Source organism: Typha latifolia, chromosome 8 (genome assembly GCF_019914945.1).
Source record: "Typha latifolia isolate L0001 chromosome 8, TyphaL0001v2, whole genome shotgun sequence".
Taxonomy (NCBI): domain Eukaryota; kingdom Viridiplantae; phylum Streptophyta; class Magnoliopsida; order Poales; family Typhaceae; genus Typha; species Typha latifolia.
In genome coordinates, this window is record NC_133093.1 from 6,470,971 (window position 1) to 6,543,059 (window position 72,089).

At 35.2% G+C, this 72,089-nt stretch overlaps 3 protein-coding genes across 10 annotated transcripts; all 3 read left to right on the forward strand.

The window, feature by feature from the left end:
• Positions 1–4,260: 4,260 nt before the first annotated feature.
• LOC140794159 (uncharacterized) lies at positions 4,261–6,160 on the forward strand. Of its 2 annotated transcripts, none has more exons than XM_073146059.1 (5): positions 4,261–4,374; positions 4,454–4,500; positions 4,585–4,747; positions 5,211–5,266; positions 5,703–6,160. In XM_073146059.1, exons 1-5 carry the CDS (start codon positions 4,314–4,316, stop codon positions 5,991–5,993), a joined length of 618 nt encoding a protein of 205 aa, XP_073002160.1. In that variant the 5' UTR covers positions 4,261–4,313; the 3' UTR covers positions 5,994–6,160. The 2 variants fall into 2 exon arrangements, with proteins under 2 accessions (XP_073002160.1, XP_073002161.1); XM_073146060.1 differs by having other exon boundaries at positions 4,457–4,500; positions 5,703–6,083.
• A 14,319-nt stretch (positions 6,161–20,479) lies between these two features.
• On the forward strand, positions 20,480–42,235 carry LOC140794180 (ADP-ribosylation factor GTPase-activating protein AGD4-like). Of its 7 annotated transcripts, none has more exons than XR_012110077.1 (21): positions 20,480–20,662; positions 22,821–22,897; positions 23,423–23,523; positions 24,410–24,480; positions 26,793–26,855; positions 27,595–27,639; positions 30,428–30,493; positions 30,582–30,629; positions 30,721–30,816; positions 30,904–30,945; positions 31,028–31,243; positions 31,546–31,677; positions 32,586–32,804; positions 32,917–33,003; positions 33,389–33,643; positions 33,762–33,883; positions 34,435–34,525; positions 40,392–40,834; positions 41,012–41,147; positions 41,781–41,850; positions 42,007–42,235. XR_012110077.1 is itself a non-coding variant. In XM_073146091.1 (21 exons), coding segments are annotated over exons 3-20 (2,214 nt in total). In that variant the 5' UTR covers positions 20,521–20,662; positions 21,403–21,522; positions 22,821–22,895; the 3' UTR covers positions 41,127–41,147; positions 41,781–42,235. The 7 variants fall into 7 exon arrangements, 5 of the variants coding, with proteins under 5 accessions (XP_073002192.1, XP_073002196.1, XP_073002193.1 ...); XR_012110078.1 differs by having other exon boundaries at positions 40,392–40,668; positions 40,758–40,834; positions 41,781–42,235; XM_073146091.1 differs by adding an exon at positions 21,403–21,522 and having other exon boundaries at positions 20,521–20,662; positions 41,781–42,235.
• A 13,049-nt stretch (positions 42,236–55,284) lies between these two features.
• LOC140793321 (nuclear intron maturase 4, mitochondrial) lies at positions 55,285–58,484 on the forward strand. Its single transcript, XM_073144733.1, has 2 exons — positions 55,285–56,013; positions 56,111–58,484. Exons 1-2 carry the CDS (start codon positions 55,920–55,922, stop codon positions 58,477–58,479), a joined length of 2,463 nt encoding a protein of 820 aa, XP_073000834.1. The 5' UTR covers positions 55,285–55,919; the 3' UTR covers positions 58,480–58,484.
• Positions 58,485–72,089: the final 13,605 nt, after the last annotated feature.

The window sequence follows — 72,089 nt, forward strand, 5'->3', positions numbered from 1 at the left end:
AATTACTAGTTAGTTAGTATGACAGGAAGTATCGGTCACCTTTTTACTTATGGGTAAATACTCTCTTTTTCCTCTCCTACATGGCCTATAAATCAAAAAAAAAATTGTTCTATAAAAATAACGTAAAGATATAGGAAGTCAATTATTAGCTTTGATTTTGAAATTTCTACTTGTTTGACTCTATATATAAATGCCGGGTACAATAAATTCTAGGACTAACCCTAAAGGTTTATACGACCTGAATTAGAATTTATCTTAGATGCTTACATTATTTAATTAGACTTGTCTTAGTGGCTTATATGACTTAACGAGACTTGTCTTAAAAACTTACATAAACATGAATCAATTAAAAAATAAATATGCTTAATCCACCGAGTTTAATATCCTTATGATGCGATCTCATCTGACTTAGTTCGTATCATTGAGATTCAATTCAAAATCTAAGTTATAATATTTTAATTGATGAATTTTAGTTTAAGTAGGAGAAATGGTCTGTACTAAAATATATTCTCCTACTTAATTAAAAAATTTTAATCAAAGTAATTTAACTTAAATTTTGAATAGAATCTCAATTATTTAAATCTCATATCTGTTGTATAAATTTCTCAATAAATACTATGAGTTATTTGATTTCTTATCTCTCCACACTTTTATGGGACTAAATTAACTAGCTACATTGTTAGATAAATAATATTAGTTTGTTTTATCGAGATTAAAATTATCAAAAACAGCTCTATTTTGTTTTTATTGTCATTCACACTGTAGCACATAGATAAAAATCTCAAAAGTACCTTGAGTTAATTTGATCCTAACATCAAATAATCTCAATATAGAATACTTCATTAATTTTGAAAATAAAAAGAAACTTAAAATACCCATAATTTAACTTTAAAATATACTTTTAATTTATTTATTTGTATTATAATATGATTGAGATTGGATCTAATTGTCTCTGAGTTGAATTACTTTTGTTTTCAAAGAATAAGAATTATGGCTGTCATATTCGAATACAGAGAAGTCGCATTCGAACGCCTTATTCAAACGCCTACATGTGTTTGCAAATACAAAGAACACGATTTGCCCATTTAAATGTCTACATATGTTCGCAAATACATAGAACATATTTTGCCCGTTTGAACGTGCCCCAATTCCTTTCAAACGCAATCGGCGAGAATGTATTGTTTCTAGGATTACTTTTGGTTTGTTTTGCTTGTTAGGTTAGTCTCTAAATATGTGGAAAGTAATCTTATTATGGTTATTGAATAAATTGAGTTTCTTCTGCAAATATTCTCCTCTCCTTCTCCGGCTACGCTGCCTCTAATCCCGTCGCCGGAATACCACCATTAGTTTATTCGACTTTCATATGCTATTGTGATAATATCTTTCGATCTGGCTATCTGATTCGAGTGAAATTATATCTTTCCTAGGGCTACAATATATCAAGTTTCACGTTGATCCAACTATTAGATCAATTAGAAAATATATCAAAAAAAAATCCGTACAAATTTCTACTCAAAACTGGTCGTGAGTCGAATCAAGCCTTCTTAGTATCATACTTTAACCTCAAAAATATTATTGAAGACATATAAAAATCATTTTATATTTATAATTATTTTAATGCAATTAACTATTAAAAAATTTAGCACATAAGAGTACTCCAAATCGGAAGGCAGCATGCGGTGCCAATTGTGAACTAGTATGGCAAGCCCACTTTTTGTCAGCATGCTACATGTGATTTAAATGAACTCTTTATTTGTTGTCAACATGCTGCGTTGGATTAGGAGACCCCCTTCTAGACTATAAAGACCATTACTGAAGGCATCCTTCTCTTACTCAAAAAATATCAAAATTATAAAATATCTCTATGTGTTTCACAAGGCCAATAAGGCATAGATTGGCTCCCAAACCTTAGGCCGCTCCCATAGCTTTGGTTGAACTTTCGTTCGAAATTTTTTCACCCATGCCTTTCCACTTTTGTGCCTAAATTTGGGCTTTTTGTAATTATGGAAGCTACTCTTAAATACTAATCTTTTTTTGTTGTCAAAAAAAATCCCACTTTTCGATGGAGATGTACAAGTTGGAGACTTTGGGCAGCACGCCCTTGGGTTCCCAAACCACGGAAGGAAGGAAGATACTTAAAAATTTTTTGTTGGAATTTGGAGTGCTAATGATACGATAGAGCTGTAATTTTGTTCCGGTGTATCATCAACTCCTAGGACTAGGAGAGGTCATGTCCCCCCCTCCTTGGCTCTTCGTTTGATGGTCTTGCCATTTTGGAGCTGCAATCCCTTGGCACAAAGCTGGGCCTCAAAGAATCCACCATTTTGCTTGATAGTTCCATGTGGATTTGTGTTGATCGAAATTGCATTTATCATTTAATTCATACCTTTCCTTTCTCTCTAAGGACCAATTTCAAGGTTATCAAATATATTGCACCAGGCTCAACGGCTAGCATCAATGATTTGGGTCCTAACGCCAATCAAGAGGTTAGTAGGAATTCAAATCCCTGTAACTAATTGCAGCGAGTGTGTTTTATTTGGAGTAATTTTATGTGAACTTATGTTGCTGTTTGGGAAAAGAAAGAAAATCATTCTACAGATATGATCTGGTAGTGTAAATTTTGTAATAGCAAATCTATAAATATAAAACACTAAATATATATAACGTACAATCTGGGAAATCATATATAGTTAAGTCACATTAATTGTGCAAGATCAGGTATGCAAATAAATCAAATAAAAGTCAGAAGACAAGTAAATCAACATAAAAGAATTTAGGACCCTATTTAGAAAGTTAGAATGTATCACTAATGAAAACTTAAGCGGTGGTCAAGCAACATAAAGATGTGTACATAACATAATAAAATATTCATAAGTTTGATCAGACTTTAAGTAATCTCCTACTCGGTTTCTCTTTATCAAGTTTAATTTTTATTTAATTTTTCTAAACCTAGTAGGACTTGGTTTCATAAACTAACTCGGATTTGGTCTTTGATTTTTAACTTTTAATTTTGACTTGGGGTTTTTATCTTTCATATCTCTAAATCTAGTTAAATTAGGAACCTTATCTTCTACAAACTTTTAACATATTTGAGGTAGAATAGATTTAGAAGAATAAATAGTTGGGAAAGTGATTAAAATAATTTTTGCATCCAATTTTTCTTTTTTCATTCACTCACTTGAAATTTGATATTTTGCAACCAAGTGATTTCTTATATGACATAATCCCTGAATAATGCACCATATATGTGTTCATTACTAATGGGACACATTATCTTTTATCAATTTTTTTTTTTATATTTGTCGTTGATACTTGAGTTACTGTTATACTTGTCAATATTTCTTGATATTTGCATAATTTGGTTTTTTTTTTTTCATATCACAACTAACATTTTAGTCTTATTTTTAACCTCCTTTCTGTACCCTATTTGAAGAAAATTACCTCATATTGATTACCATTTATTCACAAGGAATATTGTTGATATATTGAAATGGCTATATGTGAATTATCTGTCGCCACTACGCCCTTTTATATACATAATATCTTCTTCTATTACTGAAATAATCGGTGTACGTTTTCTCATTGCCCACTAAAATAGCCTTATACTTGTGTCATAAGTACACATAGAAGAACAGAACAAAACCAAGAAGAATAAATAAATAAAAAATATAACAAAGAAAGATTAAACTTGAATTCAGAAAGGCTATTAAACAGTGCAAGACTAGTACAAATCCTATGTACTGTAACCTTATGAACATATTAACAAACTACAGGCACCCACTTCACAATAAAGATAGTACGTACGTGCATGAATGTTCAACTTAAATGGCTCTTCTCATTCTTCCATGTACTTTGGCACTCACCTCATGGTTATTAAATTAATTAGTACAAAAACTAGAGCAAAAGAAAAGGAGGAAACCCTTCCATGTGTTGATATGTGGACAATTAATATCAAAATATAGTAAAATAAGTGGGTAGTTTTTGCAAAACCCTAGCCCAACTAAAATCCACCACCTCTCTTTCCTCGTAGCATGCATGGCGGCAGACAGGCTCAGAACACTCGTATCTTTCATCCCACGCAATGCCAAATCCTTCAACACTGATAAGGACAAGTTTTGATCCCTCCCAAGTTCCACAAGTATAATTCTAGATTTAAAAGTACAGCTTATTAATAGTGGCTTTGACCAATCTATTGAATTCTAAGCTTATAAAAAGCCCATAAATCTTTCCTTATACTGACCTCCTTAATTTCCCGTTTTGTTACACTTTGTGTGACAGACATACCTAAAGTTAGTTCAGAATCAGTCACCATTATGATGCAGATAAGCATGGTGAGCATTTTAGTGGGTCTCTTGTTTATTACAGCTCAAGGAGGTAGTACTCATTTTCCCCTAGTGAAAGTTATTTACTGAAAGTTAATTACTTCTCCTTATTGATCATTAATTTGTTTCAGAAGTTGTCATGGCTACTAACAGCCAGAAGACCTTCGAAAGTAACAAGGTACCCTTGTTATTAATTTTGAAACATATGTCTTCAATTCCTTGTAAGAGGTTAGTTTTATGAGCTTAATTGCCTTATTTATAGGAGCTCCGCAGCGAGGCCAAGATTGTTGAGGAGATGGCCAGCAAATGGTTTAGAGGAAGAAAGATGAGTATGGGTGATGCATTCAAGGAGATGAAAGCTAATGAGAAGAACTCAGCTGCAAACTTCGAATCTGTTGGAAAATTTGGGCATGGAGGAAAGAGAGGTGTGAGTTCGAATTGCGAATCGAATAGTAAAACCCTTCCTTCAACTGATCTCTATTTTGGTGGCTTCATACCTTTCGCTTCGGATTACCGTTCACCTAAAAACCATCCTCCGAAGAACAACTAAGCGAAGGCTAGCTATTACAGCTTAAGAGATTCCAAAATAGTGTCTTTTTTTCTTTTTTATTTTTTATTTTTGTTTCTTCAGGTTATGACTTTAGTGGTCTAATTTTCTCCATATATGTTTATATGAGTAAAATTAAGGAAAGAAAAATACTCACTAGTCTGTCTGTGTTCTAATTTGTCTTCATATGTCTAGAATCACATTTGTAGAGAAGAACATCTTATTATATGCCTTTTATGCACATTATTATTTATGTTGCTCTTTAGTGAGATCACGAATGTGGTCTGAAGCTACTCTCACAGCTGTTTGAGAAAGAAAGCTACTTTCTGTTCTGAATGCAGGAACCATTAAGAACTACTCTTCAAGTAATTGTGCATTTGGGTCATCAAACATAAAGGTAAATAATATCTCTCTCTCTCTCTCAACAAGTAGAGCAGAAAACATGATTTGTTAGGACTTCAAAATAGTTACTCTCTTTTCAAATAATTAAATAGTTATTTAATATTTGATTACCCAATATTCAATGCTTGAAAAGAATCCCTAAGGCTTAGGTTGTTAGATAACATATAAATAACTTCTTTCATATATGCCTTAACACGTACGCCCCTCAGGTGCAGCTCATACATGAACAAATAAAAGATCGATTTTAGCTCACAACCTTTACAGAAACAGATTCTGATATAATGTAATTAGCCTTTTCTTTTTCTTTTCTAACCGTCATGAGTTTAAACCAAGATCAAACTTAGATTAATCCAGATTTTCCTAGTGTTTGTTCTCCTATTATTTACACTCTATCAACTGCATGCTAAGTTAACTTCATTAATTTTCACCAGGAGCCTAATAGCTCCATATTGAAGTCAAGGGCATTATCCAACCTCAGCACGGAAACTAAAGAGAATGCCCATGAACGAGTAAAAATTTCAAATGCTCAAGAAAGTATACCTCCGGTATCTCAAGTCTCTAGATCTCAGAAAGAATTTAGACTCCCTGATTCTTGCAAATTTCATGATCAAATACCGAACACTGAGAAACAGAAGCTTCTGGTGGCCACTGCTGAAATTTTCCGATTGCTCAACAAGGACTACCACGACAAGCCTCGTCGCCATCCTCCAGTCAACAATTGATGACCCCTTCGACAATGATATATATTAATGTTGATCCTTAGTTTAATTATGTCAACAAAAAAAAAAAAAGAAAAAAGTTTTGCATGTACACTAATGGCTTTAGTTTCCTTTATCATAATGTTTTGTAATGATCATATTATAAGGAGTTCGCAATCCTTTCACTATAACTCCTTTTCTGCCATATTCTAATTAAAGTTGTTTTTAATAGGGCTGCCTCCAAAATATCTCTTATTCTCCCGTGAAGGCCGTAAAGAATTGGCTTTTGTGTGTCCTCCTTTTTTTATTTATTTTTATTTTGTGCACGTTCTTGAAAACTTGAAACCCGGTTAAATTGTTAAAGAGTGTTGTTTTATTAAAAGGTTTTATTATTGTGACGTAGAGAGAATAATATCACACGTAACTCAGCTAAAATTAGCTAAAAATATTATATGCAAAATAATTAGAAATGATAGGGCTTATTGCCGATCTCCGATACTGCTTTGTTGTGCTAAAATTTAAATGGGTGGAACATAGCGGAAGCAATTTCAAACCCCCACAAACAAATTCAATAGGATAACAAAAGATTAAGATAAATTAAATATTAACAAAGCTAACATTAATATCAAATGAGAGATCCACAATCAAGATGCTAGATGTAGAGATCTTCAAATACCTAATCAAATAAAAAATAAGTAACTCCAAAATATATGCAAATCGCAAAGAGTAAAGAGAGAGACAAAATTTACGTGGTCCAGCAATGTGCCTATATATCCACGAGCGGTACAAAGCTTTAATTCATTTATCCAATACAAAAAGAGATGCAAATACAAAGGGAAATCCATAATCAAGATGCTAGATTTAGAGATCTTTAAATACCCAATCAAATTACAAAATAACTAACTGCAAATTATATGCAAATCACAAAGAATAGAGAGAGAAAGGCAAGATTTATGTGGTTCGATGATGTGCCTACAACTACCGTCGAGTAGTGCAAAGCTTTAATTCACTTATGCAATGCAAATAGAGATGCAAATACAAAGGGTTTTCCCTCTCTAATCTCTCTCAAATTCAATAGAGATTGCCCTCTCATATAGCCCTCTCCTCATGCAAAAGCTTCTCACATTTTCTCTCTTACAACTTGCACCCACACCAAACCCTAAAACCCAACTTATCTGTTTATAAGGCTGACTTGAGGCTGAAGAAAAAATCTCATAGGCTATTCGAATGAATGGACGACGTTCAATCGCTCGAATGCCTATACACTGCTGGTAACACGTTAGGCAGGCCATTCGAACGGGTGGACGATGTTTGAAAACCTGTTCATCGCTACAAACGAACATGTGGATGGTGTTCGAACGGCAATGCACCAATGATTACCTGTTTGAATGCCTTTAGAACATTGGGCCCTTCCAAACTCTTAGTTATTCGAATGTCCGAACATCTTATCTTGTTCGAACGGATTGACGTCATTCGAGCTTCATCACAGAAATTTGAAACTTCGGCACATAATTGTGAAACATTAGCAATCTGCAATTAATGAATGTCATTAACCCGTTCGAATGACTTTCTTGATTCGAGCCAATTTTTAATACTTATGAATTAAGTCAACAATGCTATTATAATAATTAGATTATAAGAAAATAACTATATATTCAAAGGGGATAAATAATAGCTTAAGTTATGTGGTTCGCAATTTTCAAGTTAAGATTTAAAGACTCTTTCAATTAATATCCTGGGAGCATGAAATCAATTATTTAAAAATGAGTAGGACTGGTTTTTACATCTATGTAACTAAATTGATACGATTCCCCCTTTTGGGTCAAGGCTCGATCTATTCCGATTTTCAGATTGGGACAGGATTTGATATAGAACTTTGAAAATAGATTTCGAACGATGCTGTCGTCGGGTGGACATGAGATTTTGATATGTCGTATCCTCGGAAAAGAGCTTTTCAAAAAATCAAGTTTTAAATGAATCGAATGTAGAGATCTCGAGATATCGTCTGATTAGTGGACAAACGTCAGGGGGTCTCTCTTAGGATCCGTGGATGGTGGCATGAGATCCTAGATGATGGTGGATGGTGGTTGACCGGCATTAATAGGGTGGCACCGGTGAATAAGTGGTGGTGGTGGAAGGGTTATGGGTGATGAAAGGGTTAGGGCAAGTGTTGGATAGATTGGAAAAAGGGAGAGGAGTAGGTCGCCCCTAAGGGACTAGGGTGATTGGCCAGTCGAGGGAAGCTAGAAGCGACGTCGCCGAGGATCGAGAGAACGGGAGTGAAGAAGACGAAGGAGACAAGGCAAAAACTCAATTCATCAATAATGACTCCATGGTTGCCATCCACACCTTTCGAGGCTAACCAAACAATTCAAAATAATTCTAAATAATACATTTTTGCTGACCGCGTTCGAACGCGCCCGATTGTGTTCGAACGCACATATTTCTCACTTCTCTGGATTTGCGAACGTGATGCAGGCGTTCACAGCGCATTCGAACGCACAATTCACACTCTCTGGATGTGTGAACCTGATGTAGGTGTTCATAAACACGTTTGAACGCACTTCACGCGCGTTCGAATGCGACATATAGAAAACTTATTATTATTATTATTATTTTAGAATTAAACACTAAAATAAAAGAAAAAGACATTCCTAAAGTGTATCCATGCTCGAGACGACATCGGTGAAATCCGAATCGTATCATAAATAGTTTTGTGAAATATACTATGTATTAGGAGTGAGCAGAATTGAGTTTTGCTATCTATATATTTAAACAAATGAAATATGTTTTGCACCTATCACTAAGTAGAATTGATATATACACTAAAGAATTATTTTCCCAAACATGCTATGCAATGGATTTGGATTTAATATGAATTCTCTATTTGATATTTGTACATTTCTTGCCCAATGCAAATGTTTTCATCTCTATTTTGCAAGAGTTTGGTTTTATATATCGCTTGGTTAATTAATTTGATAATATTATATATATTTGAATGAGTGCTCTATTACCTGTCATATGCAAAGAGCTATTATAATTTGTTGATTTTATACTAAGAATAAGCAGCATTGTACAGCTATATGTTAGATTATGGGCTTAAAAGTTATTATTTGAGTCATTTGATAGGAACCATTTATTAAAATGGGTGGTTAGTAGATGAATAATAACATGTGATCACACTGTTAGATTTTATTTGTACTTATGTAGTTAGCAAATTATATTTTAAAATATAATTTATATTCATATAATATGTCTAGATGTTATGTATAAACATATGCACAAAGTATGGAATATTTGATCAAGAATATTAAAGTGGAAGATCGATTTTAAAATAAAAAAAAAATCGAACTAATATGAATCCTTAGGTATGCTATGATACCAAAACGTAATAAATACCCTAGGAGATAGGATTTATTACACACTATTAATAATAATATACAGAAAATAAAGAATGAAAAAGACAATCGCAAACATAAAACGTTTAATGTGGAAAAACCCCAGATCGGGTAAAAAATCACAGATCCAAACTCGAATAGAAACCAATCACTAAAACTTGTAGAATTTAACAAGAAGCTTACATATCATCCACCAATTCCCACGACTTAATCTATATCAATCTTGCTCGCTAGACCTCATGACACACTGCTTTCCATAATAGGTTTGGAAACCTTAGTGACCTTCGAGATTGATTCTTCCATCTTAGTGAACCATGAGATGTAGTTCTTCTATATCTAATGTAAATACGTTGAGATGAGAATGATTCAATGGCTTCTCTAATGGCATCCAAAATATGATCTCAAAATAATCGATGGCTTCTCTAAAATATGATCTCCAATTTAATGCTTGACACTACTTAACCCTAAGGTTTAATTATACCACTTTACATTCATAGAGATAAGATAAATATCTTTTAGAGATAAAGTAAATATCTCTTAAAGATAAGATAAATATCTCTTCAAAAATTCTTTACGGATTTTCTTAAAGATAAAATAAATAGAGATAGACCCAAATCTAGGTCAAATCAGACAAGGTCGTTCGAACAAGGTGACTTGAAGTATGAACATGCTGCGAATAGCCAAATATGAATATTTGTGTGTGAATGCCGCCTCTATATGCATGAATGCATGTAGGATGCGTTCGGACGGACAAAATAAGCTCTCTATATATGCAAACACTGTATGAATGCCCTTAAAGTGTGTTTGAATGGCCCTAGAGTGCGTCAGAGTGTCCCGTTCAAACGACAAACTAGATAGTTAAATGCAGAATAACTATTTATATGTCTTTAGGTAAAATCGTTTTGAATACTTTAATTTCAAAATAATTCTTTTAGTTCAATAGTTTTTCATCAAATATCTCATAACTTGTGCATATGTTCATACATAAAATCTAGACACAATACATGAATATAAATTATGTGTTGAAATATAATTTGCCAATTAAATAGTACGAATAAAATCTAACAATTTCCTCCTTAGAATTAATACATAGTGATATCTACGAACCATTTTCAAAGGCTGTAAAAGATGGACAGTGGTATTTTACTATATTCATAGACGACTATTCTAGATATGGCTATATATATTTGATTAAGGAAAAGGCTCAAGCCTTAGACATGTTCAAAAGTTTTAAAGCAAAAGTTGAGTTACAATTTGACAAAAGTAATTAGGCCATTAGATCTAATCATGATGGTGAATATAATGGCAAATATGATGAATCAGATGAACAATGTCTAGGGCCTTTTACGCAATTCATAGATAAATGTGGCATTGTGCCTCAATATACATTGTCAGATTCACTTGTAATAAATGGAGTGATTGAGTGACGCAATAGAATGCTTAAAGATATGGTAATGAGTATGATGAGTCATACTACTTTACTAGAAAACTATGGAGTGAAATCTTAAAGACTAGCATATATCCTAAATAGAGTATCCACTAAAGTAATTAACAAAACCTCATGTGAGATTTAGACTATACGAAAGCTTAGTTTGAAACATTTGTATGTATGGGGATGTCCAGCTGAGGCATGGCCTTATATGTCTAACAAGAAAAAATTAGATGAAAGGATTGTTAGTTGCTATTTTATTGGGTATGCCAACTGCTCAAGGGGTTATAAATTTTACAATCCTACGAAACATTCAGTATTTAGGATGAGAAATGTGAATATTTTTTAAGGATGTTGAGTTTGTAGGGGGAGATATAATGATGGATTTTGAATTCGAAGAGGAGTATATAAATATTCATATAGGTGTCATGAGCAATGTGGACATATATCCTAATCTTGTTCAAGATATAATTATCAAAGGCAAAACCATTATTGAAGACCAAACTTGACAAAATCAGACAGCACGAAGTGAGACTTCAGATCAAATTGCGAGTTGCAATTCACCATTTTGTGACCCACAATTGCTCTCTGAAAATTCGGAAGATGTTGTAGGCTAGACAAGGAGCGAACATTTCTAAAATCCACAAGGGTCAATAATGTGGCTTGCAAATAGTGCCGGAAATACTCAAGAAAATTCAGATATAGTGCTAATAAGGAGATCCATTAGAGAGAAAAGGTTTATAATATCTTCGGGTTATGTAGTTTACCTTCAGGAACATGAGTTTGACATTGGCATATTGGAAAATGACCCAATCAATTTCAAACAAGCCATGGAGGACTCTTAACTTTTAAAAGTGGATCGATGCCATGAATGAGGAGATGAAATCAATAGTTGACAATAATGACATTTGGGATATTGTCCCATTACTAAAAGTGTGAACCTATTAGTTGCAGATGTATATTTAAAAACAATAGGGATTTGAAAGGTAATGTGGAGAAATTTAAGGCTCGTCTTGTCGCTAAGGGTTTCAAATAGAAAGAAAGCATCGATTATAAAGAGATTTTCTCTCTGATTTTGTTGAAAGACTCTTTGAGGATTATATTGACATTAGTTGTGCATTTTGATTTAGAGCTTCATTAGATGGATGTTAAGACAACATTTCTCAATGGTGATATAGATGAAATGATCTATATGGTGCAACTAGAAAACTAGGTGTCGGGAGACGCAAAGTTTGTGGTGTGCAAACTTAAGAAATCCATCTATGGGTTGAAGCAAACGTCTCAATAATGGTATTACAAATTCCATTAAATGAATATATTGTTTGGCTTTGAGACAAATCTAGTAGATGAATGTATATATCTTAAGTTTTGTGGGAGTAAGTTTGTATTCCTAGTTTATTATGCAGATGATATATTACTTGCCAACAATGATATAAATATGTTGCAAGAAACTAAGAATTTTTTGATGAAGAATTTTGAGATGAAAGATCTTGGTAATGCATCATTTGTACTAGGAATTGAAATACTAAGGAATAGAACCCAAGGTATTCTAGGTTTCTCCCAAAAGAATTATAATGAAAACATTCTCATTAGATATGGCACGCAAAATAGTAAACTAGAGGATACCCTGGTCACAAAGGGAGATAAGTTTAGTATCAATCAGTGCCCTAAGATTTCTTTAAAAAGAAAGTAATGCTAAAGTATCCATATGCCTCAGTTATTGGGAGGATCATGTATGCCAAGTGTGTACGCATCAGAATATTGTGTTCATCACTGACATGCAAGGACAATACTTAAGTAATCTAGGTCCAGATCATTGAAAAGCAGCCAAAAGCGTCTTGAGGCATCTACAGCGAACAAAAGACTACATACTCACATATTAGAGGTTGGAAAGGCTTGAGGTCATTAGGTATATCAAGATAGCATAAATTCAACATCCAGCTACATTTTCATATTAACTATCGGAGCCATTTCGTGGAAGAGTGCTAAACAATCTCTTATAACATCTTCCACATTGGCTGTAGAGTTCATTACATATTATGAAGCATCAAATCATAGTGTATGATGACAATTTTATCAATAGGCTACATATAGTGAATTCAATTGAAAAACCATTAAAACTATATTGTGATAACAAGTCTGTAGTATTATATGCAACTAACAACAGAAGCTCGTCAAAGACTAGTACATTGACATTAAGTTCTTGGTTATAAAAGAAAGAGTATAGAATTCTCGGTTAGCTATAGAGTATATAAGAATAGATCACATGGTAACAAATTCACTAACTAAGGGATTAACACCCAAACAGTTTCATGAATATGTTCCTCATATGGATGTAATTTCAATTAGGGATGCTTAGTTTTAGTTGGAATCTATTATTTTATATTAGTCATGTAATTTGCAGCATCTTTATATGGATATGCACTTTCATAAAATGATTATGTTTACATGCTGTCTCTATTTAAGTTTGACCTCAATTTTGGATATATAATATCCAATTGGTTGTTTGGATATGAATTTTATAACAAGATTATAGAATTTCAATATTTTAGTATTTCATGTTTTAAGTATGGAGACCAAGTTAGAAATAGGCACAATAAGATCACAATTTGCATGAAATTTCTATGCTACACATCCACATCAAGATTCATGTCATTCATTTATATTAATAATGTGATCATTGTTGGTTGAGTAACGAATAAATGTAACAAAAGTTGCTTTGGCTCTTCGCTAATATGATAGATTGACGGAATTGGTTTAGGAATACATAAAGTCGATAGAAAAATTGCGCACACATAAGGTTTAAGCAATACATAATTAAAAGGTTTAACATATTACCCAATTGAAAAATTATTAGATCATAGTATCCTATGTTGGGCAAATATGCAATATAATTATGAATTACATACTCTCATGTATGATTGCCTTACTAAAGTGATCAATTTGGATTAAAGATTATTTGGCAATCTTTGTATTCACTATGGTGTGGTTCATAAATGTGTAGACCTGTTGATAAAACTATAATCATTTATGAATTGATTATAAAATTTGCAAATAAAGAGAGTCAACTTAGTCAACTTTTAAAATCTCAAGAGTTAATTATTCAAGTGGATTGTTCCCCAAGGCACAAGATAATAAAGAGACAAAATATGAAATGTTATTAAAATATATACAGATATGTTTTCTTTTATTTTTTTTTTCATACCATCTAAGAGAGAGAGGAGAGACCCATAAGAAAATTGGAGATGATTTTTCAATGACAAATTTTGAAGCCTTGAAAAATCTATTCTTGTAGTTTGAAAAGAATGCCTTCTTACCATTAGAGACGAATCCTATGCTCACGAGGACGTTGGTGATTTCTCAAGAAATTGGATTGATTCATGGGAACTTCCATGGATTCAGGTATAAAGTTCTACACTCAAATAATTTAAGATTTGAGTATACTTTGGCATAGATCGCTTATTAGGTTTAGATTGAAACTATTTCTTCTTTTCCAGTATGTAAGTGTTTGAACCCAACAACACTTTCCTAACAGACAAATGTTCGTGTATTATTAATTATAACTACAGTTGATGGTGACAATCGCACGCTCGATGTTGTCTTTGCTATCATGGAGAGAGAAAATAAAGATTTTTGGACATGGTTTCTTAGACACATTCGTTCTAATAGGAGTCAACAATCATGTTTGACGGACAAAAAAGCTTGCTAACATTGTGCGACATATTTTTTCAGAAGCGTTACATGGACATTTTATGGTTCACCTATTAAGAATCTTTCCAACTGCTTTTAGAAATTTTGTACCTTATAATAAATTTTGAGTTGCAGCTCATGCATATACTCTCTTGGAGTTTAATCAACATATAAATCTCATGAAAGAATTTTTTTTCTCACAACAATATGAGTACATTGAAAAATATCTGTAATAACCCAGTTCTTAAAAAAAATAAAAAAATAAAAAAATAATATATAAATTAAATAAAAAAAGAGACAAAAAGAAAGAAAGAAAAAAACTTTGTGTTACATGGCATGAGCTCATGCCATATAGGTTGCGGGCACACGCTGTGGGCGCCATGCAGCGCGCCCACAACCGCCAGCCTAGCCAACCGGGCCGGGCTAGCTGGTTGTGACGGGCCCTGCTGCCACCGCAGCCGCCGCCTTTTCCCTCCTCCACCGCCTCTCTCTCTCCTTCTAAATCTCTCTCTTTTTTTCGATCTCTCCTTCTCTCTCGCCCTTTGTCGACACCAGCCTATTGCCGCCATCACTATCATTGTCGTCGAGGTGAGCTCTTCTCCTTCTCTTCTCTTCCTCTCTCTCTCCCTCTCTCTTTCTTGCCCGTGGGCTCAGGCTCGTCGGAGCCGAGCCGCCGGCTGTCTAGCCACCAGCGGTTGGTGCCCTCCCCGTCGACCTGAGTCCGCACCCCCTTCTTTCCCTTCCTTTCTCCTTCTTCTTCTTCTTCTTCTTCTCTTTCTTAGTACTGTAGCATAGTCCAGCACTGTGTTAGGTGTTTTTTTTTAACTTTTTTTTCTTTTTCCTTTTAACTAAATATTTTATGTAGTTAATGCAATTAGTTTAAATAGAAAATTAAATATATTGATATATATATATTCGGTAACATAATTATTAGCTAATTATAATTAGTAGAATTAATAGTTTATTATATTATAGACATCTAAATATACATATTATTTACATATAATATTACTTGCATATAATAGATTAATACTTAGCTTAAATAATTATAGTCATGACATTTATAAATATACCATTTATTATATATATGTTGTACTTCTAGCACCTTATTGTTATATACTATTTTGTATAAAAATAAAATACTAAACTTTGATAATTATTTTTATATGACCGGACAATAACTATTTTACCTGTATTTAGCGACTATTAAAGTAAAGAGTAAGAACCACAAAGATTAAGTATAATTAGATTTTATCTATACTTATATATTTATAACTATATATAAGCCTCTTATTATTATTTTATAATTATATACTTAGACTACTTTTATATGGTAGGGTATGATTATTTACTGAGATATTCTTAGTGTATGACAGGGTATGATTATCTTCTAAGATACCCTTAGCGTATAGTAGGGTATAATTATCTCAAGAGATATCCTCAGCGTATGACAGGGTATATTCTGAGCTTGTGGCATGATGTGTATTGAGTTTGGGGTCGGGTACCGTGGTCCAGCATGGTGGTTGATATTCAGAGTTGAAATAGATGACTATAATAGTGAGAGATATATGAATTATATTTAACTCTGACATATATGATTATTCAGTGGTTGACATATATCATGCATCATCATTGATGTGAATATAATTATTAGATTATGATTGTTATACATCATATGGTGTTATATCTAGTGATGTTATATTATAATTTCATTATTAGATATATTTTTGGTTGAGGACATAATATGCCCATTCATGAGAATTGATTTTATTTATATATATGTTATCAATGATACATATATACATGCTCATACATGATATCGTACTTCTTTCTGATTCATATTATCAAGTACATGATTTACTCTTTGTTTGACACCACTAATTCGGGGTAATAGGCGTGAGTTGTTGCGTGAGTTGCGCGTGCCGTGTGGGCTCATAGGCGTGCACATGCTCGTGCCGAGCGAGGGCGTTAGAATATCCATAGCAGAAATGGCCAATTGTTGCTTCCGAGGATGTAGATATGACTTAATTTCAACTAATTGTAGAAAATTATAATTAGGCTTTAAAGAGGTGAGAAGCTTTTCTATACAATATTTAGTTGATACAATGAGAAAAAAGTGATATCATATTTTTGAAAAGTGTTATGTTCATACTTGAGGAAGATGAGATCGTAATAAGGTGCAGTTCTAGACAGATCGAGACATGGAACTTTGGATGGAAATGCTAATCGATCTAACTATCCAAAGGACCTAAGATTTTGATATGTCATTTCTTTGAAAGTTAGGGATGCAATGCAACGCAACTACAATCTCATTAATTTGGATATGTTGTTCATCTAGAAGTTAGAGATCCAACATTATGATAGATAGAATGACCAAAAGTCAGTGGTAATGAGATGGAGGTGGATGGTGGAAAATAGTGTTATGGCTAGGGTTAGGGTTATGAAAGGTGAGAGATGCAATGCAACGCAAGGACCTAAGATTTCGATATGTCGTTTCTTTGAAAGTTAGGGATGCAATGCAACCCAACTACAATCTCATTAATTTGGATATGTTGTTCCTCTAGAAGTTAGAGATCCAACATTATGATAGATAGAATGACCAAAAGTCAGTGGTAATGAGATGGAGGTGGATGGTGGAAAATAGTGTTATGGCTAGGGTTAAGGTTATGAAAGGTGAGAGATGCAATGCAATGCAATGCAATGACCTGAGATTTCGATATGTCGTTTCTTTGAAAGTTAGAACGCAACTACAATCTCATTAATTTGGATATGTTGTTCCTCTAGAAGTTAGAGATCCAACATTATGATGGATAGAATGACCAAAAGTCACTCGTAATGAGATAGAGGTGGATGGTGGAAAATAGTGTTATGGTTCGGGTTAGGGTTATGTAAGGTGAGAGATGGTTGTGGTATGTGGGATAAAGCATAAATCCAAATGAGGAGGGAGAAGCAGGCCGACTCTTAAGGACGAGCAAGGGCGGTCAAACATAGGGGAAGGACAACAGTGGCGACGGCCATGATCGAGAATGAAGCTCGGTGAAAGAGAGAGTGAGAGAGAGAGAGAAGTCGCACAATAGGGAGAGAGTACTTCCCCTTTTCTTTGTGAGTATTGAGAATATCCTCATTCATCGGTCCGAGATCCACATCTATAAATTGAAAGGTCATATGAAGAGAAATAGCATGTGTGCTAAGCACAAAGTAAATAGCTAGTTCATTTATTAATTTTGTATTTTCATTTCCTTCTTTCTTCAAGTTATCTCTTTATTTGATAGGGGGTTCTTTCATGGATGGCTCTGCTCGCTTAGACTCAAACAGGGATCCGCGCTCTATAGAAGAGCTGCTGGCTTTCCCACCAATGAAGGACAATAGAGAAGAGATGGGCCAAATTTTAATTCATTCAATAATTATCTCATTAGGGGCGCGCCACATATTATATGGTGACTCCCTAATTGACTAGGTCAACCAAGGTAGACTAGCTTAGTCATTCCAACTTGAATTGAATCCTAACAAATTACCATTAAGTGCACACCAGAACATGTTTGATGGCTACCTAACTTGACTCGACCTAGCCAACTTCGGCTTAGGCCCAACGAACTCAAACCCATTTAATACATTAATCAAAGATTAGGCTCTAAGCATAACTGATTACAACTCTAATAAAAAATTAAACATAACTTGATTAGCCAAGTTGAACAGGTTCAAGTTTGACTAATCTACATGAGCAAATAAAGTCCACTCAAGCAAGAATTATATAGCAAGAAAATAAAATTTCTAATTAGATAACTAGCCAAGGTTGTAGTTGCTGCCTTGATCTCCTTCTATCGATCCATCTCAATGAGCTCAGACTGATCTATTAAGTCAATTTATATCAGGCTACCATGCTTCCCTCACCTTGTTTTTGAATATTTAGATATTAATGAAAAGCAAGAGCACATTTTTATGGTGAGGAGCTTGGACTTTTGTAGAATTTGGATCCAAAAGTTTGTGACTTCTCTTCACTTATCTTAGTTATTACCAAATAAATCAGGAATTAAATGTTGAGTATGAAAATAAGAGCATGTTTTGCCAAATCTCTTGGGCCTTTGATCTAATGTTTTTTGGCTCTGTATGGACACCAATCAGGAATTTAAGGGGCTAGTCATTCTATTCTACGAGATGTGAATTGATAAGTATAAGTGGGTCCCACACTCCTACCAATAATTCCCTATTATACCTGATAGCTATTTTAGATTCTTATACCTCTAATCTAAATCTAAGTAGGATACTCTAATTTGCGGGTGTAATTGACGAGATTCATCGCTCTCATCAAGTTTGAATTAAAATAATTTTAATTCAAGTCGATTCAAGTTCGAGTGCAATTTAGCCTAAATAAGTTGATTAATAAGAAATTTTAAATCTTAATCAATTCAAACTTCGTCGGGCTTGAATTGAATCAAGCTTATAATAAAACTATTCTAATAGTTATATAAACATTACAAGAATATAAACTAATAAAAACTTCCATATATTTGAAAAAGTAGGATTAAAATTTAGAACTATACTCTGAACTTAGTGAGGGACCCTAGTTCAATAACCAAACATTTTTTTAACTTTTTTTCCTAACTAAGTTCAGTCCTTAATAATAAATAAAAGATATGATAAGATTATAACCTTTTGTACTTTTTAATATGATTTAAATTTATTAATTTCATATTTTGTTATTGTTCTCTCCCTCATCTCTGTTTCAAAAGAACATATTTTTTAATTATAAAAGAGCTCATTTTTACCGTGGCCTACAAAAAAATTAGTACATCAGTGAAAATATTAAATATTTATTATTTAATATAATTTACTAATAGGTTAAATATGTGTTTAAAATAGCTGATGTAAAATTTATACCTTATAAATCTAATGATAATATTTTGGTATTATTTGCATGTACACAATTTTCCTTAAAAATATATTTTACTTTTTTTGTGTCACATCAAAATAATAATTATACCCTTATTTCAAATATTCTTTTATCTATCTCTAATTTCTCTTCATAAAAATTTTAAAATTACTAAATTTATAATAAACTATAGAGTGGTTGCGAGATTGTAAGCTTGTAATAACTCACTTTTTTTAATAAATTTTGTAATATGAAAAAAATTATTATGAAATATTTAAAAAGTTACTATAAAAATTATTAAAAAATTTTATAGCCTAACAGGTGATTTTATAACTAACAACAAAAGAAAAATAAAAAATAGTAACATAAAAATTTAGGTACATGCATGCTTGGTAGGCTATTTGAGGGCTTACATGCATGTATGTAGCCCGTTTATGGGGCTAACTAATCTTAGTTTGGGACTTACCTTCAAAGAAAACATAGCCTATAACGTTAGAGTATATAATAATCCACTTAAGTAAATTTTATAGCATAACAAAAATATAATATAATATAAAAAATATTACTCATATCTATATAATATAATTATTTTGAGTCTTATTGGACCTACCTGAATGAACCAGCAGCTCATGATCAAGCTTGACTCCAAATTATTTTTGAGCCAATTTGAAAGATCAAGCTCAAGCTGAGCTCAATCCAGCTAGATTAATTTGACAGCCATGTTCTAATGTGTACAATGATCCTATATGATAAACGAATAACAGTTTAGTTTAAATACAATGTACTTTCCCCTTGATAGAATCACCTGAGAGAAGAAGTGAGGGCGGGTATACAATGATGACAACATTAGCTTTCAATGATAGCAGTTTCCAATGCAACAATCAAATGGAACTTAATGAAGTAGTTTAAAAACTCATCCTCCTTAATAAATAGGTTTGATAAATAACCTAATTTGCAAAAAAAGTTACTTCTCTCGCAAGTGTCTCTTCTTTGTTTCCTAGCCGTTCAATCCGCATCAGACGTAGTTGATGGCCCCCAACCGGCGACGCAAAACACCAACAGCCACCTCCAAAGTTTGATCGTTTGCCATAATTGAGTTAAGATACTAATCCCACCTCGGCTTCGGTCGTCGACGCTCCTAATACCTGTGAATTCCCCCGCCACCAAACTCTTCTCTTCTCAGAGCTTGAATCTGAGAGGAAAAGAAAAGAGAAGCTTTGATCTGAGAGAGAGAGAGAGAGAGAGAGAGGCAGAAGATATGGCGGCCTTCACGAAATTGGAAGACTCACCAATGTTCAGGAAGCAGGTATGTTTTCTAAAGTCCTCCCTAGAAACGCTTATTGCCCTCTTCTTGATTTCTATTCTTGGTCGTTCTCTTTCTATCTTTTTTATTTTTAAGTCGAGATCTCATTTGGGTTTTGGGTTTCTTGTGGTCTCTGGTCGATCCAAAAACATAAAAAATCTCACCTTTCCGAAAACAAAAACATGTGGTTGGCCTCTATCTCGATCAAGAAAGCGGCTTTGCGTGTGTTTTTGTTATCTAGGGCGAATTAATTTTCTGAATACTTAAGAAATACATACACAGACATTTTGGAAGAACTGTAAAGATTTTCAGTTAGATGGACAGATCTGAATGTGAGTTCTGAAACCAAAAGTTGGTCTTCTCAGATTTGGTTACTCTCTTCTCTTACCTTTAGCAGTTTCATGTCTAGTCTAAGAGAAGAAGGAAAAGAGTGGCGTTTCTTCTGGTCGCCTTGATTGGATTTCCTCGTGTGTTTATATAGAGAAATAAGAAAAGTGAAGAACTTTTTTATGATGGTTATTATATTTACCAAATCTCAATGGAAGAATTTAGCTTATCTCTATGTATGTCTATTTCCTTGGATACTGGTTGTTATAGGTGAATGGACCATTGGGCAAAGCGTTTTCTTTTTTTCTTCCTTTAGTGCACTGCACCAGATTATGCATGATTGGTTAGCTCTTTTGTATCAGCTGAGCTTTCTAACAGCAGGTAATTCCATCTTCTTTGAACTGGCCCATAACTAGGGCCCCAATTAGCAGGGGATCAGTTATCAATTGTTTTTCTGAAGTAAGGATGATTTCTTGTTGACTCTGTGACGCGGCCTAAGGACGAGAAAATACGCCGATACGGAAAAAGATGAGGAGGTACCTAGATCCATCCCCAAGGAGAAAAGATAGGGCTTATGTAAATCTTTTTATCTGTCTCTAAGTGCTATTTTCATGCTAGTACGGCTAGGTAGATAGAAAAGATAAAGATAATCTACCAAATTTTGAAGGAAAGAAAATTAAACCCACATAGATTGTAGGGGACAAAGGAAGCATGGAATCCATTACAAAAGATGGAAGAAGAGGGATAAATGTGGAATCCTTTACAAATATTATTTCTCAAATTTTCATGTTTTTTTTTTCTGGAATTCCATCACCTCTTTTTATAGAGATGAGGCAATTACGTCAAATCACAATATATAACTAAACTATGACTATTTTAATTCAAAAACAAGGTTTTTAGTATCAGTTTCGGCCACTTGAAGAAACAATACATACATGCCATCTATTTTGGACGACTCAGATTGGAGATCAGCCAAATCGGTCGATCTGTTTTGGTAATATGAATCGGGATCAATCAAAACTTCAATCCATGCTTAGAAAGCATTCAAATCTTACCAAACTTATTGCCAAATAAACTAACAACCAAATCTCCTAGATTCTTAGGAGTTTTAACCAAATTGGACACTCTAAAATCAAATTAAATTTTTTAGATAAAAATACGTCTAAAAATAAAAAAAAATGAAAATCTAATTCCCATCACTCTAAGATCAGAAATTATTTCAATGAATAGTTCTAGAATTACTCGTCTTTTTATTTTTCTCCTATTCTTCTTGGAGGGCTGGGCAGACTGAGGAAATAGGATGATAATTTTATGTTCTCCTTGCTACCTTATCTCTTTTAACTTGATGAAGAATGCTTTTACATGGGGCAATGGAAATGTAAATTTACTAATGCGTCCCTCACTAAAGCTGAATGGTCATTTGCCCATTTCCTAGTGCATGTTGTTCCTTACTTTTATATGGTTAAGAGCAAAAGGTCATAGAAATGATGAACCAATTAGATAAACTTGTTTATCAATTATTTAGATAATGAAACAGTTCCATCTTTCTTTGTCTCTTTCTTCTTTTCTTTGTAGAAATAATATATAGTAATTTTTCTTCCAAGTTTTAACTCGGCTTTATCATGGTACGTCTCTTTCTAGCATTAAGCTAATATTAAGAGAAAATGCCATTTTATTCTCCGGCTTGAAAGTTTTGGAACATCTGGTTGATTGTTTGACCCTTTATACTTTCATGGTCTTGCCAGCATTCGTGTCACAAATCACAAGCACAACTGCTTACATTTGGTTTTATCGTATGCAAACTTACACCCTCTTTTTGTTGATTGATCTAAAGATCTACTCTTTGGAACAAGCATCTGATGAGTTGAAAGACCGCTGTCAAAAGCTTCATAAGGGATGTAAAAGATTTATGTGAGTATTCTCTGTCTTCTAGAAAGCTAAGAAGCTTATCTGTACTATGTATGCTCATAAAGTGCAGATGCTTAATTATCTTATAATTGCAATATCTTATTTTGTTTCACATTTTCCTATACCATTCACAAATAAGCACACATGAACTCATAAATGCGTTGACCAAGCTACCTTGTGCCTGTTGTCATGCATACTTTTCTTTAGTTCTTTATGCATATGTCTAGTTAACATATCCATACTTATAAATATATTCCCTTTTTCTTTTTCTGTTGGTTGTGTTTGGTTCTTATGGATGTACTTGATGTGGAGGCATAATCTTCTGCAATTGCAATGGCGTTTGTTCTTCTGCACATTTAACTTGCATTTACATCCTTCTGTAAGTCTCTGAATAGTACTAAATACTCGTTACATGCTTGTTTACATGTGAGTGTCTTGCCATGATCTCTCATTTTTATTTGTTCATGTGTGAACAAGAAGTAGACACCTGCTGTACTGTTTCCAATAACTTTCTTCCTTTCGGAACAGGGTATCACTTGGTGAAGGATATGATGCAGATCTGTCCTTTGCAGATTCTCTCGAAGCATTCGGTGCTGGACAGGATGACCCTCTTAGTGTGGCCATAGGAGGTTATCTCAACTAACCTATCTTGTATCTTTATTTTTCTATATTGATACCAATCCATGTCATTTGCTTGATTCGACCCTGGAAATAAATATTTGTTAATTAGCATAATTCATTGTTACCCGTAGATGTTCTATATTAGATGTTTTAGTGTATTACATGCCCAACGAGTCTGTATGATGACCTTTTCAGAGGATTGTGCAAGGGGTGGCCTTGTTAGCTTCAATCCATCATCTTGAACAACCAGTAGTAATCTGTTTCATTCTCTATTTTGTATCTTGGTCAATCTTATAGTTGTACTGGCCTCCTTATATCTGTCACAATTAGTATGATGGGCTGATATGATGCCTTTGTTGGTATTATCTTCCTGACTCAGTGTATAACAGTATAAGTATTACCTAACCATGCACTGGAAATTCATCAGCTGGCCTTTCCCAAAGATATGGGGTCCCTCAAGCTGACATCAGTCCTTTATAAATCCTTGATGGCCAGTTTGCAAGAGTTATGTACCTTCTTGGTTGTATTTCGGTTATTGCAAGTTAGTATTTACTAGCAACCCCTTCAGAAAGTAATATAAATATGAGAATAATCTTGGCGAGTGAGACATACGAGAACTTTTGATTTAGGTGTTCATCTTTAAGGTACAGTCAAGCCAAAGTCAACTGAAGATAAATCTCAAATATGCGGAAAATTTGGCAAATAATTCTTCTATTTCCTTGGTAAAGGTTCGTAAAGTTTTGTATTGTTGTTGGCTTAACTGATTGGTCTATAAAATATACACCCTTTACTCCTTTCACGTATGTATTAATTTGCTTATTGGCGGAGTATAAAGTATGCTTTGATATTATCTTCGATTTACATTTCCTTAGGAGGTATTATTCTGTTCTGTAGGGCCTGTAATGTCCAAGTTTACTACTGCTTTTAGGGAAGTTGGAACTTACAAGGAGCTTCTTCGTTCTCAGGTAGATGCTTATTTATAAATTTCTTACCATTTTATTGTTCTAACAGCTTGTGCCTGCAAAGCATCTTTGGCCTGCGTAATATACAATGGCTGCTTGAAGTTGCTCTCTCTTTATGATTCTTCTTATGCTAAGATATAGTTTGTCCTAACTTGTCTCTGTTGTATTGTATTGTCTTACTCTCAAGTTGTGATGCGAACCGGGTCAGATCGGATCACATCAAGGAGAGATTGGGCTCAATGGATTGAGTCTAGTTATCTTATTTACTTATTTGATTTAGTTAGAAGGTTAAAATTTTATATAATTAGCTAAATCCAGCTCTGCGCAGTTTTGAAAAAATATTCGTAGAATATTCTATAGACGTTTGAATAATATCAAACCAACGGGATAAGATCACCAACCTCCAGATCTACAACTTTGGTATTCAAGACTTCTCCAGATTCGGAATCTATCTATCGTGAAATGAAGGATTAATCATGAAAGATAAAGAAGGCTGATTTAGTTAGTTAGCTAGCTTTATCTTGTTGTTTGAAATTTAAATAAATCGGATAATCCGCATGTGAATCCGATCCGCTATAGATTTTTACTTCTATAAATAGGAGTGGACATGTATTGATAAATATATGGAATTGAATTGAGAGAAATTTGAGTTTAGCCAGTTATTATTCTCGTCCTTATCTTTTTTTTACATTAGCCGTTAGATTGTCTTTATCTTCATAGAAGCAAATTATAATCGTAGGTCCCCTTCAAGCTTCCAAACCTTAGCCAACTCCTACCTCCAGCAGCCATCCTACTATACGGCCGTCCACCACCACCCTTGGCCGTCCGCCACCCTCCGACAACCGCCACAACGTCGGATATTACTGTTCTGCCCTCCCTGATATATCTCTACTATTTTATTTTTATCTTTTCATCCCGACCTCCGATTTAGGTAAAACTAGAGCCATTAGAACCCTAACTCACGAGGCTACCTCCACCTAAATTTTCAAAATCATCCTATGGATGGATCATTCCAGATTTGGTCCGTAACAAGTTGATTTTCTTGATTTACTTGAATGTGATGTTGAATTATTTTTGTTCAACTTCCTAGAAAGGGTACTGAAAATTAGTATATTTTAGTGAGTTTCAAATTTCAAGATGTTTCTACAACCATATCCTCACTGAGTTTATATTTCTTGTTAGGTGGTCACATTTTACTTATTAGACATACTAATGGCATAAGTCACACAAGTTCCTTGAAATAAATCAATAATTGAAGTTTTTTAATTTGTACACTAATATCTCAAATTCTCAATAGACAATAAATGTCTCCCATTAGAATATACGTCTTTAAGATCTCCGTCTACATCTAGTAACTTAGTTGGAAGTACAGCTTTTGTCAATCTATTTCCTTAACATGTGGGTAAGCTCAGGAGCAACTCAAGTAGTTGAGCAGGCTTCATTTGGGAAGCAAGCATATTTCGAGTAAATGAACTATTGATATATTGTGAAATCACCAAATTTATGGTGCCAATAAAATTTGGCAAGAGGGAAACTGTGTGTGAAGCTTTTAAGGACAATTTGCTGGTTACGGTTATATGCTTTTGTGATGCAACATGGTCATTCTATATAACATGCTAAGATTCCCTTAGCTTAAAAGAATCTAGATGTAAGCTAGATATGACAGCTTCCAACAAAATAGTTGTCTTCATCATTGAGGTAAGTAAGGCAGAGAGCCAAACAAAAGACAAAGTAGTCGCATATATTACTCTTTAAAAGTACACCATCTTCTCAAGCCAATGGCTGTATCACTATTAACAGGCACATGACTTGGCAATTCAAATTCTGAAATACATCCATAGACATATATATGTAGTTATGCAAAAAGATTGCACTGAAAACAGAGGTATATATAGTGGTAGTACATTGGTCTATCCAGGATACTATGTTTAAAAGATATAATAGAACACTAAGCATTAGAGGCATGTTTAATACTTTTTGTACTATGTTATGCTTGTATTTTTGTCTGTACTTGTATCTGTGCAAGTATATATTCTGGGTAATTGCATGTTAATAAATTTGGAGTTGCATCTTGTGTTTTGAATCTTCTGCCTTTACTTATTGCTGTGGTGATCTGCTGTCTTAGTGTGGGTGATGAACAAGGCAACTTAAATCAATCCCATTCAATATTGATGCATGAGCCCTTTCTGTTCAAAAACTCATTAGCGTGAATATTCAGTGCTATTTGGTCTGATGCTTTTGTTAACCAGGATTATGTGTAATTCTTATTCCTCGATATTACAAGCACCCCACCCTATTCTCTTCTCCTCAAACAGGTTGAACATATGCTGACTGACCGTCTGTTTCAGTTCATGAGTGTGGATTTGCAAAACGTAAAGGTACATCTTTCTGGTAATTATATGTACTGCAATAAGCTGCCATATATTTCAAGGTGAACGTAATATAAGTAGTCTGCAGATAATTGATGAAATTACCTTAATGGTATGCTTGACATCCTTGCATGATGTAGATAGCATGATTTAGAGATATATCATGATGTAGAGAGATATTATTTGAAATTTGATCGGTATTATTTTATATATATTGAAAAGCTTATCCAATTATTTTCAAATTTGATTTGTAGATTGGTCAAATATGATAGAATAAATAATAGTTTCAATTTGAATATAACTATAAGAGAGTAAAATGATACAAATGAAACTATATGGGAGTGAAGTAAACTTATGCCTAATCACAGGGGATAAAATATAATTTTCCCTAATATGTATTATAATTATTATTACCATGATATTTCTCTATATCATGTTGTCTCCCTGACCAGGAAATTTCTTATCTCATTTTTTATGGTATGCCATATTTCATGTACAGAGCATGGAGGATGCATCCTATATGAAAACTAATTTAGAAAAGCTAGCAGACTGCCGAGTATCAGAGTCTCATAGATACAACATTTTTTTTAATGCTATTCCTAAGATATTGGCAGAGATATAGAATAGGATATCAATTAGTTTACTGCACCATAAAATGGTTCCCATCTCTGTTGGATCAAAGGCTCAAATAAAGTTCTTGATACATTGTTGTTCACAAAATGATCAAAATGGTTGGTCATGTATGTAGGATTGCCGCCGGCGCTTGGACAAAGCTACACAGGGGTATGATCAGGTAGTGCTTTTAACTTTAAATCTTATTTTTTTAATTTTTGGATTGTCTTGCATACTTGTTTTACTCTGCCTCTTTTGGTGAGATTTGGTTATGAACTATGATAAGCTCTGATATGCTGATTCACTTCTTTTCTTGCTTTATCCATCACATGAAGGATATGTGATGTGTTGAGGAATACTTCATTGTGGTTGGTATGATTGCAGTCTTTAACTCTTGAGATCAATCTCAAGTTATAACTATTTATAGCTGAGAATGAAGTACAAGTCTTGGAAGTTTTCACCCACCTGACTGCTTGCACATTGAGCTGAGGGTGTTCACAGGTCCTTGTGATCAGTTTGGCTTCAGATGCATGGCAGATGTCTGGGGCATACAGCCAAGCATGAATGTGACTAGAAATGTCATATGACATGTTTCAAAATCAAATATTTTCCTTAATTTCCTTTAAAGCTTCTTTCAGAAGCAAGAGGTCAGCAAGAGGAATACTTTGTTCTGAAGATTTTCTTTTGTACCGATTTTAGAGTGGTAATATAGAAATATTTGCCTTGTATTCGAAATGTGACTAAAATTTTAGTACTATATTAGCTGGCCTTTATCATGGATTGCCTATCATCAGCTCATGCTTCAAAGGACACTGCATTTGCTTACTCATTTACTGAGCCAGAGTAGGTGTGGTTCAGGACTGTATAGCAGGGGTAGGACTGTAGGACATGCAAATTCTTCAGTTAAAAATAGCATTTGGAGCTTTTAAAATTATTAGGGGTAGTAACTCCATACTCTGGTAATGTGGTAGTGTTATCAATTCCGAAGCAAGTGTGCTAACTAAGGAATAACAATTTGTCGATGTCCTGATGTATAGAAAATCTTCCCAACTAGAACTTTGTCCATGTCATGGGGATCACCAAATAATTCCCATGGACGGTGGATTGTTAAGATAAAAGATAGATTCATATTGGGTCAGTTCCAAACTATGTTATACCATTACTAACGCATGGAAGCACTATTATCAGTTATCTAACTATGGATAGTAGAGAATCTGCCTGAAATAAAAAGTTCTATTCCTAATATGACAAGTGAGAATTTCCACAAAAGGAAGCACATAGGATATGAAGTTTGAATAAATTTTTTGTTATTAAAGAGCAGGCCGATTTCAATATGATTTATCACTTTTGTGAGCTGTTGCCAGATTGTTCCTCCACTTGCATGGAGTTCCCTTTCATAGCTTGAAGTAAATTTAGATTATCTATTTTGCAATTTGCATTATTCTAACATTCTTCAGGCCATGACTTTTATTTTATTTTGTTTTTTCTTCTGCTCCTTGCAATAATTACCAGGCGAAATTTGCTAGAGTTTTGTCACCTCCACTCTACATGGGGTCCACTGCAGTTCAAATTTGATTGATCAGACTTATGTCTTTTCATAAAATCACATGGGTCCACTTTTAATTTAGTAGATTTTTTAAATTGAAATATCTAAAACATAAACATATGCTTAGCTCATGGATTAATTTTTTTTATATAAAATAAAATGAGTAGTAACAATGATCATATAATTAGGTAATTATTTTAATCCTTTTCTTCATATTAAATCCACTATATTATTTTGTTTCAATTTTATGGTAACTAACTATATATACATAGATTTCAAGTTGAGAAAATATATAATAATTAGTTTTGATATTTTAAGTCGAGAAAATATATAATAATTAATTTAATGGTTTTATGTCAATTACTAAACGGCCAATTACATAAGAATTGGTGATAATGAAAAATGATTTTCATAAAGAAATAAAAAGTCACCTGATTTTTAATATCAATTATCACCATATTTACAATATAAAATTAGAAATAATATTTGCGAAGGGGCACATGTCAACTTGTGATTCAATCTTTTTTGGATAAACTTGGTAATATAGCTCGACAACTAATAAATGTTTTATGAATTTTTATACATATTTTAAGGTCTAATATATGTATTAAGTCTATATTAGAGTCTTTTATCCCTAGATAGTATTGTAAATGATCTATTTGTTTAAAGATATATGTATTAAACCCACCATTACAGTCTTTTATCCCTAAATAATGTTGCACATAACTATTTTGGTAAAAATATAGCAATAGTCAAGAAGAAATATGATTCAACATATAGTATGATTGAACACATTCATTAATAAACAATAGTTTAATAATTTGGGAAAAAATAAATTATCAAACAATTTCTAATTATGTTGAAACTTTAGCTCAAAATTGTAAAATTTAGGTTCAAATCAACTCATGAAGTTAATCTATCATATTTCTACACCAATTTTGACCCAATTTGAATGGATTTGATATATTAACTTCATTATTTTTGAAATTTTGGTTAAAATTTTGGGGAATTCCTACATCTTGAAATGCATTTTGCATAGATTTAGCACCAAAATACTAGATATATATAGAACGACTCTTATAAATGATAGATCAAGTAAAATTAAGCTAGATCAATCATTTTGGGTGTCTGACTTAATTTGATGAGTTTCGGGTGGCATATAATGGATGTTGCCCAATACTGTGCTGGTGTAAGATGATAAACGCCATGGCACAAAGGGGTGCCAGGTGCCAATAGCCATTAGCACATGGTGTGCTGACAAGCATGGTAATCCTTGCTTTAGGCACTAAATTGACATCATCTCACAAATCTTTTGATTTCCATATACTTGTTTGCTTCTTATTCTTTCTAAATACCGATTAGGTATTCTTTAAATTGAATAGTAAACTCAAGATATCAAGACTGTTTCAATGCTTATGGTTAGGCACGTGAAAAGTTTATGTCAGTACGGAAGGGCACGAGGCCGGAAGTTGTTGCAGAACTAGAAGAGGTAATTAACGATGAAAACTGACGTAACACTCAGTATATGCATGGTCTGTAACATTCATGTGTTCTCTTTCTAATGTTCAATTTGACAGGATCTGCATAACTCAAGATCAAGTTTCGAAAGATGTCGGTTTAATCTAGTATGTACCAATTATTTTCTTTCTTTTTCTTAAACAATCAAGTCTGTTCTTCAATTATTCCAATAATTCTCCATAATTTTAAGGAATTCAGGTTAGTGCACTTGCAAATATTGAGGCAAAGAAGAAATATGAGTTTTTGGAGTCTATAAGTGCAGTAATGGATGCCCATATGAGGTATTTTAAGCAGGTAGGTTCTGTTCTTTGTCAAAATCACCATCTGTATTTTTTTTAACCAGATGCTTCAGTGACTCTGAATTCTCTTTTCTTTTGGCAGGGATATGAATTGTTTAACCAGATGGAGTCATTTGTTCACCAGGTAGACTGTTTTCTACGTCATGCTAAACTGTCAAAGATTTTCTCTTTCCCAGGATCATTTCTTACTAAATTTCTTCATTCAGGTTCTAACATATGCACAGCAATCAAAAGAAATGGCTAGCATTGAACAGGACAAACTTGCAAAGAGAATCCAAGAGTTCAGAACTCAGGCTGAACTTGCAAGTTTAAGATCATTGAGTAATGTAGACACCTCAACTAGTGGTGATGGTATCCATGTAGTTGGTGTGCATTCCTATAAAGAAATTGAAGCTTTGATGAATTCTACTGCAAATGGGGAGGTACTAATCATCTGTAATTGACCAATTACATCTCTGTTGAGAAAAATTATGCTTGTTCCCTGTGTTTCCTAAGGTGAAAACTTCTTGTGTGATTGATGATATCTTGATTGTTACACTGAACATGTATTACCTCCACACTTTCACAGATTTAATGGCTTGATTCTCTATTATGGTGCTATTTACATGTCTTAGCTCGTTTATTACCCTTGTCTAATTTCTTAGCTTTGTTTCAACTAAAGTCTTGGATGGAACTTCAGTCAATACTAATTTACTTGTTGTCTAACTGAAATTTGTTCTTTCAGGTTCAAGTAATAAAACAAGGTTATCTTCTTAAGCGCTCATCAGGTTTAAGAGGAGACTGGAAAAGGAGGTTCTTTGTACTTGATAGCCATGGAACCTTATACTACTACAGAAATAAATTGAGTAAGCAACAGGTATCCAATCTCATCTGCTTTTCTTTTTTCTTTTCCCATTTGATCGTTATGTTTAAAACATAAAAGCGTTCCTTTCATTTGAAGCTTTGCTATTGCAAGTGTTAGTGGCGCTACAGATTATTTATGCTTATGAAGGATCATGCTCTTTCCACCTTTGCTTGTGTTATTTTAACATATAAGGGTTCCCCATATCCTGAATATTCTAATGCTTTTGGTATTAGCGAAATTATTTTAACTATAGTCTAAATAAAACTGAGATGCAAGCTGACAACCACACAACATTGCAGTTCATTTACTATCTCTTTGATGGTAAGAGTTTTATTGGTGGAAACAAATTCTCAGAAAGGCTGCATATATCCTTCTGTTCCCAGATCCTGCATTCAGAAGAGCCTCGAGCACTATAACTCCTTTTCCTTTGTGTATTCAAGCTTGACTTTAGACACTAACATATCTGTTATATTTTAGAATTTACTCAAATTAGATACTCAGAAGATAATAAATGAATTTATTATCTAAGTTTAAATCACTAGTAGGGAGTATTGTTGACCGTGATTTTGGTGTTTGTACTGGGGCAGAGAGCAGCTGCCGTTTTACTTTTTGGTCATTCACCATCACTTTTTAGTAAGGTGCAGGTTTTTGAAACATGGACTTCTATAAGTTTTCTTATTCATTGGAAATTATGAAGCTTCTTATTATATGGCTAAAGCTGCAATAGTTTCTACTATCAAATTATTAGGTGAATGAAATTTGCACCAGATATGTATATATGTTGTGATGCTACCCTATTCTTGATATATTTTTTTTTTGTATATGATTTCTTAGGCAAGGTGTACTGCAAACATTTTTTGTGAGGACAATTTCTGTTATAAATATTTTTGATCTGCTTACTTTGTCTTTGATCCTCTAAGCAAGGACATCTATCACAACAACCAGCTGGTCCATCCGAAGGATCTGGTGTTTTTGGTAGATTCAGATTCTCGCACCAAAGAACACTATCTCAGGATGAACATAGCCTTGGATGTCACACAGTTGATCTTAGAACTTCGACAATTAAGATTGATGAAGAACAGTCAGATCTGAGATTTTGCTTTAGAATAATATCACCGGTGAATACATACACATTACAGGTAGTTATAACTTACAAGTGTCAATCTGAGAGAACTTTAACTAAAATTTTCTGTTGAAGAATGCTTTCTTAGTTCCCGGTGGTAAACTCTATTCTTCCTTCAAATTTGGCAGGCTGAAAATGGTTCAGATCGAATGGACTGGGTTGAGAAAATTACGGGAGTTATAGCATCACTTCTTCACTCTTCTTTTGCGGAACAGGTTATCCACTAAAAAGTTTTTTTTTTCTTTCATCCATCATGTTCCTGTCCATAAAAGTCTCACTACATGGTTGGTACCAAAAAAATTTTGCTGTCCTAAGTGATCAAAAGCTGGCCAGAGATGCATCTGACCTTCTGCATCCAAAAATGGCCAAATAGCTCATATTTGAGGCTGTTATATTCATAGTTTTTGCCAGTAGATAACTGTACATTGCATCTTCCTACTCAAAGAGCAAAGCAGGAAAGTCAGATGTGCTGCTAGTACTAGACATAAAAGGATACTTCTTTAACTGATTGTCATTGGTTAATGTTTATCCAACCTAGAGAGGCCATTACCTACCCAAAAGTCAAAATTCTTCTTACTTTCTTCTCTTGCCATATGTCAGATTTCTATTGGAAATTCAGAGATGGAAAGCCGCAGTTTTGCTGATGCAAATAATCCTGATTCCTTATTGCTGGAAGATGGTGTCAGCGGGAAAGGATACATTAATGTCTCCGAACTTCTCAGGAGTATTCCAGGAAATGATATCTGTGCAGAATGCAGTGCTCCTGAACCTGACTGGGCATCACTAAATCTAGGGATTCTAGTTTGCATTGAATGCTCTGGTGTTCACAGGAATCTTGGTGTTCACATTTCAAAGGTGCTATTCCTGACATATTCTCATTAATTGAGATTAGATATGATAGTTAATGCAATATCATGAACATATTTTTCTCTACAAGTTGTTTTATGTTTACTAATGATCAAATATTGCTCAGGTGAGGTCTTTAACACTGGATGTAAAGGTCTGGGAACCTGTCATCATGGATCTATTTCATGTTCTGGGCAACTCTTATTGTAATTCAGTGTGGGAGGGATTGCTTCTCAATGAGGCTGAAAGGTATGAATCTGAAACATTTGTGGCTGTATATTATATGACCTAGTTCCTGAATTGATATAAGAATCCTAAACTGTGATCATATTTTTAAAATAAATGCACAAGTGATGTGGGACTATTGTCAACAGATCAATGCTCCTGTGAAGCACTCAGTAGTTATATAAGGCTAAGAGGATGTTGCCACAATTTACATAGTAGCACCAATCTGAATCTTTTGCTGTATATGCACACTAGCTCACTCACTCGCAAAAGACAATTTTTTCAGTGCCAGAGCTTAATAAATGCAGGATAATTAATTATTTGGCTAATGAAGGACTTAATTCTTTTGAGATTGCTAGCAATGCACTTTAACTTGACTCAGTAAAATGCATCTTCAACCATTTCTATCAGATAAAGAAGGCTATATTGTTAATTTGCTGTGACTCAAGCTTGTTTTCCATGTATAGATTAGGCTTTTCTTTTATTGGTATTTAGTATTGCACTATTGCTTTCTTAATGCTATTTTGTAAAATATTTCTCCTTACGTCTTAACCTAACATTCCAATTTCATGTAGGATGGATGAATCAGATAAGAGCATTCCTTCTGTTGAAAAGCCTAATCCGAATGATTCCTTTTCAAGAAAGGAAAAGTACATCCAAGCAAAGGTAATAATTCTTGTATGGTCCTTTCCTTTTCAAATAATTTTTATCGTGTCATATTAGAATTTTTAGTTTCTAAAAACTACATCTGCTCCTTTCTGTGAGCCTATATTTTCTCTCCTATATGTATATATAAATTTGTATTCTATTCCCTTTTTTCTTTTGGAACTACTGATTCTAGAGAGCATGTGATCGAGGAAAATGATAGGCAGCAAACTCATTATTTCTGTTGAATCAGAAAACCAAGAGATGATAGGAAAACAAGCTCATAGCCCTTCATATAACTATGATGCAGAACATCTTGGGTGATGCAAACCCTAGAAATCCACCAATAGGACGTTTTAAATCCACCGAACAGCGGTAACTAAACTTATAGGATCCACCAACAAAAGAAAATATGAGGGAACTCTCTAAACTAATAATCATTCATTTCCCTTTAACAAAGACTTACAAGCCTTATATAGGCAAAAACTAAAAGGGAGAACAAACTAAAATATCGATAGAAGAAAAGACTAAAGTACCCGACAAATAAAACATAAAATTCTCTCATAAATCATAATCTGTTACTTAGCCAAAGTGTCACTAGGTTAACTGCCCTCCTTTGCTTACAATTGTACACGTATTTGATCGATGATTTAAGATGGGTGATCGTATTAGCTCTCCCGAGGTGGGAGAAATTCGACTTAGTCAAGTTGTTCTGTAGGCAACTTTGGTAGTACACCAATATATCCAAATCAATCTGCTATAGCTCATCACAAGTAATCTACATACTATCAAAATATGGACGAACTCTCTATTAGATTAGGAAACAATGAGCTCCTCCGTTTGTAGAAACTATCTGTTCATCCAAAATAATGTCTAGCTTTCCTTTCGTGTGGATGGAAAAGGGAAAGTGTTAGGGTCAAAAATAGACATATCTGGTGGAGTAGGCGTAGATGTGTCATGGATCATCTAGGATAGGCAAAGGAGTCCTGTAAACAATTGGGTCTTCAATATTAAAAGTGGAACTAATGTCATAATTAGAAGGAATATAAATGACATACACATTTGGTCCAACCCGTCTTAATATTTAGAAAGGTCCAGTACTATGGGCTTGCAATTTCCTTGTGGTTCCAGATGGAAAATGCTCGATCTGATGCAAATTGTGATGCCTATGCAAATCAGTCTATAATTTATATTAGATTACTGATCTTCTGATCTTCTGATGCAATGAATAAACATGAAGTGCAAATACTCTTGCAGACTCAGAGATTCTAACATGTGGTGATATAGGAAGACAATCAAAAGTGATGCCAAAGCTTCTAAATAGGCGCCGGTCGTGTTGCTTACGATGTCGAGGCCCCTTGGCAACAAACTAACCACCGTCACTAAGAGAGAATTTCAGAAAGGTTCTCAGAGTGACATTAATATCAAGACTAATATGTTAGATCAGGATATGAATTGAGGGATTAGGAATCACATTGCGTATAGACTTTAGGAACTCTAAAGAGCACATGATCAAGAATATCAAAGTGGATGCTCTCACTTTTGATGGTCGATTGGATCAGACGGTATTTACTGATTGGATTTATGAAATAGACTACTTTTTTTAGTGGTATTACTTGTCGAAGGATAAGAGAGCTAGATTTACTTATATGAAGCTGGTTGGTCATGCTACTTTGGCACAATTTAGCAAATTATAAGCAGGAGGAATCAATCTCCAATAATTGATTAGTTAGAAATGGAAGAGAAGTCGAAAGAAAAATATCTACCTCACTCCTATCACAGTGACATATTGGATCAATTTAGCTACTTTGGCACAATTTAGCAAATTATAAGCAGGAGGAATCAATCTCCAATAATTGATTAGTTAGAAATGGAAGAGAAGTCGAAAGAAAAATATCTACCTCACTCCTATCACAGTGACATATTGGATCAATAGAACAATCTTAGAACAGGGATAAAATCTATTAGTGACTGTCTCCTAATTTAAGAAATACATAATGAGGTGCGATGATGTTGAAGACGAGAGGATGATCTTGAGCTATTTAAGACCTGGCCTTAATGAGGACATTAGGTGAGAGTTAATTTTCCGTGAGATAACTTTGTTATACTAGACCACACTTTGCACTGAATTATGAGTTGGTCAAAACACAACTGGCTAGACAAACTGTAGGTCGAACTCCTTTCACCTTTGCTCCATTTGGAGCTAGACCTTAAATAACAATGACACCTTATAAATATAATCAGAGCATGTTGCTAGCCAACCGAGATAGAGGCAAAGGATTGCTAAATGATGCTATGCCATTCAACGATCCTGGTCAATGTTTTAAATGTAAACAAGTGAGACATATAGTAATGAATTGTCCCGGCAAGGCTCTATCTTAGGGAGAAGGAAAACATACTTGAGGGAGATAATGTTGACGAGCAAGACTATGACCTAATGAGATGCAGGATAGTGATGAAGATCGTGTTTATGAGGACCATTATGTGGATGCATTTGATCCACTCTGAGTTATCAGATGTGCTTTGGCCCAACCTAGAGAGACCAATGACTGGTGCCGAAGCACAATCTTCCACACATACTTCAAATGTAGGATTAAGATTGCAAAGCGATTGTAGATAGCAACAAATATATCAATATGATTTCATTTAGTGTTGGGTCCCACCTAGGGTTGAAAGCAAAATCTTATCCAAATCGTTACAATGTATCTTTGGTTGATACTTTTTCTATTGCTATGAATGAAAGGTGTTTGTTCCCTTGTGTCCTAAACTAGCCCACAAGGATAACAAGAAAGACATGACTAACATAAAAAGATTGAACGTCATAAATCAAAAGAATTTGGGAAAGAGGCAAACCAAGAGTTCAGCGTGTTTGCTTTACTAGCTCACAAAGTTAAGAATACCACCATTGACCAACCTTCTACAAAAGTGGCTCCTTCACATGAGGAAGTTCAAATTGTTCTTTCTTAGGATCTTCTAGAACATTCAGCACTATGCGTGATATTCAACATGCTATTGGTCTAGTTCTTGGAGCATGTCAGCCCAACTTGTTGCACTATTGGATCTCCAACAGAGCATGCCAACGCCAAGTACATGAACTATTAAAGAAAGGATTCATTCATGAAAGATTGAGCTTTTGTGTTGTTCCGACTTTACTCACACCTACGAAGGATTGGTCATGACACATTTGTGTTGATAGTCGAGCTATCAATACAATAACGGTTAAAATATCATTTTCCAATTCCTTGATTTGACGACATGCCACTAATGTTGGCTGGAGTCATGATTTTCTCCAAGATTGACTTAAAAGGTGACTATTATAAAATTATATTTCATTAGGAAACAAATGGAAAACTGTATTTAAGACTAAGGATAGTCTTTAAGAATGATTAGTGATGCCTTTTGGGCTTTCTAATACAGCATTAAAGCATTAGTAATGCTTTAAGCACATTTATGCGAGCCATGGTATAGGTACTTTGACCATTCTTGGATAAATTTTTAGTGTACTTTGATGGCAACTTAATTTATATTTAGTCGAGAGCAAATTTGGATCATCTTCAACAAGTTTGCCCACTCTTTGTATTGCAAACCTCTATTTGATATTTGATCCCACAATTAAATTTGAATTTTAGCATACAAATCATTATATACAAACATGTTGAAGTAAAATCATCTCTAATTCTCATTGATTGGAGTCATTTTCTAGGATTTGTGGTGTCACCTAAATGTGTCTATTGTGAGTCCGTTTCAAAAGATCAAGGCGATTGTTGATTGCCTTGAGCCTTAAAACATCCGTGAGTCCACAGTTTTCATAGGCCCACTACTTGATTGATGTTTTATCTGCGGGTTTAACTTACCTCATATATCAGGTTGAAACTTGAAATATATTCTAATAATATTATTTAATTGTATCATAAATCACTTCTCTATTACAAAAGTTTGGTTTATCAATGTCAGGTTCTAGTCTGCTGACTCCAGCAAGACTTCAATATCATTAATGATATTTGTAGTTACTTGAAGATTTGGATTAAAAAAATATCATGTAGAAATTTATAATTTAAAATTTGTAATTATTCAAACTTTAAAATATTTATAAGTAAAAGTAAATTAGTATGTTAAAAGCATGTCTACCGGTGATGTGTATATTTCTATGCAGTTGTTTGCTCCATCTAGAGTAATTCAACTTTCACCACTTTCTATGTTTTTTTGCCATAATCTTTTTCATTGATTTCTTTGCTATGTCCATATTCTCATATAAGAAACCAATTTTAGATTTGTCGTCACTGTCTACCACTATAAATACTTTGACAATAGGCTTAAATACTGCGACAACAATTGTAATATTATTCTAAAATGCATTTCCAAGAGTCATTTTTTAAAGTTTTACTTAAACTTTGATCTTTAGGTTTCATATTCTTAATTTTATAAACCACTATTTTAACATAAATATCCACATAATTTTATCTTTATATAATACGATGTTCTCCAATGCTAGAAAAATAAGTGACAAATCTAGTGAGGTCTATAACTTTGTAATTTGCCCTATTAGCAATTACCATTTGAACTACTTTTTTTTTCACATATTTCTTCTACTACTTCATCTATCAACTAAAAAACAAATGAGCAGTCAACAAACTTTAAAACTATTGTCCATATACTCGAACACGCCAAGAAATTAATTATATTTCTCCTATTCTGTATAGTCTACCCATCACAATCTGTGTAAAAGCTTATCTACCTTCGATTCAAGATATTTAGTAGCAGTATCTTTTGAATTAGAAGGCAGAACGTCAAGCTCTACTAATTGTAAAATATCTACCATAGTGTGATAATAAGGGTTATCAATTATATAGAAATGAATATGATTGTGGAAGAAAAGTTTAGAGATAGCCCCACCAATATGTTGTTTTTATATTTCTATCCTTTTGAGAGCTTTTTCGATAGTGGCCTATGTATGACCTCTTTTTTCCAAGGTTCGAAAAATCGAGATCTGGACTGGGATTGGCCTTCCGGAAAAACAATATGTATTAGCCGTATCGGTCGCCTGAATCAAATCAAAAAATTTTAATTATAAATTTTTTTAAATATTATTTAAAAATTACATACCTTTTTATTATTTAAAATATTATTTAAAAAATTCTGCTGGATCTGAGAGAGAAATAAAATATAAAAATTTACATACCTGAGATCGCCAGTGTTGGTTTTGCATTGCTGGAGTTCACCTTCCGACACTCCGTTTGTGGATTCTGTGGGTTCAATTACTATTGTTCCGTGGATTCCGAATGCCCTGTTGGTAGATTCCTAGGGTTTGTGGATGTTGTTCTGCATCACTCTCTCCTCCCTCTCAATTATTGTTGGAACAAGGTCAGTACCTAGGGCACACTGCACATGCCACTCAGCATGCACTGTTCTACTGGTCTGCTGGCACAGCCAATTGTGAAATCACTTAAATTCTTGGTGGAAACTGTATAATATCTGCTTATCTGCTGACACTGTAAACTATTTATGGCGTCGAATCTTGTACTAAACTTCAACCTATTCCTTTTAATAAATTATTATTAGTATTCTGATATTGGTCAAATCTTTCAGAACGTTCAAACAGTCTCATCTCTTATGCCTTAAGACCTACATCGTTCCTCACCATGAGTGAACATCCTACTTTCTTCTTCTGCATTATAAATATTTATTGTTGTGCATATTGCATGATACTGATGGGTCTGAGTCTGTTTAATCACCCATGAAAAGCGGAGAATTATAAAGATTTTTGTCATTGTCATTGCTTATTACTGTAGGAACTTCAAAAACCTGAACATTCTCTGGAGTATTTTTTCTGATCATTATTTTGTCTTGAGTAATTGATGTATGTTATTTGCAAACATTTATGTTGCAGTATGTGGACAAAAGTTTTATTGTTAAAGAAACATCTGAGCCCACTGTTCGTCATGGTGCTAGCATATGGGATGCCGTCAAAGCTAACGATATACAAAGCTTATATCATCTACTTGTGGTGACAGAGGCTAGTCCAAATATCAAATATGAGAACCTAAATGATGACTTCCATCACACATTAGATACACCAAAGTTGAAACCTTTGGAGAGGAAGCAATTTGATCCTGCAACATGTCAGAAGATTAAGGATTCTGGTGATCAGAAAAGTTGTCTACAAGGTTGTTCCTTATTGCATTTAGCTTGTCATTTTGGTGATCCTACAATGTTGGAGATGTTGCTACAGTTTGGTGCGGATATCAATCTGCAGGACTTCCACGGTAGGACACCTTTGCACCATTGTGTCTTCAAGAAAAATGACACCCTTGCCAAGTATCTTCTTAGAAAGTAAGTGTTAACATACCATGGAAGTTATGCTTTTCTTTATGATTAGAGATCTATCTCCAAGCTGGAAAATGTAGAATCCGAACCTACATGGTAGAGTTAATATTTTGCCAGATATAGAATTGTCAGGATTGACATTTATAGGAATCTCATGCCTCAAACCTAATTTATCATTTTCAGGGGTGGCCGACCATCAATTAAAGATGGTGGGGGTCTGACTGCTCTGGAAAGAAGAATGGAGCTAGGAGCAATCACCGATGAGGAATTGTTCATATTGTTTGTTGGGCAGGAATGATGCAGGCAGCTTACTCCCCAGGTTTGGGCCTTTTTGTATGCCTACTTTCGTCCTGTTATCTTCTGTCATAAGATAACCACCATGATATGAGCTACATTGCAAGTCATGTACTTATTAACTCGTATGTTTAATATCATATTTTCAGCTCTACTTTTCTTCTATTTTCAAAATGCCAGCACTTATTTTTGGCTCTTAAGGAAATCTATTACATGGAGGTCCACATTTACTGGTATAACACCAAACATAGGTTATTCTAACCTTAAAATTTTGATAAAAGAAATGATGAAAGATAAAACCTTTAGCCACAATTTTGTTAGTAGATTGCTTGCTACTTCTGTTTGATCATTTTTCTCCATGGATTGCCATATAGCCGATGTGGTGACCGGCATGATTTGACACATGTCATGACAACCCCATCCTTTCTCATGGCAAACACAGATCATTTGCTGTAGGGATGTACTGATCTGTGCCATTCAACATGTATTATACCAATGGTTTACTGGCATGGATTCATGCCATGAGATGCAAATCCTTGTTTTACTCTTTTGTCATCCATCATTGTACTTTCCTGATTGACTATATTATTGCTCTTTCAGACGTGAAGGTTCTCTCTTGCAATTAAAATATGGATTTGTGCAAATTATCTTTTTGCAGGCAGACAATTTCCCATGTTCCTGAAGAAGGCATTATATTGGTGCCATGCGCTACTTTTGAACTGATTGGGGTATAACTCTTGCAACATTTATTGGATGGCCATTCAAGTTCTAAGCTACTTTCCTCTGTGCGGCTGCATGCTGCCAGTTTTCGATCATGCTTTGTGGTTTCTACACATCAGAAGAACTCATTAATGGTAATTTTGTGCTCGTTGATATTATTCCAGGACGTATACCCTCCAGTGTTCCACGGTCTTCTACTACTTGGATATGTGTGCCTTATGGTATACTTATTTTGAGAAATTGTGTTATTATTTATTCTTGTAATCTGTATTTATTGATGAAGAGGAGATTCTTCACCATGAAAGATTTCATATTTGATTGGCGAGTACAAATTTATTGAGGAACTTCCAAATTCTATGTAATTCTATAAAAAAATATATTAGGGTTATCTTACATATCCACCCTCCTGCACTATACTTATAGTATTGCATTTATACTGCAAAGAACAAAGTTTATAATTTATCCCTGAACACCTCCTCACCTTTTGTAAGGGCGAAATTTTTTACCTTTTAAATGGTGTATGTTTTTTTACAGTGACATATGATAGTGAATCATAACACAGTTAAAATCACCGACGACCATCCAAGGAATATCATTGTTAATGACATAGCTAAGCTCATGGAATAAATAATTTCTATCTACGCTGATTGTACTGGCAGAGATTGCCAATAAAAGAAATGGAGGCTTACTGGTTTCGGAGGCCACTACATGGATAGCTTGGGGGGAGGGGCCCACCTTGGTAATCTCCACATACCCCGCTCGGCTGCCAATGATGATACCGTCGGCAACCCTGTTCTTGGGATGTACACTCCATCCCAATTTGGGCTAAGCTTGATGATAGTTCCACATGATAGCTTCATGAGTAAATCATATCCTCCAAGATGCTTTCGTCGGGAGTGCCTTCAAGGGTAGGCATTGTCATTTTGTTCATCAATAGCCATGGCCTCGCCTTTGCTCGTGTGGCTTTTGGCTTTGATCAAGGCAACGACTTTGATCAAAGAGGTAGTGGCTATCTTTCATTGCTTGAAAGATGCTTCGGTGATCACAGGAATCAAGTTAGGATTGTGTTGCTCAAGGTGAACTTCCACCTTCTCTTCCCTCGCTCTAACTTGAGGGTACTCCAGCGCTGCAAAGGCCCGATCCACAAAGGAGAGCCGGTCGATTGGATTAATGACTTTCTTTGAGGGAAGCTTAGAGGTCTCCACCTCCTCGAGGATCTGGAAGGAGGGTATGATTGGCAGAGCGGGAGTGATCAAGAAAGGTGTGGTCGGTTTCGTGGTGAGGATAAGGGATGGAGGAGTACTCGTGTTAATAGCATCTAAGAGGGATTGGGCGCTCATGGGCAGTTCAAAATGGGTAGCGTGGTGAGGAGGAGAAGCTAAGCGGGACTCACGCTCTAATGGGGGTGGGACGAACGGACATTGAGGTAGAATCAAAAGGGGTGACAATAGTGAAGGGGAGTCTCTTTGGAAATAGTGATACTAGATTTCGAAGAACCATTGGTTATGCCTTTTCCTTTTCCAAAAGGGATGGATTGATTGGTTGATTGAGACTGAGGGTTAGATTTGCCTTTTGAGGAGGATTTGGCATTTATGGGATCAACGATACTAGATTTAGAAGGGGTGATAATAGTGAGGGTGAGCGGTGACTCACGCTCTAGGGGATCAACGATACGATACTATTATCACCACTTCAAGAGGGTAAGCGGGACTCACGCTCTAGGGGGGAGGGGGACAAAGAGACATTGAAGTAGAGTTAGAAGGGGTGATAATAGTGAGGGGGAGAGCCTATTTGGAAATAGTGATACTAGATTTTGAAGAGCCATCGACTATGCCTTTTCCTTTCCCAAGGATGGATTGATCGATTGATTGAGACTGACGGTTAGATTTGCCTTTTCAAGATGATTTTGTAACAGGCACGTGCATGCCCACGCACCCACACGGCACGTACGGCGCACGCGACAGATCGGGAGGGCCCGTCACACACAGATACTCTCCTGTATACATACAATCATGACATCATCAAATACTACTTGCTAAGATATCCATGATCACATAACCCATCACCACTTAAATCATATTATTAACCAAATAAACCTGTTAACATATGAATATCCCAGTCCACAATAATATATATTAAACTACTACATAATCCGGTAGGATCCACATAGGCCACAACAAATCATCAAGATACAACTAAAACGACTAATATAAGAGTACACTATGATTCGACCTGTATTATACAATTCATCGTCTAATACAACAGAGTACAAACATCAAATACTGGTGCAACTCAATTCCTATATAAACTATCATCTATACTATCTCGTATCTATAGCTCACCTCATCATCGCTCTAAAATATCTCCTCGAGATATCTCAAGTTGCTATCACATACCACGTATCTGAGTGGGTTAGAAAAGAAATAAAGAGAGTCATGAGCAAAAGGCTTAGTAAATAGACCTTACCCTAAATCAGTGATGCCAAACAGATAGTAAATTATGTACTGGATAATATGAATCAGAAAGTAGCATGATACTATGTATGAACATGTATATATATATCCTCAATGACATATATATGAATAAAATTAATTCTCATGAATGAGCATATTATATCCTCAACTAAAAATATATCACATGATGAAATTATCATATAACATCACCGAATATAACGACATATCATATATAACAATAATGAAACTGGTCACATCAATGATGATGCATGATGCATGCCAACTACTAGATAATCGTATATGTCAGAGCCAGATATAATCCACATATCTCTCACTATCACAATCAACCGTCTCAACTCTGAATATCATCCACCATACTGGACTACTGTACTTGGTCTCAAACTCGATACACATCATGTCACAAGCTTAGAATATACCCTGTCATACGCTAAGAGTATCTCTGTAGATAAATCATATACTGCCATACGCTAAGGGTATCTTAGAAGAAAGTAATCATACCCTGCCATACGCTAAGGGTATATCAATGATAGTTGTACCCTGTCATACGCTAAGAGTACAATCGTTAACCATCACCATACTCTGTCATACGCTAAGAGTATGTCCAGTACTAGTCCGAACCAGATACTGTTCCAACCATCACATCATATCACATCATATCACATCACATCACATCACATACACATGTACTTTTATGATTTCCTATATATGATAAATCATATGCATATATCCAGTACGACAACAAATCATGCAACTCAAGAATTTAGGTGGTAAAGAAGCCAAGAGAAAAATGATGCAATGCCGACTGTAAAAATGTATCTAACACATGTATACTTTTGCTAGTCCATTACATGCATACTCATGATAGAGATTATCCCGACATAAAAACCATAACAGTATAATCATCTCTATATATCACCAATGTACTCATATCTCAGATTAGCCTAATCAAATGCATGATAAAATATGTTTGAGTGAAATCATCTCTAGATAAAATCATATAATCATGTTGGAGGCCAAACCATGTGTGTACATAAGATATAATATATCCTAATTTGAGAAAGGCGTCTAGGGGATAAGACTACTCACTGTCTGATCAGAAGACACAAAGCACACATCTCTCACGTCCGTCGGGTAACCGAGTGACACTCATCGCTAGCAAGGTCCACGGGGTCTCAAATAAGGGGGTTCGGGATCTGAAATATTTAGGTAGTATGATATTAGTTGTTTATCTAATTAGAATTAATTCAGTTAAAATATAAAGGTTTATTAGGTTTAGAATCACTTTTCTTTATTTTTTATTACATAACTAGGTCTATAATATAGATACGATTCAAATATTATAATTCTAGTATTATTATAAAATGTTAGTTATAACATAAGGAGAAGAGCCCTGTTTCCTTTTTTATATGAGATTATTTCTAAATATATAATTATAAAATAAAATAAAAGGCTAAATAAGTATAGACAAGATCTAATTATAATTAATTTTATAATTCATACACTATCTTGATTAATTAGGGACAATGTAGTCTTTACTCGATAAAATAATAAATAAACAACTAAATAAGTTTAGTATTTTATTTGTTGCAGAATAATCATAAAATTAATAGAAATACTTAAAATATATATGATGAGGGTATTAGAATATAAATCTAATAATTATAATTTACAAATCTATCTATTAATCTAATAGATATATAAATAAATAAATAAATAAAAGTATTTACCTATATTTATACCTAATTAATCATTAATTATAAAATTATCATTAATAAAATTATATTGAAGAATATATAATATTATTAAAATAGTTAATGTCTAAATAATCTATTTGCATTAATTAAGAATAAAAATACCTAAATAAATAACATAACTAAAATAATTAATTAATAAATTAATTAAATGCACAAGTCTTGGGCTCGGCCCGGCATCGCTGCTACGATCTTGGGCCGAGCCCAAAGACTGTGCGAAAAGAAGAAAGAAAAAAGAAGTAGAATCCGACGAGGAAGAAGAAAAAGAAAGAAAGCAGAAGAAGAAGAAGAAGAAGAAGAAGAAGAAGAAGAAGAAGAAGAAGAAGAAGAGGGGGAGGGGAGCTGAGGGAAAAAGAAAGGAAGAAGAGATAGAAATAAGAAATATGAAGAAGAAAGAGGAAGAAGAAGAAGAAGAAGAAGAAGAGAAGAGGAAAAGAAGAAAAAGAGAAGGTGAGGGAGGAGCTTGCGAACCCGGGCCGGCGGGGAGGGCACCAGCCGCTGCTGGCCAGCCAGCGGCCGGCCTCTCGCCGGTGGCTCGGCTCCGACGAGCTCGGGCAAGAGAGAGAGAGAGAGAGAGAGAGAGAGGGGGGGGGGAGAGAGCTTCTCACTGGTGGCGGTGGCTTCGGGAAGGTGGCGGCGGGCCGACGTCGGCGACGAGGAGTGCGAAAAATAGTGGAGAGAGAGTGGAGTGAGAGAGAGACCGAGAGAGATAAATAGATAGATAGAGAGAGAGAGAAAGAGAGAGAGAGAGAGAGAGAAGGCAGTGGAGGGGGTTGCGGCGGTGGCGGGGCCTGCCACGGCCAGTTGGCTGCGGCAGCGGCCACGTGGCACCCCCACTACGCAAGCTGCATGCGCAGCTTGCATGGGCACGAGGCCGGCCACAGTGTGGTCGGTCACGTCGTGCCCATAAATTTTTTTTTTTTGTTGGTTTGGGTCGTTACAGATTTGGCATTTATGGGATCAATTGTCACATGGATTGTAACTGGTGTCGAAGTAGCTCTATGGATAGAGGTTGATGTAGGGTGTTTAAAGGAGCGCCACATGGCATTTGGTGTGGCTTTCGAGCTTGAGTTACTCGAGAGGTCGAGTTTCCTCTTCGACGCCATACATAAGCGTGTGGGACCACACGTGGTATGAGGAGCATCAAGTCCTGAGCTGTGAGAACCCACCAAAAAGACCACAGAGGTGCCCAGAGCAGGATTCAAATCTTGCTCCATCATTATCAGGAAGCGGTGAATTCACCGGAGGCTTGGTAATCTTACCGTTATCGTTTGGTTCTAATTCGACGTCAAGGGCGCCCCCTAGCCTTCCTCTAACTGGATTGAGTGGTTGGTTGGCTTATCTGGGCAGCGCCCCCCCGGCTTTCGATTGAACTTGAATCCAAGCCCTATAAGTTTTCTCCCCTTTAGGAACCTTGTTGTTTTCCAAGCAAATTGCCAACCGATGCCTAATTCTACCATAGCGAAAATAGACCGTGGGGATGTTTTCATAAGCGGTCTGCTAGAAGAAAGTTTCACCCTCCAAACATAATTCAATGCCCTATTTAAGAGGAAGCGATAAGTCATCTCGATATAAACTCTTGCGAAGCGACCTCGGACCCTAGCTTGAGTGTGGGAATCAATCTTCAGACTGAAGTCCAAGGCTATATCCATGATGATGCCGATGGGCCAATAATCAAATGGAATGCTTTCGAATTGATGGCGTGGAGGTGGAACATGCTTAGCAAGGAGGGTTAAAGGCTCCATAAAACAACAATTTGTTAGGTGACAGTGTGCATGATGTATCTCAACTTAATAAGAGTGATGGCTTGATTAGTGCTAAAGGATCAAAGGATCAAGTAGACTTTAAAATATTTTTTGAAATCAATAAATACAATTAAACCTCTAAAATATGAATTAGAAATATACTTAGAGGAGTAGACAATAAATTTGATTGACAAGTTTGATGCTCTAGAATGATGGAGACTAAACATATCGAAATTCCTATCATTTCGAAGATGGCTCGAGATATTCTTTCAGTTCTTATTACCACTGTTGCCTCTAAATCAGCTTTTAGCGCTGACAGTAGGGTTCTAAATAATTTTTGAAGCTCTTCATCTTCAGAGATAGGGGAGGCTTTGATATGTGGAGGGAATTGGATTAAAGAAATCATTAAAAAAGCAAATTAGCTTCTTTAAGGTATTTGTACTATACATATCATAATATGTTTTACCCATTTTATGCTTTTTATAAACTATTGCTAACTTTTTTTATATAATATTATTTTCTTTAGGTATCGGCGATAGAAATGTATTTGTGAAGATTCCAAATGTAGTTTGATATTCAAGTATCATACATAACAACGTCCTTTCTATTTGTATAGCATTTTTATTTGCATATGAGAGGCAATGATATATTGAAAATGTTTTGAATTGAGATGTTATGTTTCTTATTTAAGGTTGTACTTAATCTTATAACTGGTTGATATTACAGCAATGATGTTTAAGTTAATTAATAGCTGAATTTCCTTAATTTTCCCATCATTGTTTGTTTACATTGGTTGCACTACTTATTTGTATCAAATATCCATATCAAGTGATTAAACTTCACTAGAAATTGAAGCCACCTTTAATATGCATTATATTATGGATATAAGCTGCAATTAACATGTTTCCATTTTTTTTTTTTTTTTGCAATTATAGGATCAAGCTTCTTTTTAGTGTTAAGAGTGCCAAATAAATTTAATTGTAATATTTGGCATGCCGGTGGATTTTATTGTAATATTTGGCAACATACAAGTAATTTCTATTGTAATATATAGCAAGTGATATAGACTTATGATTTGGATGTCAAGATTTGGATTTGCTTTGAGCCAAATTTTGATAAATAATATTATATTAAGTTTTGCAATTGGTGTGATTTGGTTGGTTTTAGTAAAGTTTTGTATAATTTAACTTTAGTTCATTTGGTTGACTTTTGTTTTATTTACTAATTAAAATTTTGAAATTAGTATGATTACTAATCACTAATTAGCTTTAAATTTTTCAGTCAATTTGGTTGGCTTTTGTTTTATTTATAGATTAAATTTTATAGTCAATTTCAACTTAAATAGGTTGTGGCTCGGCTTGGGCTTGATCTTGCTCGATTTGGCTCGAGTGGAGCTGAGTCAAGCTTGAGCAGATTTATAAGGCTCAAAAATAATTTTGAGTCGAGTTTGATTAGGAGCCGGCTTGCTTAGGCTCAACTCGTTTACACCCTACTAGTTATGTAGGTTGTACTTTGTAAACATGTTTTTAACGTGCTAAACAAGATGGATGTCTTGTGGGTAAATATTCTATTGGCCAAATATGGGGAGTTAGATTCATAGGATAACAAGGTCCACACTACAACATAGTGGGTATAGGGGGCACTCAAATAGATGATGTTCAATATAAAAGGAGGTTGTTAGAAGCTAGTTGGAAATAGTTGCACCATGAGAACGGCCACAGACTCCTAGCTAACGAGCATTTCTTGGAGATGGCAGCCTTGTGCATTGGAAATGGCTTTGCTGGACAAAAAGCTCTCAGTGGCAGAACTGAAGGTGGAACTTGGGGAGATTCATAAGAAGAAGGTGGAATCAAACTCACCTTTAACATCATATTGTTCCCTTGGGTGACGACTCCACTCAGGATACATGGATATGGTGGCCATATCAAAAGACTAAGCCTCAGGCGAGCTACATCTACGCCTACCTCCACCCACCTATGGTGTTGGTGGAAGAGCATGTGGCATCCATTGGGTAGCCTCACGAGTCCAAACTTTTGTTAGGAAACTTGTGTGAATTATGCTTCCCACGAGGTGCCTGCATGGATTGAGGTTGGACCCTGAGTCAAACTACACACTTTGTTGGCTGTTTGAGGAAAGGCTCGACCATCTCTTCTACACGTGCAAGTTCTCTTAGAAGATCTTGGAGGAGACGAGCAAAACTAAGGATTGCTATTGAGGTAGACGGAATCTGATTGGCTCATCGAGGCGTGGGATGAAGACCCAAGACTAAACATGTGGATCAAAGGATTCATAGCCTCCATTCTTTGGCCTATTTGGAAGCAAAGGAATGCGGTGGCCGAGAACTGTGGTGCATAGGGCCTTGCAATTGGCAAGGTCCTAGGGCAAAACTACCATGAAGACGATTGCTCCTTGTAGCAAATGATACATAAATGAACTAGAATGGATTTAGGATGGGTGAAAATGAACTCGGACCGATCTCATTTCAAAGGAGCCTATCAAGGAGGTGCTAGGTACCATCTCTAAAAATGATATTGGGATGCTTCTTCTAGCAGTTTGGGAACCTTGCCCCAACGAGTCTGCCATTCAAACGAAGATTTGTGTGATTTGCATGGGCATAATGGGCCTATGATTGGGCGAGAAGAACTATAAGTAGGGGTGTAAATGAGCCGAGCCTGAGCGAGCCGGCTATGGCTCAGGCTCGGCTCGAAATGACTTTCGAGCCTCCTAATTCTGCTCAGGCTTGAGCTGGGCCAGACCAAGCCTGAGCCTATTATGAAGCCCTCGTTTCTCCGGCTCGCTCAAGCTCGGCTTGAAATGACTTTCGAGCCTTCTAATTCTGCTCAGGCTCGAGCTGGGCCAGACCAAGCCTGAGCCTATTGTGAAGCCCTCGTTTCTCCTCTCTCTCACTTCTCACCACTCAAGTTACTACCCAACCCACGGCCGGCAATGGTAGAGTAGAAGAACCGATGGACATGGGAGTTGCGGGGGTTCAAACCGAGAAGGTCGTTCGAGCACGAGGAATTTCGCACCTGTCTCCGTCATTAGGAGATTCCCCGTCCCGCCGCTGTCGCCCGTTCCGCTCTCCGAGACCTCAACTTCCTCGACCCCGTGATGCCAGAGATCGAGACGCCGAATGGTGGTGGAGGAGGATGGGGGTCGACGGTGGGGAAGGAGGAGGAGGGTCGACCGTGGAGAAGGAGGAGGAGGAGGGTCGACCATAGGGAAGGAGGAGGGTCGGCCATGGGGAAGGAGGAGGAGAAGGGTCGACGTGGGGAAGGAGGAGGGTCGACGTGGGGAAGGAGGAGGGCTGGCGGTGGGGAAGAAGAAGGATTAGTTTTGGTGGCTTTGAGAATTTGAGATCTGAGCGATGGAGGCTATTGGGATTTGTTGAGATTTAGGAATTTTTAAGATTTAGGGTTTGATAAGTTTATATATTGAGCCTATCGAGCCTGAGTGAGCCAGCTCTAGCTCAGGCTCGGCTCGAAATTAATATTGAGCCAGTTTCAGTGGCTCGGGCTCGGCTCAGCTTTGACCGAGCCGAGCCGGGCTCGGGCCGGCTCGAGCCAAGCTCGAGCCGCTTGTCAAGCTTGACAGCCCTAACTATAAGGTGATTATAGAGACAAACTTGTGATAAGTAGCTAGAGATCCTATTGCCCTATATATTTGTAACTTGCTTATAATTGATTCTTTGCACACCATGAACACATAAATGGTTAAGAAAATATAGCTGCATACAATAGCTCTTGACATTCAATAAAATAAAACAAAATAAAAAATATAATAGTTAGTGAGTTTTTGACGAAACTAGCCTGTTCTAAAATTCATTTACCAAATTAAACTAACCATCAAACATATTATTAAAAGGGGACTGCGGCACTATAGCCCTACTTAAAATGCTAAACTTGTTCGTATTTCACCTTTGAGAAGAAATACTGACAAGGTAATCATTTTTATGAAAAGATGAAATGACAAACTCTAACATTTTGCTTTGTCCAGTTTACCTTAACCATTTAAAAAACTAAACATTTGTATAAAAATGCTTACTAGTTAAGTGTTTTGGCAAAACAAAATCTTCTAGCACCTACAAATGTGTAACGCTCCCCATCTGACACATGCACGTGCTCACCCATGCACCCACATGGCACGTGCGGCATACGCGATAGGACCGGTGGGGCCGTCATGCACAGATAAACCCATGTGCTCACATAATCCATCACAAAATAAATTAAGACATCATCAATTTAAACCTTAACATATCCATATCTAAATCTACAACAATCATACTAGATAGCTATATAATCTGGTAGGGCCTATAAGGCCACGACAAATTATCAAGGTACAACTAACAAAAAATACATGATTACACTATAATTCGATCTATATTATACAAATCACTATCTAGAGTACAAATATAACCAATAATGACACTACTTAATTTTTCTATAAATTATTATCTATACCGTCTCACATCTATAACTCATCTCATCTTGCCCTATATATCTTCTCAGGATATTTCAAATTGCTATCACGCACCACATATCTAAGGGGGTTAAAAAAATAAAAGGAGTCATGAGCTAAAGGCTTAATAAATAGACCTTATCACAAATTAATGATGTCAGATAGAGAATAAATCATGTATTAGATAATATAAATAAAAAATGAGCATCATGGCTTGGATAAGTATATGAATGCATCATCAATAATATATAAATATATAGTAAATATCATGCCATACTAATCAAGTATATAATTCTCAAACAATGAATAAATAAATCTCAATATCATACCATTATTATAACTCTCTCAAATATGTTATATATGATGCATGCCAACTATGACCATACTATTATATCAAATACAACCACATATGATGTATAATATCTTGGTGAACGATATATGCCCGAATATCTGCTACGCGCACAGACTAACAACCTCAGACATAAGGCCATAGGATCACAAATATATCGAGCAATCAATCATCCACCGAGCGCGTCTTAACCCTCACGCCCACTCGGGTATCCTCACACCCACTCGGGTATCCTCACACTTCCTATCAACTATCTTATTATTGAAATTTTAAACTTTCTATTTAAATGATAAATCATATGAATTTTATCATATAAAATAATAAGTCACACATATCAAAAATTTAGGTGGTAAGAAAATTGAAAGAAATATATGATGCGATGCAATATCTAATCGTACATATATCACATGCATACTCATGCTATAGATTATCTTAACATAAAGTTGTAACAGTATAGTCATCTTCAATCATCTTTATACATCACCAACATATTTATGCTAGAGATCATTTCAATATAAAGTTATAACAGTATAGTTATCCCTAATCATCTTTATATATCACTAGCATACTCATATCCAAGATCAGTTTAATTAAATAAATGATAAAATATACTTGATTGAAATTATCTCTAGATAAGATTATATAATCATGTTGGAAACCAAAGCAGAATGAGTACACATATAAGTAGGATATATCCTAATATAGGAAAGTTCTCTACAAGATAAGACTACTCACCTCTAATCAAAAGACACGAATCACATATCCCTCGCATCCGTCAATCAAACGTCAACTTATTACTAATCGAGTTCATGGGGTTTCAAATAAGAGGTTTGGGATCTAAAAATATTTAGATAGCATGAAGTTAGTCATTTATCCAATTAGAATTTGTTCGTGTTAAATATGATGGTTTATTAAGTTTTAGATATACTACTTATCTTTCTTAGTTAGTTAGATTTATATTATAGATAAACTTTTAATGTTAGAAATATACTATTATTATTAAAATGTTTGTGATGAAATAAGATTAAAAGGGTTGCTCTTTTATGTTTATAAAAATAGTCTAAATATTTAATATAAAATAAAAGGCTAACTATGTCTAATTATAAATAAAAATATAAGCATAGACAAAAATATAATTACAATTAATTTATGATTCATTCTGTTTCTTAGCTAATTAGAAACTACATAGTCTTTACTTAATTATATAATATAAGAAATAAACAATTAAATAAATAAGCCTATTATCTCATTCTATACAAAATAGTATAAATAAACCAATAGAATTACATACTAGCTATATATATATATAATGAATATTAGGGTATATTTATAAATCTCATGACAATAATTAATAAAGCTAAATATTAATCTATTATATGCAAGTAATATTTTATGTAATTAATAGGTATATATTTAGGTGTTATATAATATAATTAATTATTAATTATACTAATTATAATTAGCTAATAATTATATTACGGAATATATATATATATACATATAAATACATATCAATATAATTAACTGCCTAATTAAACTAATTGCATTAGCTAACATAAAATACTTAATTAATAAAAAATAAAAAGAAAGAAGAAAAAGAAACTATCACAGTACTGATCTTTCCCCAGTGCTGTCTGCTATTGCAGCTAGAAAAGAGGAACCGACGAAGGAGAAGAAGAAGAAAGAAAAGGAGAAGAAGAGAAGAGAAGAGAAGAGAAGAGAAGAGAATAAGAATGGGAGGGAGGGTCCGACTAAGCCTAGAGAAGGGGGAAGAAAGAGAAAAGAAGACAGAAGAAAGAAGAGAGGAGAAGAGTTAATCAAAATTAGTACCCACATTCCATCAAAATTAACTAAAACTGTTACCTATATTCCTATCAAAATTAACTCAAACACATTCCTATCAAAATTGTAGCTACTTATTACCAAAATATAACAGCTCTGATACTCCCTAATTTTTGGGTGGTGATGAAAGAAAAGAGCAAGGAGAAGGAGGCTTTGTGCTAGAAGAAAGGAGAAGAAGCTTTATGCTAGATGGAAGGAGGAGAAGATGGAATGTTGTGCTAGGGTTGGCTAGGTTAGAAGACAATGAAATAAGGAGGATGAAGAAGAAAAGGGCCGATGGGTTTAAGTCGTGTAAGACATTGATAAATTTAACTTTTCACTTAAGTCACCAAGACATTGGCAAGTTTAGTGTTTTACTTAAGTCATCTAAGATGCCAATTAGTTCAGCGTTTCTTATTGTAACACTAACTCTCCTACCTTTAGGCCATAAAACAACTTCTCCTGGTTTCAGGAAAGCTTGATAATAACGATTAATTGATGAGTACTCTACAACGTTTTCCTTCCGAGTACTTAACCAGCCAAAGTAACTTTTATTTTTGTTAACCTACAAAAGTAGGATCAGAGTAATCCGATTCCTATGAATAAATGGTTGCATTTCAGTTTTAAATGAAAACACCGAACTAATCAGCGTTTACCCTAAAAGAGTAAAATGCTAAACTCATAAGCATTTGATTTAGGCTTATAATAAAATAGACCTTGAGGAGTAGTCTATTTTTGTAAATAAATTTTGGAATAGGGCTACTTTGGTCAAAACCTCGTAGTTAGAGTTAGATTATGAAAGTAAGCACTTGTAAGAAATTCCAATATACGAGATGCACAGTAATTAACTATCACTAACAAACGAACAAAACAAAGCAGGATACCGAAGAAGTATTTATTCTTCCTATACCGCTTGTTGTATGGCGCATCTGGTACTTTTTGTGCCACACGAAGTGATCCATTGCTGCCTTCCTCTTCTCGTCAAGATCTCCGGTCACGGGCAGTCCGACTCATCGAGAAACGTATCGAGCTCCCACTCGGGCATCGCTCGTACTTGGCTTTTGTATATTTTGGGTAGTGTAATGGCTTCTTGAAGCCTTCTACGGTCACCTTCTTCTTTGTAGTCTCCATGCGTTCTATGTTCACAACGCTCTATCCCTCTCTCTCACTCTCGATATAGTTAGCTGTTATCGAGACAAAGGTTATGTAAGGTGGCTTTTATAGAGAGAGAAGAGGTGGCCGGCTTGTAGCACAAGGAATTGAGCGAAGTGGCGGCGAATCCGAATTTGGCTCGTTCTGAACCCGAGGTAGTTTAGGGAACTGTTTTGTGAATCAAACGGATTGTATTATGCATGAGATGGACCGTCAAGAATACTCTGCACACCACCTGTTCGACTTTATGCTTCAGATACTGTCCAAGCAAAACTTATGGTTCGAACCTTCTGAGGACTTTCTGTCTAAGCCCAGATAGATGATGAGATGTGGTTGGTTGTATGCATGAGAGGCTGCAACACTGCAACCCATTTGCTTCGAAGAGTTAACAGCATATCTGACTCATTGACAATCCATATAGGTAATTCGCAACTGTTTGGTACTCCTTAGCTTTTGTCTCAGTTTAACTTTGAAGCAATGTTCAGTTCAGATTTTTTGATTTGTATTAATATCAACAGGAAGACGCTATGAACTATTTTGCTCCTACAAGGCACATTTCTTGCTTGAGGAAATGGAAGAAATTGGAGAGAGCATCAACAGAGTGCAAGAAAAGAGTGGGGCACCAATATCACTTGCAAAGAGCTTAGCTTGCCTTCCGGATGATTCCTCCATCCTAGACAGACGAAAGCCATTAACGCGGATGGAGCAGAAGAGATTGATTGAGCTACGGATCAAGAAGCGGGTGAAGGAACAGTACTTGAATGGGAAGTTTTATGATCTTATGCATAATGTGGTCTCCAAAACCGAAACTCTCCAGGATGCTTATGATATTATTCGGCTCCACTCAAATGTCGAGTTGGCATCGAGAAGAGATGATGTTTGTTTTGAATCCTTGGCAGAACAGCTTGCTTCTGGGAATTTTGATGCCAGCGCCAATGCATCAATGTTTGCAAAGAGTAGAAGGGAAGAGTACTTGGTCCTTCCAAAGTTAAAGTTGAGAGTTATTCAAGAAGCAATAAGGGTAGTTCTTGAGGTGGTCTTCAGGCCTCACTTCTCTAAAATTTCTCATGGTTGCAGAAGTGGAAGAGGGCATAGGTCGGCTCTCAAGTTCATCTGCAAAGAAATTGGGAAAGCAGATTGGTGTTTTACAGTGCCTATGAACAAAGAGGCTGATAGTGCTATTCTCTCAAGGCTTATTTTAGAAATAAAGGAGAAGATTGAAGATGCCCAACTGATCAGTTTTATGCAGAATATGTTTGATGCCAAAGTGCTCAACTTGGTTTTTGGAGGCTATCCAAAAGGCCAGGGACTTCCTCAAGAAGGAGTTCTCTCACCCATCCTGATGAACATATATCTTGATAGTTTGGACCGTGAAATATTTAGGATATGCATGAGATATGAAGGGCTTTGTTCAGATACAAGCCCTGTCAAAGATGGCCATGGGTCAAATTTACGGTGCTGGTTTCGGAGGCAAATGAAAGATCGAGATGATAAGAACGACGAGCAATTGGGTGATGGTGCAAAAACAAGACTATATGTTTGCAGATATATGGATGAGATCTTTGTTGCAATTTCTGGATCTAGGGATGTTGCAGAAAATGTTAAATTTGAGATTATAGCTTACTTAAAGAGTTTGCTTTATCTGAATGTGGAAGACAAAGTGGATCTCATTACACTAAGAAAGAGTTCTCGTGGGTTTCAATTTGCCGGCGCACTAATCCAGGTGACTGCAAAAGAAAGTGCATCAATGAGGACTGTGCATAAGTTGAAGGATAAGATCCGGCTATTTGCTTCTCAGAAACAAGAAATATGGGATGCTATGAATCTAAGAATAGGCAAGAAGTGGCTAGCATATGGATTGAGAAGGATCAAAGAATCTGAGATCAAGCAGCTTGGCCTAAGCACTCCATTGTTGGATCAAATTTCACAATTCCGTAAAGAAGGGATGAAAACTGACCACTGGTTTAAGTCCTTACTCAAGATCTGGATGCAAGATGTAAATGCTGAAATTGAAGCTAATGAGGACATTCTCCTGTCGAAGTACATTGCTGAACCAGCACTGCCACAAGATCTGACAGATTCATTCTATAATTTCCAAAATCAGGTTAACAACTATGTTGCATCAGAGACAGCTGCAACAGTTGCATTGCTATCCAGTTCCATAACCAACAGAGAATCCACTTCTAGCACTGAAAGAACCATTACAAGGATGGAGGCACCCATAAGCTTTATAAAGAAGAGCCTCCATCGCTATGGTCTTATCAACATTGAAGGGTTCCCTAGATATGTGTCCATGCTTGTCTTACAAGATGATATTCTGATCATAAATTGGTTTTCAGGGTTAGTTCGCCGGTGGCTAAAATGGTACTCTGAATACGATAACTTTGAAGACATTAAGCCCATCATAGTTGAATGTGTTAGGAAATCATGCATTAAGACATTGGCTGCTAAGTACCGAATGCATGAACTTTTAATAGAGAAGCGCTTTGAGTTGGATCAGAATGGTATCCCAATGACAGAAGATCTAGAGACAGAAATGACATTCATGGCATCTGACCCTTCTGGCTCAGCTGATGATGAAGCTTTGACATATGGAGTTTCTTGTAGTGGTCTGTGTCTGTTGTCCTTGTCTAGGATCAAAGTCCCAACTCGGATATTCAACTGCTTTGTCATGGGATGCACAACTGCATCACCAAGTATGTACACTCTTCATGTGAAGGAGAAACAACGGTTTCCTGGTTGGAAGACAGGTTTCTCAGCAGCCATTCATGCCAGTTTGAATGGAAGAAGAATTGGCTTATGCAGCCAACATGTTAATGATTTATATCTTGGGAATATATCACTTCAATCAATTGAGTTTGGTGCTCTCAGTAAGGTTGCCCATTGAGATAATGATACTTTGGTCTATAAGCTTGCAAACTCTGGCCTTCTCCTGACGTAATGTATGTAAGGATACATGAAAATTTCACTTTAGCTAAAATGGGTCAGAAATTAGTTCTCTCAGTTTCCATCTACACTGCACCATTGCAGGCTGATGATAGGTATTCAGCTTCACGAATGCTTTCTTCAAGAAAAAGGTACTACATCAACATAGATTACTTACTTATGGTTAGTCTAATTGCTATTTTCACCTCTATTTTACTTGAATAGGAAGGGTTGCGCAGGCATCCATCTTAGGAAGAAGAGTTCGCGCCTCACCTCTTTTGTAACTACAGACAGGATCACAGGAGTGGTTAAAGAGAGTCATCATTCTCTGCATAGATTTCCTGAGGTACATCTGTCCCAAAATGATAGAATGACTGGAATTTTGTAGGTCTAATAAGATATATGAGATATTTCTTCATTCTTTATCTTATTTTCTAGAATACTTATGAAAAGAACTTAAACTATTGAATCGAATAACTGTAACAATGCTCATGGTTTAAGACCAATACGGAAGCTACAAGAGTAATCTGCGGGCTTACATAGAATGTATGGTTCCAAGACTTACCTTTAGCATCATTTCTATTTGGTGCTTCATAAACACTGCATCTCTGTAATAATGCATCTAATGACTCATGATGATAGAATCCTTTAATAGCACAAACTTCAAGCTACGACACACACAATATCATCATAATCTAGGTATTTTTCTAATAATATTAGGCTAGAAAAATACTAATAATTGAGTTTACAAACTAAAAATAAAGATAAAATATCAAGTATGCAAGTGTATGTGCAAGATAGTCACCACCTATTAAAGTCTAGGCAGTCTCATCGGTCAAGTTTCCTAAAAGGAGGAGCTTCATCAACAAAAGTAGTCGAATCCTACTCAAAGCAATGCAATGTTAGGCCAAATGTCAATCCAATGGGTAGAAAGGAAATGTATCGGCTGAGCAGCCTGAATCAAGCTTTTGCTTGTAGCAAGATGTTGAAAAGTTCAAAGCTTTATGCAAATGTAGAGAATGCAATTAACAAATTTGACACTTATTTAAATGAGTATGCTATAAAAACTTAAATGAGATAAGTAAAAAAAAAAAAAAATACGATATTAAAATTTATAATGATTTGGTCAATGCTTACATTCATTCAGGTTCCTTAATTTTAAAAATTCTCTATGTTCATGACTATACACCACTAGTTTTTAAAGATGCTTACACAAATAATTGATTCCTAAAATCTCCTTTGAAAACACCATTTATTTTAAGTTAAGAAGTCTATCAATTTCTTTAAAAAATGTACTTGATCTCTCGCTTACAAACTACTATAACTTTTTCACTTTCGTCACAAATAAAATTTAAAAGACACACCCCTAAGGTTTGTAATAAGAAGAGAAACTTATCTACTGAAATTAAGATCTTCTCTTCTCTAATATAGACTAAGTGGAGTAATCTGCTCTCTTGATTTGCCTTTAAGGTATGAATCTCCTTTTTTTTATATGCTTAAGAAATCTTATAATAATGTAAAGTAAAACAAAAAAATCCTTTTTAGGGCACGACACGATCGGCCTTGTAGCCATTAAACTCCATGAATAGTGCGACCACTTGGAGGTGGGACCGACACCAACTCCCCTCTGTAGCTGCCATGTCCCCTCTTTTCCTCTCTCCCTCTTCTTCTTCTTCTTCTTCTCTCCAGTTAGCCGGGATCCGAGCCATTGGTGAAAGGTTGGGTTGAGCCTAGCACTATAGCATGAGATTTTCTTTTTCTTTTATCATTTTATTTTCAATAATATAATATGCCATGTAGATTAAAATGGATATGATATACCGACAAATACTAGCATTAGCTAGGTGTAATTATTATAATTACATAATTATAAATCTTTGCTGGTAGATACATCCATACCTTATATTTTCTTTTATAAGAGGAATACTCACAGGTTTATTAAATTATAATTAGATTCATATATATATACTCTTGTACCAATTTATTATATGCTATTATGTATAAAATGGAATAGAAGGCATACACATTTGGTGACGGCTTTTATGTATGATTAATAATTAGTCAAGCAAGAATAGTAGTACCAGTGTTATGAGAATTAAATGTAAAGAGAATAAGATATTCATAGTAAATTTAATACTCTTCAATATAATTAGCATCCTATCTTTTCTTCGAATTAACCATAGTGGGATAAAAGACTAACCTAATACTTTATAAACGTTTTCAAATCCCGACCTCGTTGTTCAAGATTGAGAGGACCTCATAACATGGAATTAGCGTCGGATTAACAAACATGAGAGGTACTTGTTAGGTATTTTATAGTCGTACAGTAAATAGTCCTAACCCTTAGATACTTTTTCAAATTATAGTATATTATATAATTATTATATGTATGCATCATGATTAGAGTTTTAATATGATTATATGATCGTATACGGAGATAATAAAAAATGTGCATGTTATTCATTCATCATTTGTTGAGTCAATCTCTAGCATGAGTATACATGTCTATTTCATTATTATGTCATTTAAATTCCTAAAATGTATGATCTATAAAAGTATTTTTTTAATAATTACAAATGATCTACTGTTAGGAGGGAATTCATGAAATTACATGAGTAGGTAATTAATTGAAAGCGTGTGATACCTAGTGGGGTGTGTCAAGGTTAAGGGTGCCCATTGTGTTATTTATGGTCACTAATATGCGATATTTGATGGCCTACATCTAAGATCAGTTGAGTCTGATCCGTAGTAGACAATCAAACGCACGTTCTGGATTGATGATTGATACTCATGTGTATGACATATTATGATTTTGTTACAATCCGATTAAATGGGTTAAGTCGAGTCAAGTCAAGTTAGTTAGATTTATCTTATTGTTTTGAATTTCAAATAAATCACATAATCCACATATAAATTCGATCTGTTAGGAATTTTTCCTTATATAAATAGGAGTGGACATATGTTGATTATTATCATGGAATGAATCTAAGTTTAGCCAAATTAATATTTTCGTCATTATCTTTTATCGAGCCGCTAGATCATCTTTATCTTTCTAGGAGTAGATCATAGCTGTAGAAGTATTTCGATCTTTCAAACCCTAGCCATCTTTCTCCACCAGTAGCCACCCTACCTTATGTCCGTCCACCACCACCCTTGGCCATCCACCACCCTCCGACAACTGTCGCAACGTCGGATAATTACCGTTTTGCTATTTTACCCTACTCTACTATTTTATTAATATATTTTCATCCAGACATCCAATTCTTGTGAAATTAGATCCATTAGAACTCTAACTTTTGAGGTTACCTCTAAATAAATTTTCATAACTTTCTTACATCCAGATCGGTTCAGATCTGGTTCATAACAGATTCGACCTTTCGAGCATGATTAAGTCTTTCATGTAAGATTTTGAGACTAGGTATGATGCAAACCAGGTCAACTTGGATCACATCAAGAGGATATTTAGATCGATGAGTTACGTCTATTTCTCTTTTAATTAATTTATGTTATCTCTTATATAACATTTTAAGGCAAGTCCTAGTTAAGTCAAGTAAGCTTTTAAGGCAAAGTCAAGTTTGGCTCAGTCTAGGTTAATCTCTATAAATACATATGGGGTGCAATCATAATAATCAATCAGTGAAGAATTATTGGCTTAAGCCCTTGTCACTTTATCACCCTATCAACTTAGCCGACAGCTAGAACTTTTCCCTCCTCCTTCGCTAACCAATGTCACATCTTCTATTGGCAAGGTCTCGTCCAGCTCCTAATATCCTTCGACCACCACACCATTCTTGTCCTTAAGGGCTAGTTCTAACTAGCCAAACCCTAAGATCTTGGATTCGTTAGAACTCTCTTCTAGAGCAACAATATATTTAAATTTCAAGAGAATATAACGGTTAGATAATCTGTAATAACCCTCGAAAGTTCTATATTGAATTTTGTTCAGAATTTGATTCAAATTGGGTCAAGCTAATTCATATCAATTTGGTATCAGAGCCAGATCTAATTCGAATATGAAAGGTCTAAATACCAAAGATGTAAATTGGGAAGTTGCCAAACTATTTTAATTAGTTTTATAATTTTTTGGTATTAGGAGAATATTTGGCCCCTAACTATGCAAAATTATTCGTGATTCCGATCAACCCCAACTTGGGTCGTATTAGGGTATTAGGTAAGGGTTGCGCACAATGGTTTAGTATGATCATTGACATAAAAGTTGATATTAATGATTGAGATGTTGGAAAATGCAGCAATCTCGTTATCTTGACTGGCATGATTATTGCATTGTCAGGTGAATTTTTGGTAGTGTTATAGCATGGTCGTAGTTATCGTGCATCATATATTATTATATTCTGTAATATTATGGTATGAATATATTATATGAGTTATTTGTCATTAATTGCATATTCAAATGCCCAACCATGACATAGATGATTTATTATTTTCTTGATATTCTTGATTGGGGTAACGTCCATTCATTAATTCCCTTAGCTCATAACTTATTTCTTGTTCTTTGTAAACCCCCAAGTGAAGAAATGGAGCGAAAAGTTCTCAAAATAAATAATTAATGTGCATGTTTGTGGAAAATTAATTAGACATTCTTTGAAAAATGACCACATGGATTTGTAGGAAATAGGAGATTGAGTGATGCGAATCGGATCAGATTGGATCACATCAAAGGGAGATTGGGCTCAATAGATTGAGTATAGTTATCTTATTTTCTTATTTGCTTTAATTAGAGTCTTATTAAGTTAGAATTTGTTAGTTGATTAATTCAACTCTGTGTAGTTTCGGGAAAATATTCGTAGAATATTCTATAGACGTCCGAATAATATCAAATCAGTTGGATAAGATTGCCAACCTCCAAATTTGGTTCGTAACATTAGTATCAGAGCTGACATTCCTCGAAAGATGGTTAACACGTGTTCCAAGACCAACAAGGAGGGATCGACTATGGAGGACCACAATCTCATCTCCGTTCCTATGCGAGTTGATCTAACGCCCCCGCCACCACCACCAACAATTGATGCCGAGCCACCAGCATGGGCAAAGTCATGGGTAGAGTCCATAGGCTCATTGCGAGAATCATCGAAGAGAGTTCGAGAAGGCAATCCAAGCCTTGACGGTCGTTCTCCTAGTCACCCCGCACCGCCAACACCACCGGTCACAGTGGGATCTGTCCACCCACAGCAAGAAAACCCAAGCCGTGAGGGAGGAGACGAGCCAGCCAAAACCGTGGCCTCGACTCCTCCTTTGGCTGCGATGGAGGTCCCTCCACTATTGTAGATTCTCACAGCCACCACCGCAAGTGCCAAGGTCTTCTTCCCCGCACACGGTGGAAGCTAGGGCCAAAAACCCTAGCTTTTCACCAGCGGTAATCTAGCCCCCACCAGCACTGAACTCCACGTCGAACACCTTCCTCGGACCACCCGCACTCGAGCCATTGCCTAAACCGCATGTGCTAAGACCTTGGCTCGAGCCACTCACAGCTAGAATAGACTATGGCTCAAAATGGTAGGCTCTAAAGTAGAACCCACCATGGCCCCCTTCTCCTTGTGGTAGACGAGATCCACACAAAAACCAAGAACATGAAGTTCAAGAGCAAACGAAGGTTTGGAAACCACCATGGACACTTTGAGGACAAGGTGATCGGAAGCGTGGTGGATTTATGCAAATCGGGTCAGATCGGATCACATCAAAAGGAGATTGGGCTTAATGGATTGAGTCTAGTTATCTTATCTGCTTATTTCTTTTAATTAGTCTTATTATGTTAGAATTTGTTAGTTAACTAATTCAACTCTACGCAGTTTCAAAAAAATATTCGCAGAATATTTTACAGACGTCTGAATAATATCAAACTAGCTAGATAAGATTGCCAACCTCCAGATCTGGTTCATACCATTGAGTAATACAGGATGCATACACTATTAACATATAAAGATTAATGTCATTCGGCAATAAATACTAATATTACAAATATACCAAAATTAATGTTTTAAGACAAGTGCTTATGATGAGCAAATGTAGGTAGTAAGGCATGAAGCTAGAGAGGACTCTTACTATGCAATGAGAATTTCAGCTACAATAGCTTTTGGCTAGTGTAATTATATATATATATATATATATATGTAATAAGAACACTCCTCTACTTCTTTTTAAACATATCTCTTAATGTCTCTCTCGTACTATGAGCCTCTATTTCTAGATTTGTTAGTTGTGGCGTGCCCTCTATCTCTACTATATTAATCAAACGGGAGATACATAAATGTGTAAGCTTAGATAGCGTAGTGTCATGCCTCATCGAAGTTTTGGTCAAAACCGCAGTGCTAAGGGCATCAATAATACAAATGGCTAAGCTGGACCTAAAGGACACTACAATAATTTGGCAACTTGATTTTATCTACTGTTGGACAGGCCTCAAGCTTATCCACTACTGGATAAATAAGGGCAAAGGACGACACCTTGTCGATCTTATCATTTCCCTTCTAAATATCTAGGTTAGATATTTGTTAAGGTAACTTAGTAGCTAAGTTTTCTTATCTATAGAAAGGGCTTGAACCCACCACTTGTATTTGATCTAAAGTTTGAGTAAATGAAAAAAAAAGTGAGACTTCATCAAGATTGCTTCTCTCTAAGTGTTAGTAAAAGCTTTCTCCCTTTCTTATATTTTAGGAGTTCTTGAACTTATATAGAAATCTCTAGTCGAAAGATCTAGGTGTTTTGGGCCCTTTAGAGGACTAGTTGGATACCCCTCTAATAAGTCCTGTGTTTGCTTACTTGCTTACTTTGCCTATGTCCAATTCTAAGATCAAAAGAGCCTTATGGACCATGTCGGCTACCAAGGCCCCCAGGCCTGAAGGTTTTCATGCAGAAGTGTAGAAAAAAATATTAGGACATTATTGGTCCTAGCATTTCTGATGTTGTAGCTTATTTGTTTGTGCATGCTTTGCTTCTTGCTCAAATGGGGTTCCACATTTATTTCACTTTTAAATATTTCCGCCCTATTGCACTTGTAATATGTGTCATAAAATCATTGCTATCCCACTCCCCCCCATGATATCAACCAAGATAGATATGAAAAAGGCTTATAACTATCTTAGTTGGGAGGCTATTGTGCATGTATTTATGAACATAGGTTGTCTGCAAGTTTAGTGTCACTAGGTTAAGGCTTGTGTAGACTCTCCTAGGTTCTCCCTTCTTGTTAATGGTTCTCCCACTCCCTAGATTACTCCTTATTGTGGTAATCGTCAAGGGTACCATCTATCCCCTTACTAGTTTATTATATGCTCCTAGGTTGCTTACCTCGCTTTTGAATGTTTAGGCTATTAGCTTACCTTTAACCCACTTGCTTTACTCTGATGATATTTTAATTTTTGATGAGACAACCTTGTCTTCTACTTGGCTATCAAGAATTTTCAAGATACCTACTGTTCTTTCAACAACCAAAAGGTGAATAGTGAGAATCTTAGTATCTATTTTTTTGATTCTGCTACTTTGGCAGTTAGAAACTCCATGTTTCTTACACTTAATATTTTCTTAGGTATATTCTCTTTTACTTATTTGGGTGAAAGAATCTCTCGAATAGGATTCTTGTGGCCAACCAAAAATCTTGGTGGATCGCATTGCTAGTAAGTTGGCTGGGTTGAAAAGGGACAACTTATCCTTTGTGGGGAGACATATCCTCATCAATTCGACCTTAATAGTTATTCCCAAATTCTTGATTACGTCAGCCTAGGTTGTGGACTCTACTATTGATCAAGTCTCCAATCTTGCGCATGGATTCCTATTAGAAAAAGGTAAGCACAAAAATGCATCTAGAGAATTGAGACTCAATCACTAGACTTAAAACTAAAGGGTGTCAATAAGAGACCTCCGATTGGCAAAACGACACTTATAGCTTGAAATAATTTCAAATTCCTAACAATGATGATGCTTATTAGGTTTTTATTTTGAAGAATAAATTTGGGAATTCAAACGTAGGATAATCATGGCATTTAGGAATACCTCTTGAGCTTGGAGAGCTGTCTTTAATGCGGTTGTATATTAAATACCTTTTGGGACAATGCACAAGTATTAATATTGTCAATGATCTCTAGTTAACCAAGACCCCTTGGTAGTGCATGCCTATCTTATATGCTTCTAACAGATTAACTAAATCTATGCACGTGTCGGATCTGATTAATGAGGAGTAATGGGATCACAATCTCACTAGAGATGCACTTGGTCCTTAAAGGTAAAGTCCCTCCTAAAGTGTGGGCAGTGGGAAGAAATTACTAATCACCTATTCTATAATTGTCAGTTTGCCCTTGAGGTCTAGGAAATCATAACCTAGCACATCTTTGTATCCTTTAATCTTGATAGTAATTGGATTAACTTTGATTTGTCCAATTTTAGGGACTAGTCCGATAAATTCAAGCTATCTTTGCCATAGGAATTTGGATGATATGAAAAACTAAAAATAAATTATGTTTTCAAAACCATAAACAAAGCTCAGGTATCATAGCCTGACTAGCCTTAAAAATGGCCAGAGAGTACTATGATTGCAAAATGGTCAACGATAACAACAAAGGGGAAGTTTGGTCAAGTGGCTACCCCCTGACCGGTGGTTATCGAAATTAATTTTAACTCATCCTTTGACCCCTTAGATGGAGTGACGGGGAACAAGATTTGTGGTGATGGACCACAAGTGTAACCTCCTCCTTGCCTACATAAAGTTGATCTCCTAGCTAACCTAGCATCGCTTGGACAATTTTTCCTCAAATGTGACTCTCAATTGGTCATCTCGGCTATCCAAGGACTTGGTGATCATGTTAGCGCTTATAATTGACAAATTTGTGACGAAGCCAAGCTCGGCTATCCAAGGACCCGGTGATCATGTAAGACTGGTTCGGTTCGAGGGCACGAAGACGAAACCAAGCCCGGCTTTATATTGGTGGCCCCGCCCTCCGTTGATAGGAAAAGATATAGTGGAGATACCTCGGCCAACAACAGCACCACTCGAGGCTATGAGTTGGGCTCGCGTTGGACCAACTTAGAATGTTATCTAACGTATCACTTTGAGGACAAGGTAAAGGAAGTGTGGTGGTGATGCGAATCAGGTCAGGATCGATCAGATCACATCAAGGGGAGATTAGACTCAATGGATTGAGTTTAGTTATCTTATTTGCTTATTTCGTTTAGTTAGAATATTAGGATTTTATTTAATTAGCTAAATCCAGCTATGTGCAGTTTTTAAAAAATATTTGCAGAATATTCTACAGACGTCCGAAAAATATCAAACTAGTTGGATAAGATCTCCAACCTCTAGATCTACAACTTTAGTATGCATGACTTCTCTAGATTCGGAATCTATCTACAGAAAAATGAAGGATTAATCTGAAAAAGATAAAAAAATGCTGATTTAGTTAGCTTTATATTGTTGTTTGAATTTCAAATAAATCGGATAATCCGCATATGGATCCAATCCGCTATGGATTTTTACTTCTATAAATAGGAGTGGATATATATTGATAATTTAATGGAATGGAATTGAGAGAAATCTGAGTTTAGCCAGTTATTATTTTCGTCCTTATCTTTTTTACATTAATCGTTGGATTGTCTTTATCTTCATAGGAGTAGATCTTAACCGTAGACCATTTTCAAGCATCCAAACCCTAGCTACATCCTACCCCCATCAGCCACCCTATTACATGTCCATCCACCACCACTCTTGGCCGTCCACCACCGTCCGACAACCGCTACAACGTCGAAATTATCATTCTTGCCCTCCCTGACCTATATCCACTATTTTATTTTTTTCTTTTCATTTCGATCTCCGTTTAGGTGAAACCTAAGCCATTAAACTCTAACTCATGAGACTAATTCCACCTAAATTTGTATAATCATCCTACAGACGGATCGTTCCAGATCTGGACCATAATAGGTGGATTGTTATGACCCAATTTGAAGAGTTAAATTAGTTAGATCGAGTTATTTTATTTTAATTCCTGCATAGCTATTTTCTACACTTAGTTGGGTTGAGTCATGAGACGTTTGGGTTGGGTCTAGTCTATTTTCAGCTTTACTTGGAAGGTAAGTTACTTATCATGGATAGCCACTATATAAGGTGTGGTGAGCACCAAAGGCATGAAAGAATATTTGCCCTAACTTTCTCCCTCTCTCTCTTTCTCTCTCTTTCTCTCTCTCTCTCACTTCCCTCCTCTAGAGATTGACGGTGCCCCCAAGGATTACTAGGTCCACCGACCTCCATTCTCACCTCCTCAGCTCCCTCAGCCCCTAGACTTCTTCCTTCCTTCCCTAGCTTTTAGATCTAGTAGTCTAGCTCCTCCAAACTTCCTCAACCCATCCATAACCGCAGCTGCCATTACTATAGCTACGATGTCTTGCCACCGAGTTCCTTCCTAGCTGTCATTATCGCAACAACCACCACACCCTGACGAGCTCACCTCTTAGCCCTACCTATTGCCCTCTAGACTCTATCCTCAGCCATCACGACTATACTTACTATAGCTACGATGTCTTGCCACCGAGTTCCTTCCTAGCTGTCATTATCGCAACAACCACCACACCCTGACGAGCTCACCTCTTAGCCCTACCTATTGCCCTCTAGACTCTATCCTCAGCCATCACGACTATACTAGTAGTGAATCTAGCTCCACAACTCCCAATCCAACTCTTTAGATCCACAACCACAACCCACCAATTCTACCCTACATCGAGCCAACCGGACCAACTCCACCAGCAACCATAACATTATGTCTTCCTAAAGTGCCTGGCATTTTTCCTCTATTCTCTGTTTGCCTAGTCAACCAAACCTCAAGAAGCATATTACTTTTTCTATTTGTATTCAACTTCTCATTTCTACTCTTAGATGTTTGCACATTATCTTGAGTTTAGTTTTTATTAGAGCAGGATTAGGATTTCCTAATTTATTTTGGGTTTTAAAGTTCGGTTCTTATTTAGTTTTCTAAACCTACTATAACTCAATTTTTCTAAACCAATTTAGATTTGATTTTATATTTTGAGTTGGATTTCTATTTTCATATTTGTAAACATAGTCGATTTAGGAATTCTATCTCCCCCACAAATTCTTTATTTGGTATGAGAACAGGTTTCCCTTATATTAGAGATCTTTGAGACATGGATTTTTAGAATTTCCTTTTGTTTCTCCTTCATCACATGTTTTCTTTGATAATGAGTTTTATTAGAGATCAAATTACCTAATTTGGTGATGATTTAAAGTGTGATGAGTTAGATAAAGATGAACAATATTCAGATTGAGATACTTCCATTGTCGAGTCTTATTCACAATCATATAACCTTAACTGTCTCCTTATTATCTATTGTCTGTTCTAATAAGATGTCTTTTTCAGATAGGCAGGGTGAAAGTGATGATGACCTAGTTCTACAAGCCGCCTACAACGCCTTATTTGAATAATCTTCTAAATTAAACAAGGAAAATTTAAAACTTAATGGCTAAATAAAAAGATTAACGACGGAGAAGAAGGAGATGAATAAACTACAAGCCATGTAGATTAATGACATGGAGCACTTTAACGAAGATAAAAAAAAAAAGTTTCTACAGGACTTGAAAAATTCTCTCACTCATGATCTCCCTTTTGAAAAAGTTTCCTTACTCGATAAAATTAATTTTTTGGAAACTCATTCATAGGAACTTACAGGATCTAAGAAAAGTATAAATGAGAGAGTAAAAGAATCAGAATTTATAAATTAGCTTTTGAAAAATTCTCTCACTCATGATCTATTAAAGTCTAATCAATCTCTTGAAAAATTTCATGTAGGGTTATTGAAGCTCAACACGCGTTTTAAAGCTCAAGAAAAAAAGGAGGAAGCTTACTAAAGCTCAAAAGGAGGAGGAAGAATTGAGATCTCAAAGTGAAACATCTATTTCCACTTCTTACATGATGAAAGTGGAATTCCAAATAGCAAAAGAAATTAATTGAGATCAAAAGGCAAAAATAAAGAACTCTGCTACAATGCAAATACATCTATGTACTTACTGTCTACACCAAAAGTGCGATGTAATGTATTTTTAACTCTTTTATTTTGTGGCTTTTGCATGATGATATCAGCAGGCTATGAATAGGAAGGGCTTAAGTGAAAATTTTCATGTGAAAATTTAGGGCTATTTATTTTTGGGCATATTTTCATTTTTTTTTTTACATGTTGGCCCTTATGTTAGATTCCATATGAGATTTACGGAGTTAGTAATTTTTCATCCAACTTATTGTTTAGGGTGGATTTACTATTTTAACATTTTGCCTTGTATCAGTTTTCATGAGAGATTGACATAGTTTTTTTATAAGATTTCTTCTTGTTTGCATTTAATCAAGTCATCTTTTTTTACTTGAAGAATTTTCTTAGATGAATCTTTTATCATGATGGATTTTCTTATTTCATGTGATAGATTTGAGTGGGATTTTAATTGATTTATATTTTGGCGCCTTTTTAGGACATCATCGACATATCATGACTTGATGAAACTTTATTTACTTCTTTGCATATACGTGATTTGTTTTCCCTATATCATACAATAATGATTTTTTTACAGGTTGTTCATGTTATGTGGTGCATTAAATTAGAAAGGGCAAAATAGTAATTCCAATATTCAAAACGGGTTTGGATAACCATGATCAAAGAAAAACGGGTATTCGTTGTCAAAACTAAGTTTAAGGGGCAAAATAGTAGTTTTAGCGATAAAAATAGGTATTAATATTCGGTAACCACGTTTTAGGAAAAACGGGTATTATAGGTTAAAACCAGGTTAGTGGGCATTTTTCTCATAAAAACTTTAACACAAGTTTGAATTAATTTAAATAATGTTATGTAGATATACTTCATTCATCTATTAAACGGTGTTTCTGTATATTATTATATAATCTCATTTATTCTCAAAGCAATTTCAGTATAATAATTATAACATTGAATCAATTTACAATCAGACACCATAATAGTTTAAACTGGTTTAAGCGTTCTTAATCAATTTTAAAAAAAATAAGCATATCTAAACCTGTTTGGTAATTATTCCACATCCAAACACCACATTTTGTGATTAAATATATACTGTAGAGGCCATTTCAAATTGATCAAAAGATAGGGTGTAATGTCGGATTTTTTTTTCCCAAATATTAAAATAGAAGGCCAAAGAAAATACTAGCAATAGCTAAACTAGTTTGGAAGTTTTTCCACTTCTAAATATGGCCTTCATTAGAGATTAGATAGAAAATGTAGAGACCATTTCAAATAGACCAAAAAAGATTAGGTATAAAGCATAAAAATTCCACAACACTTGGTGTCAAACTTCTTTTCCTCAAAAATAAAAGGAGAAAGAAGACATTGATCTAACAATATTCACTAGAAAATGGTTGCTAGAGACTTCAGAGAAATAAAGTGCTCAAGCTTGTTCTATCTGAAAGATCACTACCTTTAGAGGTACAATTAACACTACCTTTGTTAGTGCATGCGGAATATGACAGGATGCAGCTGAACTCTCAAGCTTCACATTTTCTGCCTTGGTGAAAAAATACTTTATCAACCTTTCTATCAACACTA

Bases quoted from the DNA above. Each gene is read 5' to 3' on its own strand.
- LOC140793321 (XM_073144733.1), top strand. From the start codon at position 55,920: ATGTGGTTGGTTGTATGCATGAGAGGCTGCAACACTGCAACCCATTTG. The intron at 56,014-56,110 runs GTAATTCGCAAC...TAATATCAACAG, and splicing joins CTCATTGACAATCCATATAG to GAAGACGCTATGAACTATTT.
- LOC140794159 (XM_073146059.1), top strand. From the start codon at position 4,314: ATGATGCAGATAAGCATGGTGAGCATTTTAGTGGGTCTCTTGTTTATT. The intron at 4,748-5,210 runs GTGTGAGTTCGA...TTCTGAATGCAG, and splicing joins TGGGCATGGAGGAAAGAGAG to GAACCATTAAGAACTACTCT. The intron at 5,267-5,702 runs GTAAATAATATC...AATTTTCACCAG, and splicing joins TTGGGTCATCAAACATAAAG to GAGCCTAATAGCTCCATATT.
- LOC140794180 (XM_073146095.1), top strand. From the start codon at position 20,615: ATGGCGGCCTTCACGAAATTGGAAGACTCACCAATGTTCAGGAAGCAG. The intron at 30,494-30,581 runs GTAATTAACGAT...TCAATTTGACAG, and splicing joins TTGTTGCAGAACTAGAAGAG to GATCTGCATAACTCAAGATC. The intron at 32,805-32,916 runs GTAGTTATAACT...CAAATTTGGCAG, and splicing joins TGAATACATACACATTACAG to GCTGAAAATGGTTCAGATCG.